This window comes from Salvia splendens, chromosome 7, assembly GCF_004379255.2.
Source record: "Salvia splendens isolate huo1 chromosome 7, SspV2, whole genome shotgun sequence".
Lineage (NCBI taxonomy): Eukaryota > Viridiplantae > Streptophyta > Magnoliopsida > Lamiales > Lamiaceae > Salvia > Salvia splendens.
In genome coordinates this window covers 17,191,195-17,263,283 of record NC_056038.1, presented here as the reverse complement: position 1 = coordinate 17,263,283, position 72,089 = coordinate 17,191,195, and the positions used below count along the sequence as shown (strand labels likewise).

The 72,089-nt window shown below is 38.6% G+C and overlaps 4 protein-coding genes and 1 long non-coding RNA gene across 6 annotated transcripts in view; 3 read left to right on the top strand and 2 right to left on the bottom strand.

Moving 5' to 3' along the window:
- Positions 1 to 1,224: 1,224 nt before the first annotated feature.
- On the top strand, positions 1,225 to 6,344 carry LOC121742192. Of its 2 annotated transcripts, none has more exons than XM_042135261.1 (2): positions 1,225 to 1,406; positions 2,305 to 6,344. In XM_042135261.1, the coding sequence occupies exon 2, from the start codon at positions 3,075 to 3,077 to the stop codon at positions 4,959 to 4,961; it is 1,887 nt and encodes a 628-aa protein (XP_041991195.1). In that variant the 5' UTR covers positions 1,225 to 1,406; positions 2,305 to 3,074; the 3' UTR covers positions 4,962 to 6,344. The 2 variants fall into 2 exon arrangements, with proteins under 2 accessions (XP_041991195.1, XP_041991194.1); XM_042135260.1 differs by having other exon boundaries at positions 1,225 to 1,418.
- A 14,302-nt stretch (positions 6,345 to 20,646) lies between these two features.
- On the top strand, positions 20,647 to 22,494 carry LOC121742120 (adenine/guanine permease AZG1-like). The gene has a single exon (XM_042135156.1). It carries the CDS (start codon positions 20,726 to 20,728, stop codon positions 22,340 to 22,342), a length of 1,617 nt encoding a protein of 538 aa, XP_041991090.1. The 5' UTR covers positions 20,647 to 20,725; the 3' UTR covers positions 22,343 to 22,494.
- Positions 22,495 to 33,680: 11,186 nt separating this feature from the next.
- LOC121741270 lies at positions 33,681 to 35,174 on the top strand. Its single transcript, XR_006037818.1, has 3 exons — positions 33,681 to 33,878; positions 34,041 to 34,097; positions 35,063 to 35,174. It is a non-coding gene; the product is annotated as an uncharacterized LOC121741270 (long non-coding RNA).
- Positions 35,175 to 41,472: 6,298 nt separating this feature from the next.
- On the bottom strand, positions 41,473 to 43,084 carry LOC121810503 (protein FAR-RED IMPAIRED RESPONSE 1-like). Its single transcript, XM_042211266.1, has 2 exons — positions 42,073 to 43,084; positions 41,473 to 41,867 (listed from the first exon to the last, which is right to left on the bottom strand). Exons 1-2 carry the CDS (start codon positions 43,082 to 43,084, stop codon positions 41,473 to 41,475), a joined length of 1,407 nt encoding a protein of 468 aa, XP_042067200.1.
- A 28,002-nt stretch (positions 43,085 to 71,086) lies between these two features.
- LOC121742264 overlaps positions 71,087 to 72,089 on the bottom strand; it is a 6,905-nt gene continuing 5,902 nt past the window's right edge. The window contains exons 10-13 of the mRNA XM_042135357.1: positions 71,889 to 72,020; positions 71,689 to 71,769; positions 71,497 to 71,613; positions 71,087 to 71,393 (exon numbers count right to left, since the gene is read on the bottom strand). Coding sequence (XP_041991291.1) covers positions 71,292 to 71,393; positions 71,497 to 71,613; positions 71,689 to 71,769; positions 71,889 to 72,020 — 432 coding nt within the window. The 3' untranslated portion in view covers positions 71,087 to 71,291. The remainder of the gene's footprint in view (positions 71,394 to 71,496; positions 71,614 to 71,688; positions 71,770 to 71,888; positions 72,021 to 72,089) is intronic.

Below are 72,089 nucleotides of genomic sequence, written 5' to 3'. Positions count from 1 at the left end.
TTAAATATTACTCCCTCCGTCCCCCAAAATTCGTCACCATTTGACCCGGCACGGGTTTTAATAAATGTAATAGAAAGTGAGTTGAAAAAGTTGGTGGTATGTGAGTCCTACTTTTATATATTAGTTTTATAATAAAATATGAGTGTGAATGAGTTAGTGGAATATAGGGTCCACTACCAAAAATGGTAAAAGTGAAAGGTGATAAATTTTTAGGGACGGACGAAAAAGGAAATAGGTGACAAATTTTTAGGGACGGAGGGATTACAAGTTTTTAGAATGAACAAAAATAAAATAAATGATAAATATTCAAAAATGAGGGAGTACTACATTTTATTAGTATAATGCAAACATTCAGCTTTTGCATAAATTATCTAGCATATTAAATAAAGTGGCTGTAAAATGTATTCCAAGGGCTATTTATTGACTGCAGCCTAGAAAGTTGAGTTTCAGAATTACTGACAAAAGAAACGAAAGCATTAAATAAAGTGATTGTAAAATGCATTCCAAGGGCTATTTATTGACTGCAGCCTAGAAAGTTGAGTTTCTGAATTACAGACAAAAGAAACGAAAGCATGAAAGAGTAAAATACTACTTCCTCGTCCGTCGTTAGAAGTTCTATTTTTTGACGACACCAGATTTAAGAAATATTAATAAAAATGGATAGAAAAAAGTTATAAAATAGGGATAACACTTATATATATTAGTTTTAAATAAAATAAGTGGTGAATAGGTTGGTAAAAGGTGGGACCCTATTACCATTTATGGTAAAAGTGAACTGGGTCTCTGATAAACTCGTGGTTTGGCAAGTATTTTGGATGTTTAACGTGAACATTTCAGTGTTTATGTAGCATACTACTTGAGTTTACATCTATTATCCACTACATAAGTGTTTTGACGAGTTTGTCGAGTGTTTAGAGCTGAAACAGATGAAAATGACTTGAAAACAAGCTTGAAGGAAGAATCGTCTGACCGGGCGCGCTTCAATGCGCGACCTTCGTATAATAGCCATAACTCTCTCATCCGGACTCCGATGGGGGCGTGCAAGATACTCACGCGAAGCCCTTTCGAAGACGAAGACAATGCTTTTGGAGGATTCCAGAGAAAACGCCCGACCGGGCGATTTTTAAGGGGAAAACGCCCGACCGGGCGTTTTGGTCGCGACTCCAGAAAGTTCGCCCGACCGGGCGTTTTGGCAACTTAAAATCGCCCGGCCGGGCAATGTGTTCTGCGAGATTGAATATTTCCGCCCCGGGTATAAAAGGAGACCTAGGTTTTCGACCTCAGGAGATCAGACACGCCCCATAGCAGCTTTTGAAGGTTTGGAGAGTGGAATTGAGAGGAAAGGCGTCCCAATCCTCAACAAGATTGAAGACGAAGACGAATTTCCGTTCAATCCACCCTTGGGAGTATTTTCATTGGTTTTCATGTTTTATTCAATGACTATGGTTTATTCTTATGTTTTTGAGTTGAATATGAGTAGCTAAATCATTTGTAGAGTTTTGGTGAAGACTACAATGAATACTTGTGATTGATTCAATAGCTTTTGATTACCTATGCTCTTGTGATTATTTTGTTTCATTCTTGTGCCTTTCAATTCAATTGCCTAGCTACCAATTGGATATATTGACCTAGTTTTGAGTAATCGAGAGATACCTAATTAGGATTGATAAAAGAATGAACAACACCTAGATAATTTGCATTCGAGAGAAGGAATTCTAGAGTGAGGACTTGAATCTTTTGAGTATAGGAGTTAATTGTGAAGTATAGAAGGAGACTACAATATTAATAGTTAATCAACGGGTTAAGTGCACTCGAGAGGGGGCTTAGCCTAGAATAGCGATTGTCCTTCTAATCCTAGAGACTTCAACGGGTAATCAAAGTTGTTGAGTTGTTTACATTGTGGGTATTGTAGTCGGATCCAAAGCTCTATCTCGTTCTCTTATTTGAAACCTATCCTTTGTTGCGTGCTTTTAACTTGTTTATGTTTAATTGTTTTTCCAAGAATCAACCAAACCGTTGAATCGTCTAGATAGTAGGTAAAATCGGTCCGTGGTACTTGTGTTTATACATTTTGTCTCTGTGGGATACGATACTCTTGCTTGCTTTGTGCTACATTAGCCCCGTACACTTGCGGGAATTTCTTGTGTTAAAATAAGTTGAGTCAAGTTTTTGGCGCCGTTGCCGGGGACAATTTGGGTTACTTTAGCTCAATATTGTGGTAAAGATAGAGATTACTAGTTTAGACTTTATTGTTTTCATTTTTATTTTATTTTTAAGCTCTCACATTGTGTTTTCTTGTTCCAGATTGTATGCACACACGCTCTAGAGGTCTACCTTTAGAGCCTATCGATCTTGAGATCGAAGCATCCAACAGAAAGAGAAACGCTTTGAGAAGGCTAAATCAAAGGATCCGAGTCTCTTCTCCGGTCCATAGACGATCACCTTCACCGGTTCAAGAATCACCGTCACCTACTCCGTCACCAGTTCACTCCCCTATTCAGTTTGAGCCACATTCTCCTATTCTGATGGAGAACGGAGACGAGAATAATGTTCCACCACCGCCTCCTCCAACGAATGCTCAACTTCAACAACAGCTCGAAGACTTGCAGAGGCAGTTAAATCAAAGGCAGAATGTGGTACCTCTTCAAAACATGTATGCCTATCATGGGGTGGCAAACCCAACTGTTGGCAACAATGTCAATGCCAACACATTTGAACTCAGAAGAGGACTACTTCAGATGGCTGAGAACAATGCTTTCAGAGGCCGACCCACCGAGGATCCTAACAAGCATCTCACTAAATTCATCCAGATCTGCAACACGACGAAGATAAATGGAGTCACAGATGAGCAGATCAGACTAAGGGTGTTTCCTTTCTCTCTGGAGGATGATGCCAAGGATTGGCTGGACAGTATGGAGCCCAACTCTATTCGTACGTGGGAGGCAATGGTGGAAAAGTTCTTAGAAAAATACTACCCACCGAGTGAGGCGTTGAAGAGGCAGTCAGAAATCATTTCTTTTGAGATGACTCCCCAAGAGAGTATTCGAGGAGCTTAGGAAAGATTTAAGGGACTGATGAAGAGGTGCCCCAACCATGGATTGAATCCGACGCATCAAGTCCTGACATTCTATAGGGGGTGCCTGCCTGAAGCAAAGCGGGAACTAAATTTGAGCGCAGGGGGATCACTGCTAAAGAAGGGAGAAGCAGAGGCCATGGAGGTGATTGAGAAGGTGACCTCTAATGATGAAGGCTGGAACAATGAGAGGAGTAGAGTGCACAGGGTAGCCTCTGCCACAGAGAGTAGCCAGATGGACAATATGTACAAACATATGGAGCTCCTCCACAAGAAGTTAGATCTCATGGGGATGGGACAGGTGGTGCAGGAGCGACAAGAGGGTGTAGAGGATGTTAACTACATACACCAAGGGGGCAACAACTACTATAACAACTCCCACCCCACTCTAGTGGGTGGAGGTTACAATCATTTTGGGAACAAGGTGCATCCTAATCTGTCGTATGGGAACCCCAACAATTCCCTCCAGCCACCATCGGGGTTCACAGTTTCCCAAGGGATGATCACTGAGCCGCAGAAGAAAAGTACAGAAGATATACTGAGTGCATTCATGTTACAGTCACACAAGAACATGGAGCATACCAATCAAAGGCTGGAGAAGGTTGAGAATGATGTCCACAGCATGACAGTACATATGAAGGGCATAGAGACGCAGATGAGTCAGATTGCTCAAGCTGTGAGCAGTCAGCATAAGCCAGGGCAGTTTCCAGGACAGCCAAATGTGAACCCCAAGGATTGCAAGGCAATCTACTTAAGGAGTGGGACAAGCTATGAGAATCTTCTTATGCCCGAGGTGGAAGCTAAAGAAGTACCCGAAGAGAAAGAAGAAGAGGAGATTGAGATGGAAGCACCTCTTATGCAGTCTGAGATTCAACCCGAGGCAATTGCTCCTCCCACGCCACAAGAGGTTAAAATTCCTTTTCCTCAAGTGGTGCAAAAGAAGAAGTTGGATGAGAAGCTTGTTAAGTTCCTTGAGATCTTCAAGAGAGTGCACCTCAATATTCCTCTTATTGAGGCTCTCCAACAAATGCCCGGCTACCTCAAGTTTTTGAAAGAGATTGTGTCCAAGAAGAAGAGGTTGGTTGATTATGAAACCGTAAACTTGACCGAGAATTGTAGTGCAATCATCCAAGAAAAGATGCCGGCAAAGATGAAAGATCCGGGGAGCTTTAACATTTCTTGTGTGATCGGGAATGATAGGCAAACTAAGGCCTTGTGTGACTTAGGGGCAAGCATAAATCTCATGCCTTTAAGCTTCTTCCGAAAGTTGAAATTTGGTGTCTTGAAGCCAACTACATTTACCCTTCAATTGGCGGATAAATCCGTCAAATACCCGAATGGACTCCTTGAGAATGTATTAGTAAGGGTAAATGATTTTATCTTCCCCGTGGATTTTGTTGTTTTGGACATGAAGGAGGATCCAAATGTCCCTCTCATCCTTGGAAGACCTTTCCTAGCAACTGGAAAAGCTCTAATTGACGTCACTAAGGGAGAACTCACCCTTAGGCATGGAAACAAGACGATCATTCTCTCCTTGTTGGACAAGATGAAACGTCATGAAGTGGAAGAGTCCAAGAGAGTGAAAGAGGTGCCCTTAAAAGTTGAAGAGTGCAAGATGATACAAGCGGCACATGTGAGGGCTAGGGATGATGAGGTTGAGAATCCTTTGGAGGAAATATTTATGCCTGAATGGATGTTTAAAGATGAACATGGATTGGGGGGTAAAAAGATGAAGGTTGCCAAAGTGGAAATTGGAATACCTAAAGAAGGTGTTGTTGGGGCTGATGTGAAGCCCACTTGGTGGAAGAAACGTCTACACAAGCTCTACTTGGCCGCTAAAGTGAAGAAGGGTCCCGATGACATTATCCGAGTGAGATTGGATCATTAAGTGAAAGCTTGAAATCCGTCGGGCAAACGACGTTAAACAGTTGCGCTATGGGGGAGGCAACCCCTAGTAGGTAAATTTTTTATTTTTGTGTGTTTTGGTGTGTTTTTGTTTTGTTCTCGTTTTGGTGTGTTTTTGTGTTTTCTTTGTGTTTTGAGTGGAACAGGGAAATAGGCTTTGATGGGTGAAAAACGACATCAATGCTCGTGGCCAGTGGCGCCTCTTCCTCGGCAGTGAAGGTACATGAGAGATCCACTATCTTTCAAACTTATCCCAGCTTTGCTTGGAATAAGTTTGGGGGGGTGTCTAGTGGATTCCTTCTTTTACCTCTCTCTCTCTTTATTTGATGGTACCGTAATTGATTTGTTGATTAGTGAAGTTTTCCTTGTGTGTGCTTTATTAGTTTGTGTTGTTTCTTTTTGTATACTCCATTGGGTGAAATTGAATGGGAAGTTGGAGACATTTGGAGATGAATTAAGTAGGTTTGTTGGATGAATTGCCTATGATGAGAACTTGCGTAAAATGTTTGTGAAAACTTGTTGATTTAGCTAAGTAACTCGTATTTCCTTCTTGTGATTTGCCTAGAGTGAATTGCTCGTTGCTTTGTCATTTGCCGAAAATACCATGTGAGAATTGAGCCAATATCTTTTTCCAAAAATGTGTGATTTTTCATCAACTATGTTATATGTTTCTAGAACTTGCTCGCGGTCTTCTTGAGTCTACATAGTGATTATAGGAATAGGAGAGGACGTTAGGCCATCCTTCTTAGCTACTTTTGATATCCAAATTTATGACCTTATTCATAATATTTTTCCCTAGCTAGCCACTTTGAGCCTTTAAAGCCTTTTTCTTTGGAAGCTAAATAAAAGGGAATATCCATACACTCTTGGTGAATTTTAGTTTATATTTTGTGAAAAGAGTTGGAGAGATAAGGTAGAAAGAAAAGTAGCGCGTTTACTTGTGAAAAGTGCATAGACATCTTTGTTTGAATGAAAGAATTGGTTGGGCATAAGAAAAAAAGGAAATGATGCACAAAAAAAAAGATCTTGAAAAGAAAAAAAAATTAAAGGAATTGGGAAGTGAGAAGAAATCTTGACAAAGTCTAGAATTTACTGAGATTCGAATGGTTGGTGGGGTACTAAGTTTGATGTAGTGAAATTGATCACTTTTGCTATAATTGGGTTTAGTAACTTTTTAGCAAAATATTTCCTCACCTTACCAAAGAGCCTTACATTACAACCTCTAGTAAAGACCTTTCGGATCCTAAATCTGTAGTCACAACACAGTAGAGGAGAGTCTAGACTTCGAGCAAGCTTATGGTAAGCTATACATTTTTTATTGATTTGAGAGGTCCATTTTATACACATACACTTTGAGAGTGAGAGAAAGAAGAAAAAATTTTATCACACTATATACTTCCGGTGAGGGCAAATTGACAAAGTGGAATACGTGCTAGTAGCATGAAGCAATGTTCATTTTGGTGTACTAGTATGCGAAGTTATTGATGCATGATAATTCTGTTTTCTTTTACTGAGGAAGTGATGACAATCCAACATACTTACACGAGTTCGCATTCTATGTTTTCTACTTCTTATTTGAGGACAAATAAGTGTTTAAGTTTGGGGGAGTTGATAAACTCGTGGTTTGGCAAGTATTTTGGATGTTTAACGTGAACATTTCAGTGTTTATGTAGCATACTACTTGAGTTTACATCCATTATCCACTACATAAGTGTTTTGACGAGTTTGTCGAGTGTTTGGAGCTGAAACAGATGAAAATGACTTGAAAACAAGCTTGAAGGAAGAATCGCCTGACCGGGCGCGCTTCAATGCGCGACCTTTTGGAGGATTCCAGAGAAAACGCCCGACCGGGCGATTTTTAAGGGGAAAACGCCCGACCGGGCGTTTTGGTCGCGACTCCAGAAAGTTCGCCCGACCGGGCGTTTTGGCAACTTAAAATCGCCCGGCCGGGCAATGTGTTCTGCGAGATTGAATATTTCCGCCCCGAGTATAAAAGGAGACCTAGGTTTTCGACCTCAGGAGATCAGACACGCCCCATAGCAGCTTTTGAAGGTTTGGAGAGTGGAATTGAGAGGAAAGGCGTCCTAATCCTCAACAAGATTGAAGACGAAGACGAATTTCCGTTCAATCCACCCTTGGGAGTATTTTCATTGGTTTTCATGTTTTATTAAATGACTATGGTTTATTCTTATGTTTTTGAGTTGAATATGAGTAGCTAAATCATTTGTAGAGTTTTGGTGAAGACTACAATGAATACTTGTGATTGATTCAATAGCTTTTGATTACCTATGCTCTTGTGATTATTTTGTTTCATTCTTGTGCCTTTCAATTCAATTGCCTAGCTACCAATTGGATATATTGACCTAGTTTTGAGTAATCGAGAGATACCTAATTAGGATTGATAAAAGAATGAACAACACCTAGATAATTTGCATTCGAGAGAAGGAATTCTAGAGTGAGAACTTGAATCTTTTGAGTATAGGAGTTAATTGTGAAGTATAGAAGGAGACTTCAATATTAATAGTTAATCAACGGGTTGAGTGCACTCGAGAGGGGGCTTAGCCTAGAATAGCGATTGTCCTTCTAATCCTAGAGACTTCAACGGGTAATCAAAGTTGTTGAGTTGTTTACATTGTGGGTATTGTAGTCGGATCCAAAGCTCTACCTCGTTCTCTTATTTGAAACCTATCCTTTGTTGCGTGCTTTTAACTTGTTTATGTTTAATTGTTTTTCCAAGAATCAACCAAACCTTTGAATCGTCTAGATAGTAGTTAAAATCGGTCTGTGGTACTTGAGTTTATACATTTTGTCTCTGTGGGATACGATACTCTTGCTTGCTTTGTGCTACATTAGCCCCGTACACTTGCGGGAATTTCTTGTGTTAAAATAAGTTGAGTCAGTCTCCTATTCGCAGATGGACTAAAATAGAAAAACGGGACTCCTATTTGCGGACGGATGAAGTAGTACTTCCTTCCGTACTATTGAAAATGACTCACTTTCTTTTTTTATTTGTACCAACTTAGATGATTGGCGGACCTGTGGATACGACTTGACGGTTTCTTTGATTCAAGTTATATGGAAGAGATAACTGAACCGGATGGATCAGTTAGCAAATGTCGTTGCCACTTGATCAAGTTGATCTCGCTCTCGCACGCCACCAATATAATTTATAAACTCTCAATTTTGCACTACTTTAATAGTAAAGCGGCAAGTTCGGGGTCGATCCCACAGAGAAGCTCATATATCAAGTGTGTGAGTAGTGAACAAGGGGTTGGCTGCTGCCACGCTTTAACTTTTGGGGGTTTTTGTCTATTGATTTTACCTTAGACAGAAAAGTAACTAACTACTTGCTCAAGGAAATTTTAATTACTGTGTCAATTGAATTTCAGACTGGAATGAAAATTAACTACTTGGAACAGTAAACATGATGATGAAAACAGAACAACTTTGATTTTATTCTCAGAATCCAAACGAGTACAGCGGACATTCGAAGTACAGAAAGATCGAAACTTTAACTACAAAGCAACTTGAAATTAAACTAAGCTAACACTTCGGAAAATACGAAAGCAAGTAAACCGAGAAGATCCTCGGCAGGAAACTTGAGACAACGATGATAGATATAGAGTATTCTGTAGCGCTCCCTTCGGTCGCCCTTTTCTCTAACTAAGCATTACTTTATCTAAATTATCTAAAGGACTTGACTAAACTAGAGAACTAACTAAACTAAAGACGGAAAGTAAAAGATCGGATTTTCTTTCGTGGTGGCACATCCTCTATTTATAAGCTCGCCAACGACCTCCAGCTGGATAACGATCTTGGCAGGGAATATTCGCTCACGCTGAGAGTGAGCTACTCATCGATTGCTACGTGCTTTCCTTCTAGAATGACGACGCTTTTCAGTAACATATTCATAACTCAGCTCCGTCCTTGCGTCTCATATATCAGCACGTGTCCCCTTCTAGAACGTTGTCCTTGATAACAGTATGATGCGCACCATCCAGCTCATTGCCTCACATGTCCTTCTTCTGGAAGCCAGTGGTCCCCTCCTTGACTGCTTGATTACCCCCCTTGATCAACTCCCCCGCTTTCTGGCTTTTTCGCTTATTGTACTTGCTTGATCAGTTTGGCCTTGTTGCCTTGGTCAAGCGGCATTTCTGCACATTTAACACTTGCTTTGCGCGATAAAACCGATCAAGTAGCGTACATTTTACCCCTAAACCAATGCATGAAATGGGCCTTATCAATGATCCATTACTAAAAATGAAAATACTTTTCTCTCCTCTTTATACTATCTCACTTACTTTACTCTCTTCACTTCTCAAACAAAATAAAGGTGCATAAATTCCCGTGTCGCCTAAGGAAAGGATCATCTCCCTTGGGACAGAGGGAGTACTCTCTTCTTCCCATAATAGATACTCCCTCCGTTCATAAAAATATACACTTTGGGTTGTGCACGGATTTTAATGCACAATTGATAAAGTAAGAAAGGTAGAAAAAAAGTAGTTAAAGTATTGTTAGTGGAAATAGGTCCAACCTTGTTAGAGAGAAAAGAATTTCTAAAATTAGAAGGTGAATATTCTGGTGGGACGGAGTAAAAAGGGAAGAGTGCATATTTTTATGGGACAGATGGAGTATAACATATAAATATACCCTAAACCCTAAACCCACCGCCACCCGGATAAGAGCTGGAGCGAAGTCGTTCCCAAGAAAAACAAGAAGAATGAGAATGATGAAGTGATTAAAGCAGCTATGAGACAACAATACGCCGACTACCTCCACACGAACAAAGGCGGGTCGGTCGACATCAGCGACCACGATGAAGCAGGCTGTGTTCCAGAGACACCTGACGAGCCGCGGATCGCACCCGACGAAACGCATTACCAGGAGGGGGAGACATCAGCGGGTGACGAGCGATCCATGGAAGTACTCCCGGCATATCATGCATGGCTCAAGAGGGCCGCACAATTCGACGTGGACCCGAGATTCCAAAAAGAGGATCTGACCCTTATCAATTATGAAATGTTAAATTCTGACCTCCTCATTCTCGATGAACCTGATGTCACCCTCGTCCCTCGCGGATGGGGCTAATGTTTAATTGGCAGGTTCGCTGGCCGGTTCCCCGGCAAGGAGGCTATTTTCGACCTAATGGGGCGTTGGAAGTGCAAATCACGAGTTACGTTTCATCGGAAGGGCTGGCTCTGCTTCCAGTTTGGTAGCGATGAAGCGATGGAAAAGATCCGCCAGCAAGGTCCGTTTGACATCTTCGGGATACCCTTGGTGCTTCAACCTTTGCCGAAGAAGTTTGATCCGGATATGGATCCTGAAGTCATGGTCCCAATCTAGCTGAGGTTGGTGGACTTGCCCCTGGAACTTTGGAATCTTACGGCGGTGAGCAAGATCGCCTCATGCATAGGGACCCCGCTCTCTACCGATTTCAGTACCTTGAGGCGCGAGACTTTGGATGGTCCTCGCATCCAAGTAATCATAGATACAGCAAAACGACCGAAGGAGTCCCTTACAATTCGGCTTCCAAGCGGGGATTATGTGAAGCAGAAAATTGAGTACGAGTTCATCCCGAAATTCTGCAAAGCATGCAAAACTTACGGACATTTTTCGGATGAATGTCAGGGCAGACATGAAGCAGGGGACTAGGCGCAGAGATTCAAAATCTTTCAACGTCCGAGGAGCCGAGGAGGGGAGGGCAACGTCCCACGGTACCCAAGGAAGTAACCGAACAAGCCGCAACACCCTGCCCAGCAGCCGGGGAAGAAGGGCCCGGACCACCGTGACCAGATCACGGGCAGGCAACCAGTTCAGGAGGCCGGGAGCGCTCTAGGTCCAGACCGAGTTTACCCGATAAATATGAAGTCAGTGAGGCCCAGAGACAAGACGCTGGACGATTGGAGGGGAAAGCCCTCCATCGCCAAGATCCCGACATCACCAAATAAATTCGCACCCTTAGCCGAGGGGACCAGCGCCGACCCGATTGTGACCGAGGAAGATTCGACGGCTGCCCATCACAGCCTTGCGAATGACATCCTCGTAGCTGTTCTGCCACCCATCTTCGCAGCCTTACCGGGGAATGCACCACTGGAGCAGCCGACCCCATTCGTCAATGCAGACAGACGGCATCGGAGCCGTAGTCGTGACCCGAGGATCCAACGGGAGAAGGCTCAAGTAGATAACAACGTTGAAGGGGCAGAACCTGAAGATGACAGAGGCAATGAAGTCGAGACAGAGGTAGCGGAAGTGATGGTCCCGGTGGAACAACAAACTCAAACTGTAACATCCGGCAAGGGGGGTACCAGGGTAAAAAAGAAGAACAAGAGACATCCGAAGGTCGCAACGGATGACCTTGAACCGACAGACGTTACTGGCGAAGGGACAGAGGTGCAGGATGAAGAGGCCGTCCTGAGAAGGAGACGGTTGTGGCTGAGGCCAACCCCACCGATACCGGCACCGGCACCAGACGTCCCATCGATACCGGCACCCGACGCCCCACCGATACCGGCACCCGACGAAGCCGACCCGACACTCGACAGAGCCGTACCGATAGGGATGGGGAACCCGGCAGTACACGTAAATCCAAGTCCTGATCCCGGTCAAGAAAGAGGGGTGTCACCCCCCCATTGGGAGGACGGATTAGAAACTGATCTCGTGGTGTCCCAATGATCGTCGCCACATGGAACATAAGAGGACTGCAGCAACTCCCCACCCAAGCTGCAATCGTCGATTTTGTGAGAACACACAGAATCGATGTCATGGGTCTTTTGGTGTAGCATCCCGGAAAATTATGATTTTTTTTAAATTTTTTTTATTTGATGGCTTTTTTTATTTATTTAATGTGGATGTTGAATAAGAATTTCTTTTGTGGAAATTGAGTCTCTATGTGTTTGAGTTAATTATGTAAAATTAGTTGTTGTGGGTTATGTGAGTTAATGTGATTAAGCTTCCAATGTGTGAATTAAGTTAAGTGGGATCATGCATATATTTCTAGCCATATTATTTGGAATTTTCAGCCCTCCTATCCATTGGGAATAATACTTTCTTTCTTGGATTTAATTAATTGCTTTGAGATATTTATCTAAATTAAATCCAAACCAAATTATCCCTATGCTATTCTACATAATTTTCGCCCATATACCTTTCAATTACTTGTGGGATTAATTTATTTGTTACCTATTTTGTGGGAGTCTTTTCCTACAAGAAATTACCAATTTAAATCTTATTCCTATTTAATTAAGGATTTAAATATATATTTTTTTAAATACTCCCCTAGTACACATCCCTTTTCCCTATTTTCACTCCACAATTTGATTTTTTTTTTATTTTTGTTTATTAAAGTGGGGAATTAATCCTAGAATATAAAAAGGGAGAAACCCAAACCCTAGCCCCATTATTTCAACGCCTTTTTCTCTCCCTCTCCTCTCTCCCACACGTTTCCCTTTCTCCCTCTCCTTCTCCACCAATCCTTCACAAATTCTCCAATCTTGCTTCGTTTTGGAGTTGGAAACTCAAGAATCATTGAAGAATCGAGCCATTCGTTGTTTCTACCGACTGTTTTTCAAGAGAAAGGTATACTTTGAATCATCCTTCTCATTCTTATCATTGAATCCATAAATTTTGAACCTCTCATGCATATAGTGAGTGTAGAGATCATAGATCTCAAAGTTAATCGGTTGGGATTGAGGGTTACATGAGAAAATATATGTGTATGCGTTTATTGATGTGGATGAATGAACTTGTGGATGATTCGTTGGTGAATGATATGTGAATATATGAGAACATGGTGGTGAGATCTTTTTAAAGCATGATTATGTGTTGGAAGCATGAATATATGTGTTTGAATGAATGATAGATAAACCCTAATTCAAATTTGTGAAGCATGAAAACTGTAGTGTTCGGACAGTAGATTCCGACGTGTGTTTGACTGACCAAACAATCTTATTTTGGCACGAATTTTTAACTCAGAAAACTTTGAGATGTCTTCTGTGTTGTTTATAAATTTCAGCCTCTTTTGACGAAAGATGAATTTTAAATGAATTTTTAAAGTTAACTGCGCAGTTCTGTCAAAAATTGTATTCTCGTCCAGTGTGTTTTGTTTTTGATTTGATCGACCTAAAGATGTGATTTGATGTGAAATTTTAATTGGATAATCTTTGATGTTTCTACTGTATTTTGGTAAAATTTCAGCCCCAACGGAGGTCGGATGGATTTTCAATGATTTTTACAAAACGACCGCGCAGTTCTGTCAGATTTCTGTCATGTTAAAATAATACTTGTTGTCAAGTTTTGAGTGAATAAATGATACATGTGTGATTAAGGAACGTATTTTATGGCGTGGTTATGTGTTATACGTTGAGGTATACTATGGGGTGTTTTTCTTATGTTGATGAATGTTTGGGATGGGTAATTTAAGAGAACGATGAAAGGAACGATAGGGCATGCATGTTAAATTGTATTGATGGAAGGCTGATTGTGTTGTGGTGTTGACAAGGGTTGTTGTGCGTACGTGAGCATAAGTAACGAGGGTTGCTTTTGAGTTGCGTATTGTGTTGTCTAAGCAAGCGAGGTGGGCTTTCTTTTACTAAACTCTTTTACGTTTCAAAAATATGATTGTGGAGCTATAAGCGTGGTTTAAAGTGTTATGTCATGCCATGATTGTTTTGATGTTGAGATTGTTGTCTGATGCCTAGTTCGTTTGAGCTTGCTCCGTTAGGCTATAGGGCTATGTTGAGATTGTGCTTGATGCCTAGTTCGTTTGAGCTTGCTCCGTTAGGCTATAGAGCTATGTTGAGATTGTGCTTGATGCCTAGTTTGTGAGTTCGCTCCATTAGGCTATAGGGCTATGATAAACGAATTCGGGTCTGAGTAGGGCCGCAAACCCTATCAGGCTGTGTACCCAGGTGGGATCGGGAGTCGTCCTTGCAAGTCGGCCGGTCTCGTGGGCGAATAGTGTGGCCACACTTTCGTCGCACTATGGTAAGAGGATGTGAATGATTGATTGATTGATGAGAAAGTGGGGAGATTGTTTTGTCTGGCCAGGCTATGAAAATGTTTTTGTGTTCTCGATGATATTTCTTACCTACATGTAAAACTCGAGTTCACTGGTATGGATGACATAACTGTTATAAAATGTTTTCGGCATGAGCCCATTGAGTACAACAAGTACTCATCCCTGCATATGTTTTCCCTATGTGCAGGTTGAGCGGGATGTTGCAGCGGATGTTGAGTGAGCTTTAGGAATTCCCGGATGCGTCGTGTCTTCATACATGGGCGTCATCCTATGACTCTCCTTTGATACTTGTTTTTCCGCTGCCCTGTTTCGAATCGTTCTTGTTAAAGTCTTTCGTTTTTCCCCACACGAAGTTATGACATTATTTACCTTGAGACATTAATCTGTTGTTTAACTATTCGATAGACCAAAATATTTCTTTTTGAAGTTAATTGGGTTTCATATTCAATCTCGTCCTTTATTGTTGTCTTTCATTGCGTCCCCCTTTTCTTCCCCGCTCCTTAGTCCCTCCCCTCGTCACGTTTTCCCCGTCTTCACTATCCTTAGTAAGGGCGGTCGTGACATTTGGAAATGAAGTTCACGAAGGAGAACTACACTTTCTTCCTTAAGAACAACTTCAGAGATTGGAAAGCCGTGGACGACTTTGAGATGCTCGGAAATAGCCGAATGCTTCTAATCTGGAATCCAAGCAGAGTGGAACTCGAGCCGATCAGAGTGGAAGAACAAGCCATCTACGCCAAAATCAGGTGCTTGACTTCCAATTACTCGTTTCATTTTGTCTTGGTTTATGGTTTACACACTATAGCGGATAGACGACCCCTATGGGACTCGTTAGTTGAGCATGTGATGCAGGATGAACCGACACTTGTTAGCGGGGACTTCAACAACGTGCTCGCAGATGATGAGAGAGTAGGGGGCGCCGTCCCAACCGAATATGAGATAAAGAACATGGTGGACACGTGTGCCTTGCTCGGTTTGGAAGACATCATGTCTACGGGATGCAAGTACACTTGGACGAACCATGCTATATCGAGCAAGATTGATAGGGCCATGATCAACGACGCTTGGTTCACCAAAGGATACTTGGCTAGTACGGAGTTGTTTCCATCGGGACCGTACACGGACCACTCACCGGCCGTCACTACACTCTTTGGTAACATTGTCTCGTACCCAAAGCCATTTAAATTATTTAATTTTTGGCTCAAGCATGCAGGCTTTAATAAGCTCGTGGAGGATAATTGGGCCTCCAACATCCGAGGGAAGGCTCAATATTTGCTCGCCGAACGAGGGAAAGAATTCAAGAAGCATCTCAAGGAGTTCAACTTCAAGGAATTCAGTGAGCTCTCAAAGAGGGCCAAGGAGGCCGGGGAAAAGCTTGAGGCGATGCAAAAACAGGCGGACAGGGACACATCAGACCTAGCCCTTCGGGTCCAGATCACCAATCAGAAGAAGAAGATTGCCTACCTTGAGAATTCTGAAAGGGAGTATTTTAAGCAAAAAGCTAAATTCAAGCATTTACTCCTTAGTGACCGCAGTACTTCTTTTTTCCACTCTCTTGTTAATAGGAACAACTCACGCAATTACATTGCTTTCCTCTATAAGAGAGATGACACAATCACGAGGGATCAGGAGGAAATAATCAGTGAGTTCGTGGAGTTCTACTCGACTCTCTTAGGTACCAAGAAGGAGCCGGAGCCTATCAACGTGGACATCATTAGGCAAGGCCCTCTTGTGAGCGAGGAGGACAGTAGGGACTTGGTGCGAGCCATCACGGTTGAGGAGATCAAAGAGGCCTTGTTCGACATCGGGAACGACAAGGCACCGGGGCCCGATGGCTACTCCTCGGCATTCTTTAAGAAGCAATGGGAGAGAGTCGGGAATGACGTGGTTCATGCTGTCAAGGAATTCTTTGAAACGGGCCAATTGTTGAAGAACTTCAACACGACGGTTATTTCTTTGATTCCAAAGACGTCAATTAACCCATCGGTGGGCGACTACATGCCTATCTCCTGCTGCAACGTCTTCTACAAGATCATCACGAAGATCCTTTCGAGAAGGATGGCGCCGCTACTGAACAAGCTCGTGGACAAGGCACAATCGGCGTTCATACCGGGGAGACACATCATGGACAACATCCACCTCGCTCAAGAGCTCATGCGAGGTTATGCGGACAAGAAGAATGCTCCCAAGTGTGCGGTCAAGATCGATCTCCGAAAGGCGTACGACACTATGGATTGGGACTTCCTCGGGGCCATCCTACACGGGTGAACTTCCACCCGAAGTTTGTCTTTTGGGTGATGCAGTGCGTCACGACGCCTAGGTTCTCGATCGCGATCAATGGGAGCATGCACGGATTCTTCCCCGGCAAAAGGGGACTTCGACAGGGAGATCCTATGTCCCCTACTCTCTTTATCTTTTGCATGGAATATTTATCTCGTTTGCTTGCAGCTTGAACGACGAACACTAACTTTAATTTCCATGCAAAATGTGCGGAAGAAAATATTACTCACTTGGCCTTTGCAGATGACCTCATGCTTTTTAGTAGGGGCGATCACATGTCCATGGAGATCTTGGCGGATGCTATGGAGGAGTTCTCGGGCTGCTCGGGATTGGAGATCAACAAGGTCAAGTCTAACCTGTTTTCAGGTGGCAAGCTGCCAACAAGGGACTTGGAGGAGATCAAGAGCATTTTTGGCTTCCCGTTGGGTTCCTTGTCGGTGAAGTACTTGGGAGTGCCCCTCGTGTCGAGCAAGCTCAACATCATGCACTACACGCCGCTGATCGACAAGATTGCATCCCTCATCAAAAAGTGGGCAGGTAAGAATCTTTCGTATGCCGGTAAAACTGAACTTGTGCGCTCTGTTTTGCAGGGAGTCGAGTGCTACTTGCTACAAGTTTTTCCCCTGTCGGCAAACGTGAGAGATCGGGTCATATCCATTTGCCGAGAGTTCCTTTGGGGTACGAAATACCCCCCTGTGTCTTGGAAGGATCTCTGCCTACCGAAGGATGAAGGGGGACTCGGCTTTCGGGACCTTGGGGCGTGGAACAAAGCTCTACTCGCAAGGAACCTGTGGAACATTCACGTGAAGAAGGAATCACTGTGGATCAAATGGATCCATAGTGAGTTTCTCAAGAATCGGACGCTGTGGGAATGGACGGCGAGATCGCGGGACTGACCACTCTTCAAGAGGCTGCTTGAAATCCGAGACGAGTTACTGACCGGCCGGCCGAGAAGAGAAGTGGAGAAGTTGCTGGGATAGTGGTACGGGAGCAAGGGAGCGGTCGAGGTGTACGAATGGTTCAGGCCAAAAGGTGAACGGAGACTTTGGCACCGATTCGTGTGGAAGGACTTTGTCCCGCCAAAGTACTCCTTCACTACTTGGCAAGCACTCAGAGGACGACTTCCAACGAGGGACAAATTGGGCTACAAGAACATCGACCAACGATGCCCCTTATGCATGGCGCACACGGAGTCCGTGGATCACCTTTTCTTCAAATGCCACAAGACTTGGGCAGTTTGGAAGGAAATCAAAGATTGGCTGGGGATGCGGAGGAACATCACCACCATACTGAGTGCCATCAAGTGGATGCTCAAGGAACGTAGCGGTGCGGCAATCATCCGCAAGGCTAGGCGACTAGCCCTCATCGCAATGGTCAGCTTGTTGTGGCGAGGCAGGAATGCCTTGATATTCGACGGATCAGCTTTTGAACCCAAGCACTTGGTGTTTGAAGAGAAGAAGGTAACAAATACAGTCTTATACTCCCTCTATCCGCATGATCAACTGACCGAGCACTTGGGAGTCTAGCGTTGCTCTCGACCACGGGGGTACTCTTTTTCCTCGAGATTTTTTCCCACTGGGTCTTATCTCTAGGGGGTTTTAACGTGGCCCTACCCCTCAATCCTTTGGGGTAACGTGGACGGTAACAACGAGTACAAGCACACATTGATTGAAAGAATTACCGGAGCATGTCGTGAGGATCCCATCGTGAAGACTTCTGCCGATGTGAAGTTTCTATTTTTGATCTTACTCATGTATTATCATTGTACGATTTCTAGATTGTAATACTGACTCTAAGGGTACGTTTTCCCTTGAGTTACTTCCCCCCCCATCGGTCTATGTTGCTTCGGCTCTTAGGCATGTATCCCTCGGGTATGCTCGTGTCTTGCTTGTACTTTATTTTATGTCGTTATATTCCATTCATTGATTCATAAAAAAAAACAACATCTTCTAAAATCTTGTGTCATTACCCAGTGTGCCATCTATTATAAGACGGAGTGAGTAATGTTTACGGCATCACGAGTCGCTTCCAAGGGAGAAATAAATGCCAGACCTGTTCGCGAGTTGACGGCCTGATGCCCCACCATGCAACCTCTCAAAGATTGGGCATGCGGCGCAAGGCCCATTCGTGAACTGCGAGCAACATTCGTTTTGACCATTTTAATTTTTTTGATTTTTTAATTAAAAAATCAACACCATTCAATATATTTATTACCTATAAAATTTTTATTTTTACTTTAATACACTGATACCATATGAGGTGTGATTAATTGCTAACTTTCTTAAGTTGCTAACTTGCTACCTCATCAACGCAGTGTATTAAAAATGTCAACATGTTGACATTTAAATGTCAACACATAATTTTGTTAAACTTCAATATAATGGGTTGATATTATGTGTTGACATTTTAATGTCAATGTGTTGACATTTTTAATACACTGCATTGATGAGTTAGCAAAGTTAGTAACTTAAATAGTTAGCAATATAACGCACCCCGATACCATATATACGCACATATATATACCTATTTCCCCTCATTTTTCTTCACGCAAAAATATATATCTTCCTCTCCAACTTTTCTCTTAATATCTCATATATTTGGACTATGTCCGACGATGACAAACTAATGGCGTCAGTGATACCATTCTTTATCTGTGAACTACTACTAGTTTTCCCAGATCCTCGATTTCTACCCTTCGACACCCATGGTGTCTATATCCCCGACATGGGTGGCATACCTGATATTTCGATGCTCGTTTGACTAAATACAACTTTCTCAGCCCTGATCTTGGAAGTGTACGTAGCCAATTCGGATAATCTTATCGTTGTAAACAATCAAAAAAACGGATGATTTACGTAAGAGAGTTGTCGAGGCGAATAATCGATCTCGGCCAAAAAAAGCTCGCTCACATACTTAAAACGAGGATATCATATGGGCTAATGGCACGGGCAAGACAGACATTTTGATAGTCGCCATGGAAATTTATCACAATGTGATCAATAAGAAGTATTTAAGCACGTCTGAATTCGAAAAAAGTCTTGTTCTTTGGAAGATATATCTCGTGTCAGGTACCGCAAACTCTGAACCTATCTCTTGAAGCTCATCGACAAGTAGATGTGTGGCATAAAGTCAATTTCGAGCTTAGGGACTCCGACGTGTAGCTATGTAAGTTTTGGCTTTGTTAAGGATTTTAATTCTGTATTTTTTAAATTTTTTTAGTATTGTAATTATGTAATTTTTTTACCTTGTTAGAACTTTGACCATGTCATTTTTAATGTGCATGATAATGCATAGAAGAGTCTTCCCTATATTATTCTCTCTATTAATTTATATTTTCTCTACTTTAACTGTATTAATTCTATAGTATTATTCAATAAAAAAATTATTTCACTTAAATTTGTAGATATTAAAATTTTAAATTAAATATGTTTCTAAATTGTCGTAGAATGATTAATTGATTAGTATGTGATATACATCTAATTTATGTATTGTGGTTAATCGACATGGATCCCCTACTATCTTACACATTTAACCGTAAAACGATAACAGATTCCTCGAGCTAGATTCGTGTATCTCCATAACACTAGGTCAACTACATGGCATTCAGATTAGTACAAAATTTAACTTTCTGATTCTGTTAGATTTTTCAATTAATTTAATTAAATTACTTATTAATTGGTGAACTGTTAACAATTTTTGTTCTAGTAACAATTTACGGAATTTACGGCAATGAGGTAGAAAATATCATAAGTGGATTCTAAATTATGTTCTGATAAATCAAATAGTAGAGTCATAATGTGAAAATATAGGAAAAGTTAGGGTTGGATGGTAAGGAGGAAGAAACAAATACTATCTCAATGAATTCAATGACGAGAAAAACGTGATAATGGCATAATCTTAATAAATACGTCGTCACTTTCATTTAAATTCATCTTTTTTTTATTTTTAAAGATATCCCAGTCAGTAATATATCTTAAAAATATAAATATTCTTTCTCCTTTTTTTATACTTTATCTATTTTCACTTAAAATTTTACTCCCTTCGTGCTAGGTATGTCATAATCCTTTTTGGTTGTTCCAATGTACATGGGTCATATTTTTTATGGCTAAAAACAATTTTACTCTTATTATTTTATTCATTCTTCATTTTTCTACTTTATTCACTTTTTATTTAACTCACTTTTAACCCACACTTCTTAAATCTTGTTTCGAAAAGAAACTCCTTTATTGAGTGACAGAGAGAATACTAAAAATACATTTCCTCTGTTTACAAAACTTTATAAATAAACAAATAATTTAAACTAATTTTAGTAGAGGAAGGAAAATGGGAAAATAAGAGTACTATCATATAAAAAGCTAAAAACTAGCATCATTAAGCAATATAAAAAGAGGGTTCACTTCCATAAAAAAATGAAAATCTAACCCAAATCCCCCCAAATCCCATTCTCCACAATGGAAATAGAAACCGGCCCACTCCCGCCGCCTTCTCCTCCGGCGCAGTCCCACATCGGCCGCCTCAACTCCTACGTCGCCAAATCCCGCATCGGCAAGCGCTTCAAGCTAGCCGAGCGCAACACCTCCTTCACCACCGAACTCCGCGCCGGCACCGCCACTTTCCTCACCATGGCCTACATCCTCGCCGTCAACGCCTCCATCCTCTCCGACTCCGGCGGCCCCTGCTCCGTCTCCGACTGCATCCCCCTCTGCCCCAACTGCCCCCTCGACTCCTCCTGCAAATTCCACCCCGTCAATCCCGGCTACGCCGCCTGCCTCGAGCGAACCCGGAAAGATCTCATCGTCGCCACCGTCGCCTCCTCCCTCATCGGCTGCGTCGTTATGGGCATCTTCGCTAATCTCCCCCTCGCCCTCGCCCCCGGGATGGGCACCAACGCCTACTTCGCCTACACCGTCGTCGGCTTCCACGGCTCCGGCAACGTCTCCTACCAATCCGCCTTAGCCGCCGTCTTCATCGAAGGCCTCCTCTTCCTCCTCATCTCCGCTATCGGCCTCCGCGCCAAGCTCGCCAAACTCGTCCCGAAACCCGTCCGAATCTCCTCCTCTGCCGGCATCGGCCTTTTCCTGGCCTTCATTGGGCTGCAGAGCAATCAGGGCATCGGCCTCATCGCTTTCAGCCCCTCCACATTGGTGACACTTGGCGGCTGTCCTGCAGCCGCCAAGGCCGCAGTCGCCGCAACGGTGCCAAATGGCACCGTTTCTGGCGACATACTCTGCCTGCACGGGCGCATGGAAAGTGCCACGCTCTGGCTGGGCATCGCGGGATTCATAATAATCGCCTTCTGCTTGGTGAAAAACATTAAAGGGGCCATGATTTACGGAATCGTATTTGTAACTGCCGTTTCCTGGTTCAGGAACACCAGAGTGACGGCGTTCCCTGACACGCCAGCAGGGGACGCCGCCTTCAATTACTTCAAGAAAATTGTGGACATCCATAAAATTGAGAGCACCGCGGGTGCTCTCAGTTTTAAGAGCATCGGAAAGGGGCATTTCTGGGAGGCGCTGGTGACGTTCCTCTACGTCGACATTCTCGACACCACGGGAACTCTCTACTCGATGGCGAGCTTCGCCGGATTCGCGGACGAATCCGGCGAATTCGAGGGGCAGTACTTTGCGTTCATGTCGGACGCGTCGGCGATCGTGGTGGGGTCGCTGCTGGGGACGTCGCCGGTGACGGCGTTCATCGAGTCGTCGACGGGGATAAGGGAGGGCGGGAGGACGGGGATGACGGCGATCACGGTGGCGGGGTACTTCATGCTGGCGTTCTTCTTCACGCCGCTGCTTGCGTCGATACCGGCGTGGGCGGTGGGGCCGCCGCTGATACTGGTGGGGGTGCTGATGATGAAGGCGGTGGTGGAGGTGGACTGGGCGGATATGCGGCAGGCGATTCCGGCGTTTATCACCTTGATTTTGATGCCTCTCACCTATTCCATTGCTTATGGCTTGATCGCTGGGATTGGAACATATATTGTGTTGCATTTTGGGGATTTGATTGGGGATTTCTTGCACAGATTTAGGTCTAATACTGAGGTTAAACAAGATCAACAAGTATGATTTTTAATATAGTTTATCATTTGTCATACATTTTTTATATGTATATAATTTGTTTTCTTCTTAATTTACTTGATGTACTACCAATTGCTTGTTACAGCAATTTGGAATTTTACGAAATTTTGAAATTAATGAATTCCTAGTCCTACTATTAATATGGCGGTTATACACCTGTTGGAAGAACGTTGGGGCAACACCAAAGACCCCCACATCCTGGCTCGACCAGTATGTAAATCCGGTATTTAGTTGCCCGTCAAGGGAGGATGTTAGCTACCACGAACCTACAAGTAGCCCACCCTCAAGGCCTACAGTGATTGTCTCATTTCACTTTTTATCATTTTTAATAACTGAAAGGACAGGGAAGTAAAACCACGGAAAATAAATGGAGAAATTCAAATGTTGGTTTGATAATTCTGAATTATCCGAGACAACAAGAATAAGAATATCAATTATAGTATATAAAATACAGAAAGAGAGGACAAAATTGGTAGTTTGTACGAGTGTAGATATTTATGAAACGAACAAATATCGGTACATTATGAAAGGATGGTTGATTTACGAAATTAGTGCGAAAACGTGTATATTGGATACCAACTAATGTCCGCGTACAAATATAAATGCAAGTCAATTTAGGTATGCTGTGCAAACAGCTCATGATTTATTTCACATATTTATTATTTCCAACTACTGCGCCAGCAACCAACAAGCATTGAAATTAAGAGCCGAATTAGTATAATTTTAATTTTAATTTCAAACTTGACTATATCATTAACGAAGTCCGAAGTCAAAATCACAACTTTTGCGGCTTCAACCATATTTTCGTCACGTTTCAAATTTCTAGTTCCACTCACTATTTTGATTGTTTATTAAGATTCGAACAACTAATTAAAAATGACATTAATTAAATGCAGAATACATAATTTAAACACCCAAACTTGTAGGAGTAATTTAAACTGCTATGAAATTCGTCACTTGTTTTGGGCAATATTTTGATATATTTGAAGAAAGACTGGAAGAGAAATTTAAATACAAGTAACTCATATATACTCTTCGTTACATGTTTTTTGAGTAAGGATGTGGAATCTATAAATGGTATAGTGAAAATATACAGATTTTAGTATATAGATGGCATACATAATATGGGTAGGGTAGGAGATCCTCTATTGTTCCTCACATGAAAGCAAATGGCGTTGTCTCAAAAACGCAAAAAATAGAAAGTTTTACTAATTATCATATCAAATACTCCCTCAATCCACAAAAAATGGACAAATTTTACTATTTTGGGTCATCCACCAAAATTAAACTAATTCTAAAAATAGAAAGTTTTAAACCAATAATAACCATACACATCATTCTAAATATGGATCTCACAGTCCAATAACACTACTTCTACCACATTTTCCTTTAATCTATCTTACTTTACCAATTATACATTAAAATTCGTGTCATTTACAACTTCGTTTATTTTATATGGACGAAAGAAGTATTATTATGCATGTGTGTTTATTTCTTTTTAGTACTTTTGTTACAATATTATTTATACATATCATGTTAATGATGTTATAGATAAAAAAATAAAGAGTGACACGACACAAAAATTAAATACATAATATCACTAGCAATAGTATTCCAGAATTTAAGATCAAACCTAAAAATTCAAAATTTATCGATTTTTAATTATCAGTAGGGGTGATAAAATGGGTAGTGGGTAACGGGTAATTCCTATCTCGACCCGACACCTGTCAGGTATCGGGTACCCGCTACCCGCTACCTAATGATAACGGGAAACAGGGCGGGATCGGGTAGTGTGTTTTAGCGTTTTGCGGGTAGTAGGTGTACGCGTTAATCCCAATAGTATCCGATATTATTAGTTATTGGCCATTATAATCTTTTTAATACTTTATAGAATCTAAGAGTTTTAAGAGTTTTTTTGAAACATTTTTATATTCCAACGAACATACAGATGAAAACTCACTGGAACTAGATATAGAGTGTCCCCTCACTTTTATTCTCAATCTATTAAAGCTTACCATCAAAATTAATACAGTAAATTAATACATATAGAAGCACCGGTTTCTGGTCGGATACGGGTACCCGCAATGTCGGGTACATGATATCCGACACTTGTATCGGGTAATCCCGATATGTTGCGCGGCGGGTATTGAGTCAACAAATTTGGTTGATATCGGGTACGTGTACCCGATTTGTCGGGTGCAGGTACCCGTAGGTAACCTGTTTCGCCACCCTGTAATCATCCGTAAGATTTGAATACTCATTTAGACATATTCATGGAGTAAATTTACTATTCATTTTAGAAGTTAATTATTGTAAGATTTTTATCACTAATTATGCTGAATTGTAGAATTAATTCCTTCACCCATATTTAAAAATGAATATCAAACCTAAAAATTTAAAACTTATCAGTTTTAAACTATATTAATATTTGAGTATCATTTAACACATTTGTAGAGTTAATTTCCAGTTAATTCTAAATATTAATTATAGTAAGGTTTTATCACTAATTATGTTCAATTGTTGCAGTTAATTTGGACGATGCAAGTGAAAAATAGGAGGTGAAGCCTATTTCTCCTCACAAGAATATGACGTATACAACGAATTGCCCAGCCCTTCCTGATCCAATAGTCTCTAAATTGATGATTTACGTAAGTGCACGAAAAAATGTGATATTTTAAGCTCCTAGTCTTTTTCGCTTTTTTTCACCATTTCGTTGATTTTTGGTATTTTCTTTGCATGAAAACTATAGAAGTGAAGAAGTTGGCAATTTTCCAAAGCTATTGCTTCAAAATAGTATAGACAGTCAGCTTATGTGATATCTTTATTTGTAAAATAAAACTATTATAGCCTAACACAAAAAAAGTTAAAACAAAACTAACAAAATATAAAACAAACTAATATATTACAAAAAGACTTAAATATGAACTCACATCAATTAAATAGAGAATGATCTCAAAACTTAAAAGCGTTATTAGCCTTTCATCCTTTCTCACACAATCCTCTTTCCACAACTTCCGACTCGTGTCTTCGGCTTACAATCTCTCTCTCACATATGACTATATCTCTACCACCTCCTCTCTATTTATTGTTGTAAATAACTCTCGTCGTAGGCCACATGAGTTGAAATCTTTTAAGGGAGCAGTAATGAAACTGATTGAAAACCTTTCAAATTCCATTACACATCAAACTGTATTTATCTAATTTATCAATAACAGTTAACAATCAACGACTATATAATCAACAAAGTCAGAAATCAATCACAGCTTTGCGGCTTCAACCATATTTTGGTCACATTTCAAATTTCCAATTCCACTTTCGTCACATTTCAAATTTCCATTCCACTCAATAACTTTAATGCTTACTAGTACAATATTCGAACAACTAACTAAATGTTACAGTAACTAAATGCATAATACCTACACTAAAAACCAACAATTGCATAATTTTAACTTTTATGTACTTGATCAGGTATTTTGTGGTAATATTTTGAATTATTTTAGGAGAGAAAAAATTAAAATACAACGGGACTTTTATGCCCTTCATTGCATATGAGTAAAAAATGAGATAAAAAGTAACGTGATATCTATAAATAATATAGTGAACAAATGTATTTTATTGATGGGTTGTAGATGATCTAAGATGTGTTTCTTATTTGAATTCAAATATGTAGTCTAGATTTGTATATTTCTGAAACATGTTAGTAATAGTTCTCTATGCTTCCTCCTTTAATACACCCTCCTTCTCTAAAAAGTATAAACATTCAATTTAGAACAAATCCTAATATATAATTAAAAGTATAAACATTTGATTTAGCATAAATTTTAATATATAATTGATAAAATAAGAGAGATAAAAAAAATTAATTAAAATATGATTAATGGATAATAGGTCCCACCTCGTTAGAGAGATAAAAGTTTCCTAAATTAGAATATTCATACTTTTCAGGAACAGACTAAAAAGGAAATTGTTCATATTTTTCAAGAACGGAGGGAGTATAAATACTGCATCGCTCTTGTTTAAATCAAATACTCCATTAGTCTCATAATAGATGTCACACTTTCTCATTTAGTTAGTCACTTAGTCCAATAAAAAATGTCACATTTCTTTTTCTTGGAAAAAGTTTATCTCACATTAATATAAATATGCTATTTTCTCTATGTATTTAACTACTTCTTCCGTCGCACAATAAATGGCACACGTAGGAAATGACACATAATTTAACGAGATGTTATTTTATGTGTTAAGTGGAAAGAGAAAATAGTATATTTATATTACTGTGAGAGAGAACTTTTTCTAAAAAATGAAATGTAACATCTTTTTTCACATTATTATTAGTGTTTAATGGTGGACCCTAATGATATAAGTTGTAAATAAATTGATGTGTATGAATAATGAGTTGGGGAGAACTTCTGGAAATGGTAATGAGCTATTTTTATGAGACTGGCGGAAAAGGAAAGTGTCCCTATTTTTATGGGACGAAGGGAGTATATTGTACTCCCTCCGTCCCTTAAATTTTGTCATACTACGGACATGGGTTTTAAGAAATGTAATGAAAAGTGAGTTGAAAAAAGTTAGTGGAGAGTGAGTTCTACTTTTATATATTAGTTTTATACTTCCTCCGTTTTTTAAAAATAACAACTCCTTCCATTTTAATCCGTTTTTTAAAAATAGCAACTTTCAAATCTATTTTAGGAAATCTTTACACCATTATACATCAATTTATTTACCACTTATACCACTACATCTAACAATATAAAGTGGACCCCATGATCCACTAATATTAATTCCAATACTTTTTTCTCTTCCTCTCTCTTATTTTACCAAATTTTCTCTCCATCTCTCTTACTTTACAACATTGTGCATTAAAACTCGTGCCGTTTCAAATCTTCCTATTTTTAAAAAACGGAGGGAGTAATGAAATATAAAGTTGGAATGAGCAAGTGGAATATGTGGCTCATTACCAAAAATAGTAAAAAGTGAAATGTGACAAATTTTGTGAGATGGATGGAAATAGAAAAATGTGACAAAATTTAGTAAGATAAAAAAATTTCACAAAATGTTACAATAAAAATTTAGAAATACTCCCTCCGTCCTATACTAATATGCACTATTTTCTTTTTTTTACGTCCCACAAGAGTATGCACTTTCTAATTTTAAAAAATATTTTCTTTCTAATAAGGTAGGACCTCTTTTCTTCTAATAATATTTCAATTACTTTTTCTTTTTATTTTTTTTATTACAGCACTTTCTATTACTATATCAATTATATATTAAATCTCGTTCCCAATTAAAAATGGTTACTTTTGGAATAGATGGAATACCATCTTTTACTTATTTTATTTAATTTTCATTTCTTTTCCGTTGAGACGGGCACTACTGTCGCCTGTCGGACTTCCCTGGTTTTAGTTGTAAAGCATTATAGATAATTGGCTAAATAATTTGTCGATCACGTTAATTAAATTGATATCATGTCAACAGGTTTGATATGCATAAAAATAATTACTCTCTCCCCGTCCCATTTTAAGTGGAGTCTTTTTAATTATACACAAGATTTTATATAGTGTTGTTTTTATGAGTTAAGTGAGGAGAATAAAGTAAAAAAGTAGGGATATCAATCGGCTAACCCGTTCGGGTTCGGGCCAACCCACTCGGGTTGTAGGGCTATTTGGGTGCTGGCTATTCGGGTTATGAATTTTTCAGGTAAAAAATTTTAAACCCTAACCCACCAGATTTCGGACTAACCCATCGGGCTATATCATTCGGCCAATAATCTCTTACATCAAAATTTTCCTCTATAAAATGTTTTTAAATTTTAGATATTTTTAGATTCTTAGTTTTAGAATCATATAAAATCTTCAAATTTCATAGTTTTCTTTAATAATGGTTGGAGATAAGTCTTTCAGTTCGATCAACTACAACATAAACAAAGATAAATCAAAATTAAATCAATCAGATTGAATTAAAGCTTGTGTTCGTGTCTTTATTTTGGTATTGTTCATAATTAATTCTTTATGAAAATTAAAAATCATATTTTACATGAATAATTATTAAAATGATAAATGTATTGAGATTTTGATGGATTAGTTTTTAATTTTGTCTTGATTGGCTTTGGTTATTGTAAGACAGTGGTAGCAGATGATGGAACGATGGAATGATGAGTCGGGGTGGAACTTGAAAGTTGATAGTGCGAGATCGAGTGAAAAATGTAAACTGAAGATTGAAGAAGACTAATGATTGTGTCACATAAAATTCAAAAAATACAAAAAATCTCTAAAACCTAATATTTTTCAATTAAAAGTTGCAACACGTTGGGCCGACCCGAAACCTGTTCGGGCCAACCCGTTTAACCATCCAACCCATTCAGGCTAACCCGTTTATCCCGTTTTATATTCAGGTTGCAAAATTACAATCCTAACCCACTAATTTTATCGGGTTATTCGGCCAATCCACGGATTTCGGGTTGGATTGACATCCATATAAAAAAAGAGAAAGAAAATAGAGAATGATATGATGTTTTTATTTTTAAAAATATTCTAAATATTTATTTAAAGTGAGATGTCTAAAAAAAGGGAAAAAAAAAGTTACTTAGAGTGAAACGAAATGGAGTAGAGTACATTTTTGTGTGTGCAATCGTACACTTCCAATAAAGATTGCGTTTCATTTCATACTCTTCCAATAAATATTGAAGTCTATTTATTTAATTTTGAACTAGCACGCTCGACTGCATAAGTTGTACTCGGCCATAATCAAAACCAAGAATCTAGTAAGCTAACTAAGCTGATATTGCACTGTCTACCACTCAAAATTGTTTACTAAAAAAATAAAGAGTTCGCTTTCAATTTGTCAGAGCTAAATCAACAAAATACTGAAAAGTGTGGCAGATAATCTGTTTAGATTGTTCATTTCATTTGATTTTTAAATTTAATAAGATAGTAGAATAGTGATGCATTTGCTTTATCCTTGTTGTTTTCAAGTGGATCTCGTGAGATTTATCATAATGAAGGTGCAAGTGACTCTCAAGTCACAACCGTCTGCTTTTCCTCAAAAGCAATAGATGTGGAAGAAGGATTCTTTTAAAAGAATAATACTCAATTCGTCCCACAAAAATATGCACTCTTTTCTTTTTTAGTCATCTTACAATAATATATATTTTTCAAATTTGGAAACTATTTTTTTAATAAGGTGAGACCAATTCAACAATAATAATATTTTAATTATTTTTTCTTTCTACTTACCTTTCACTTTATCAATTATGTATTAAAATTCATGCTCAACCAAATGTACATATTCTTATTGGACGGAGAGAGTACTGAAATTTAATTGTACGTGTGTTCCCCTCGTCCCATATTACTTGTACTTTTTATTTTAGCTCGTAAATTTGGCATTGATCTTTTAGTATAATTAAATATAATGAGAGATCACCTATAAAAAACATTTAATTAACTTTAATATATTAATTAAATACCATAATTTTTAAAATAAAGATAGAGTATAAATAGTTTGCGATGAGCCGAAACAGAAAAATGTGACTAACATGAGACAGGAGAGTATAGTAAGCTAGTCTTGTTCAAGACCATATCTCATTGACATAATAGTAATATCATAAATAATAAACAAAATATTAAAAAAAAGTTGAATATTGCAGTAACAATAAAATGATGTTTGCCAATATATTTTATCCATGTTTACATCCGAAAATACAACTTGTAATTAGAATTTAAAATTTTACATTATTAAATGCTCCGCTACACTAAAAGCGGTAAAGGTAGATATAGATCTAATCATTTCAAATCTTCGATACTTAACAATGCAGCCACACTCATTTTCTCTAATCACTGGAGTTTTTTCTTTAAAATATGAAAATCTTTCCGACCACCATTAATCATAATCAATTACGTCACGGATCTTTCGATCTTACCTCCACTACGAAATGGCTTTTATGAGTGTATTGAAAATAACACTAATATATACAGTTATTTTCAATAAGATAGAATTTTTTCCTAATTTCACAAATTTTGACTAGGATATCAATTCTCACTAGCGGTGAGAAAAAAACCGGAAACCGAATATCTGAATCGAACCAAACCGAAATTTTGAAATTTGGTTCGGTTTTTTCGGTTTTTCGGTTCGGTTCGATTTTGAAATTTAAAAAATTTTGGTTTTTTGTTCGGTTCAGTTCGGTTCGGTCGAGAAAAAAAACCGAATAACCGAAAAACCTAATTATATATATATATATATATATATATACATGGTTTTGATCTATGCAAAACTAGATTTAAATACAGAAACGCAGAACAATATCATACGTAGGACACTTTTAGGTCATAGTTAGTTAATTTTTAGGTCATGTTAACAAATCATGACCTAAAATGATCTTAGCATGACATTAAACCCAAATATTATAATATGACCTAAAATTGCTTAATTATGACCTTCCTTGTTTTTGGTTATAGGGAGATGATCAAAATAAAAATGCATTTAAATCCAGGAATGCAACCCAAATCTTGGCCCTAGGATTAGATGATCTAATGGTCAATAATTAACCAAAAACACGGAAGGTTATAATTAAGCAATTTTAGGTCATATTATAATATTTGAGTTTAATGTCATGCTAAGATCATTTTAGGTCATGCTTTGTTAGCATGACCTAAAAATTAACTAACTATGACCTAAAAGTGCCCTACGTATGATACTGTTCTGCGTTTCTGTATTTAAATCTAGTTTTGCATAGATCAAAACCATATATATATATATATATAGGGTGCTGTTAGGTTGAGATTATTTAGCTAAATTGAGAAATGAGATGCAATCTCAGCCACTAATCCACAAGATTAACGACATGTCAACAGCTATCACATTATGTCAACACGGGGGTATAAGTGTCATTTCGTGTTTTAATGTGTCGGATTGTTGACATGGCTTGTATGTCTAGTTGACATGACTTATAATTGTTGTTGACATGGTTTCTATGTGCAGTTGACATGGTTGTACGTGTAGTTGACATGACTTGTAACACAGTTGACATGGCTTGTACGTGTAGTTGACACGATATGTACCGTAGTTGACATGACATGTATGTGCCGTTGACACGATATGCACCATAGTTGACATAGTGTCACCAACTTATATATCAAATGTCAACAACTTATAGTAAAATGTCATCAGCTTGTATATCAAATGTCAACCGCTTGTCAAAAACTTGTATATATTGTCAACAACTCAAAAACAATTATTGTAATTAAAAAATAACAACTATTTGACTTAATCTTCTCTAAGCATCATAGTATACAACTATGCAATAGCTTAATTGATAATTCCATAACAGAAACGGAGACGGAGTCGGAGGAGATTGACTCGCCGGAGGTGGAGCGGCTGAGGGAGGATCTGTTGGACGGAATCGACGAGGATTCCGATCTCTGCACTTGCATCTCCGGATTGCGGCGAATCCGGAGAAGATTTATCTAATGCTTTTCATATCCCTTTTCATTTGTGTAAATGCTTTTACAACTGTCAAAGGAGAAGTTGAAATTTGAAACCTGAAACCAAGAATCAGATCTGGAAGCAAAGTCAAAACTATTTTATTTTAATCAATTCGAGCTAATATTTTACTATTCTGTTTAGTACCCTATAAATTGGTAGTAGGAAAAATCAATTCAGATCACCCAACTGCAGTGAACCGCACAGAAATAAGCAAGCAATCGAGAAGTTTAACCGAACCGTACCGTATCATAAAGGGGGAAACGAAATGGAAGACAAATCGTCGTCGAGGAGAAGGTTCTCGAGATTGGGAAGAATTCAGAAACCTGTGGCGAGCAGTAGTACTATGGAGGCGATTTCGCACATTAACGGCGGAGAAATCGCGGCGGCGGTGGCGGAGGATGGACGGGTGAAGATCGTGGTGAGGAAGGAAGATCTAAAGCAGGTGCTAGAGGTGATCAGGGAAAATGGCGGAGGCTGGGTTCCCGTGACGAATTTATCGCTAGAGCAGCGGCTGAATTTGACGCGTAGAAGGCAGATCTTGAGGGCGGCGAGTAGAAGCCGGCGTTCCTGTGCGCTGCTAAATTTTCAATGATGTGCAGAAGGTGGAGGCGTAAGGGAAGAAGAATGGGAGGGGAGAAGTTAGTTTTTATTTGTTTTCAACTAAATTTACCATTATACCCTTTCATAATAAATTAATCTAAAAATATTTTTTGTGTGGCAAAATCTGGACCACTCATTTAATAAAAATGAGTGGCTGATGTTGCATCTCATTTCTCAATTAGCCTAAAAAATCTCAATTGATCATGGACCTATATATATATATATATATAGGGTTGTGATCAATTGAGATTTTTTAACCTAATTGAGAATTGAGATGCATTATAAGCCACTCATTTTTATTAAATGAGTGGTCCAGAATTTGCCACATGGAAAATATTTTTACATTAATTAATTGTGAAAGGGCATATTTGTAATTTCATCATATATTTTATTTAATAAATATTTTTTTTTATTTTTTTAAAAAAAATTATTTTTTTTCAATTTTTTAATTTTTTATTTATTTTATTTATTTATTTATTTTTTTTTTTGTCAACAACATATACAATTCATGTCAACTACACACATGTAATGTCAACTACATATACAATTCATGTCAACTACACACATATAATGTCAACTACATATACAATTCATGTCAACTACACATATATAATGTCAATTATAAGCTGTTGACATTTGATGTGCAGAGCTATTGACATTTGATGTGCAGACTACACATCGTAGTTGACATAATGTCTCAGTAGTTGACATCGCGCGAAAATTTAAAAAAAATTTTAAAAAAAATAAAAAAAATTAAAAAAAATAAATTTTTTTTAGTTGTTGACATTTTAATACGAGTTGTTGACATTTGATATTCTGGCTATTGAAATGAAATGACAATAATACCCCTTAGTTGACATAATCTACTTGCAGTTGACATTTCAAAATGAGTGGCTGAAAATGCATCTCAATTCTCAATTAAGCTAAAAAATCTCAACCTAACAAGACCCTATATATATATATATATATATATATATATATATATATATATATATATATATATAGGGTAGTGTTAAAATCTTATATACCACTTAGATTTAAGTTCCATTTTTATTGGGATCGTTGGATCTTGAGGATGAACGATCTAGATTTAATTCTTATAGTAGCATTATGTAGTTCATTATTTAGTTTATTTCATGCATTATGAGGGTGAATTAGTAATTATATGTGCTCAAATCTGGAGAAACCGAGGAGCCGAGATTTTAGCGGGATACACCCACTACTTTCCATGTACTCCACTCCTCATTCATCATCATCCTTAATTACTCCAGCTTCTCTCTCCATTTTTGACTTCTCAAATTCCAGCCAAACCCTAGCCGCCTCCACCACCGTTTTCGCCGATACAAGCTTAAATTCATCCGCTGTTACCTTCGATTTTCAGTCATCCGTTCTGTTCTGAACAATACTCCACCGCCACCATCACCGTTTTCGCCAATAAGAAGAGGTAGGGTTTTCGAATGTGTATGTACTAGTTTAATTTTCGAGTTGCAACAACCCTTTCTCCAAGTTTCGCCTGTAACACACCACAATTCAACTGCATACCACCGACCGGCCGTATTTGTTAATACAGTCTAATTCCCCTTTGTTTCGTTGGATTCCTTCGCAGTTCTTAAAATGACAAAAAGAGGACGACCAACAAATTCACAACAATCCCAGCAAGAGGGTGAGCCTTTGTTTTTCATTTGTAATTCGAATTGATGTTTATTTTTGGATTTTACTCCGACATGGTTTAACGTAATTTTGCAATTCGAATTGATATTTTATTTGCAAAATATCTGCTTGTTCTGTACTTGTTAAAATCTCTTCATTATTTGCCAATGTTACTACATTATTTGAATATGTGAATGCATTATGGTCATTTCTGTTTTAAATTGTCAGATAACAAATGTAATATTAGTATACTCATTAATTCATATAATCTCTGCATTATGTTCAAATGTGATTGCATTATTTTACTATATCCTTGAATTATGTGTAATGCTGTTTTATACAGTAAAAGAGGAAAGGTATTGAGTGTTACATTCTGTGTATTAAAACTGTATATCAATGCATTATTTACCTATATGATTACATTATGAATGTTGTTGGTGTGGTTATAGATTGCGGAAGAGTAAATTGAAAATCTGCTTGTTCATTAATTTTTAAAATCTCTTCATTATTTGCCAATGTGTCTACATTATTTTAAAATGTGAATGAATTATGGTCATTTCTGTTTTATATTGTCAAATAACAAATCTAAAATTAATATATTCATTAATTCATATAATCTTTGCATTATGTTCATATGTGAATGCATTATTTTCATATATCCTTGAATTATGTGTAATTCTGTGTTATACAGTAAAAGCGGAAGGGTATTTAGTGTTAGATTCTTTGTATTAAAACTGTATATCAATGCATTATTTTCCTATATGATTACATTATTAAAGTTGTTGGTGTGGTTATAGATTGTGAACGAGTACATTGAAAATCTGCTTGTTCATTACTTGTTAAAATTTCTTCATTATTTGTCAATATGACTACATTATTTGAATATGTGAATGCATTATGGTATATTATTTCATTATTTGGATTTGATAGTGCATTATGTAGCCTGTTTTTTACTTTACGTTTGATTTTGATATGCAGAGATGCAATTGTGTATGAGGACAACTAAAAACAAACGGTGCAGAGTGAGTTCCTTTCGTTGGAACCGTTCAAAGCTGTCAGCCCGGTCATTATAGACACTTGGTGCTCTTACTTGAATAACATGGAGAAGCTGAAGACACCAGATAGTAGTTGTCATTATTTTGATTGTTGTAGGAAATACGAACTATCAAAGGGCTGATGAGTACTTCAATGAGTTAACCGCACAGTTATTAGAGTAATTCAGTGTTATAGAATCCAATAACGAATAAAAATTCGGTGCATGTATCAGTTTAAACGTTGTTATTATTGAGTGCGTACTACACCCTAACCCCTACACTTATTAAACCCTTATGGGTAACAAGAAACGTGTGGCAAACATCGAAACACGCCACATCTTATTCGTATACATTGCAGTTCAAATATGGTGCATTATATAGTCAATAAAATCCATTACTCGTTAACATTCGGTGCATTATTCGTATCAGTTCGTTTCCATTCGGTGCATTATTCGTATCGGTTTAAACGTTGTTATTAATGAGTACGTACTATACCCTAGCCCCTAGGCTTATTAAACCCTAAGGGGAAACAAGAAACGTGTGCCAAATATCGAAACACGACACATCTTATACGTATGCATTGCAGTTCACAAATGGTGCATTATATAGTCCACAATATCCATTACTCGTTACCATTCGGTGCATTATACGTTTATGTTTAAACATTGTTATTAATGAGTACGTACTATACCCTAGCCCCTAGGCTTATTAAACCCTTAGGGGAAACAAGAAACCTGTGTCAATCATCGAAACACGACACATCTTAATTGTATACATTGCAGTTCATATATGGTGCATTATATAATCAATAATATCCATTATTTGTAACCATTCGATGCATTATTAGTATCAGTTTAAACGTTGTTATTTATGTGTACGTACTATACCCTAGCCCCTAGACTTATTAAACCCTAAGGGGAAACAAGAAACGTGTGCCAAACATCAAAACATGGCACATCTTATTCGTATACATTGCAGTTCACATATGGTCCATTATATAGCCAATAATATCCATTGTTCGTTAACATTCAGAGCATTATTTGTATGTTCATTACTTGACTGATTCTGAACATTATTTGGCTATTTGAATGCATTATTTATCTTGTTTTATGCATCACGTGGTTGCTGTTGTACGTAGTAGACCCTAGCCCCCAGGCTTGTTAAACCCTTAGGGAAAACAAGGAACGTGCACCAAACATCGAAACACGGCACACCTTAAATGAAACGGGGCTGGATAAATGTTCATTACATATCACAAATAATGCATTACAGAAACTAAAACCACGCATTACACTACATAATATGTACATTATGTATATCTATTTTAAAAAATGCCTACGCGCTATGCATGTGCAACCCCGAGGAATTACTGCAGCTCGTGTATTTGGACAACGTTTTTTAGACTTAGAACATACTACACCCTAGCCCCTAGGCTTGTTAAACCCTTAGGGAAAACAAGAAACGTGGGTAAAACATCGAATTACGGCACAACCTAAACTAGGGGCTAGGATAAATGTTCATTACATACCACAAATAATGTTCATTATAGAACCTAAACTAAATGAGTAAGGATAAATGTTCATTACATACCACAAACAATGCGTTACAGAAACTAAACTACGCATTATACTACACAATATGTACATTATGTATATCTGTTTTAAAATATACCCACGCGTTATGCATGTGCAACCCCAGACGAATTACTCTAGCTCGTGTATTTGGACAACATTTTTTAGACTTAGAACATACTACACCCTAGCCCCTAGGCTTGTCAAACCCTTATGGCAAACAAGAAACGTTCGCCAAACAACGACACACGGCACAACTTAAATTATAATATCGTCAAGGAGTTGATCGAATATTTGTTTGTTCATTACTTGGTATAAGCTGTTCATTATTAGGCGATGTGATTACATTATTTGCCTATGTGCATGCATTATGTTCATTTCTGTTTTTAATTGTCAACAGCCAAATGGAATATTTGTTTATTCATTACCTCATATAATCTCTGCATTACGTTCATATGTTAATGAATTATTTTCATATATGCATGAATTGCCGTTGGTCATTGTTGAAATAGCTTATGCTCATTAAGTAAATGATTATGTTCATTAATGTGTATATTTGTATTCATTATATGTCATGTATCATGCATCATGTCAAAGTTTTTTTATATTGTCAAGGAGTTGATCGAATATTTGTTTGTTCATTACTCGGTATAAGCTCTTCATTATTAGTTGATGTGCTTACATTATTTGCCTATGTGCCTGCATTATGTTCATTTCTATTTTTATATGTCAACATGCCTCCTTCGAAGCTAAATATGGCTGAGATTAAAAATTAAACGAAATCTGCATAAAATAATATGAAAATCTGCACAAATACTTAGTGGGAAATCTGCATAAAATAATACGGCTAAAATTATGGAGCATTCCATAACTAACTACAAATGTTAATCTCTATTATACCCTTTAAACGTTTAAAATTTAAGAAATTAACTAATTATTTGTCAATGTTTTAACCATCCGATCACAACAAATCCACGTCTGAGATTAAAAAGGAGATTGGATTAATAGTGGAAAAAGGATTTGAATACAATCATATATATATATATATATATATATATATATATATATATATATATATATATATATATATATATATATAGGGTCCTGTTAGGTTGAGATTATTTAGCTAAATTGAGAAATGAGATGCAATATCAGCCACTAATCCACAAGATTAACTAAATGTCAACAACTATCACATTATGTCAACACGGGGGTATAAGTGTCATTTCATTAATCAAATGGTGGAAAAAATAAAATTAGATTTCAAAATCATTTTCTAAAACAATTTCTAAAACTCTCGGTGAAATATCTTCTGTGCAAATACAAATTTGCTTATCTTCAAAATTCAAATCGAAAACATTCATCAGCGCTTCAAAGTCGACTTCATAAATTTCTAAAATGATGATTCAAAGAGAATCGGCTGAAGCGCCGATTGTAGCTGAACCGGTTGAAGCACCGATCGAAGAGAATCGGCGTTCCACATCAGCTGTGGTTCCGACTTCTTCAGCGGTGGTTCCGACTTCTTCAGCGGTGGTTTCAACTTCTTCAGGTTCAGCAATTGATTCAAATTTTAAGTATATTTCTTCGATTTTAGTGTATTAAATCAAATCTGGATTTGTTTTCTTATGAATTTGATTTCTGCTGAATTTTTTTTGTTGATTAGCCATGGTAGAATTGCAATTGGAAGCATCACCTTCCAGTTAAGGATTTGTTTAAAATTTTAAGATTATTGGCATTTCATACAATGGCTATTGACATAGCTATAATAGCAGTATATGCTTGTTTGAATAACTGTTAGGATGACTGTAGATTGAAGCAGAAAGAGTTATTTATATAGATTTATTGTGTTTCATTTCATACAATAGCTATTGACATAGCTATAAAACAGAGTATATGCTTGTTTGAACAGAGTATATGATTTGTTTGACATGGCTATTAACATAGATTTATTAACAGAGTATACTTAATGCCTGAACTTATTATTGATATAGATTTATTGTGTTTCATTTTAAACCAGAAAACAGAAAAATATCAAAGCGAAAAAGGAGTACCTCGGTATCTCAGAAAGAGTTAATGATTGATGAGAAAAAATAAAATAAAAGTGTAGAGTATGAAAAACAGAGTCAGATTGCTGAAAATGTATCTCAAAGGCTTCTAGTGAAAAAGGAAGCCTTTGTTTTTTTGTTGATGCAATAAGCCAATTGAATGAGGCACAGATTAATTATGTGAAGGAGATGGGTTTTGAGAGTGTCTTGTATTACAGAATTGAGTACATTCCAAGTAGATTAGCATTTTCTTTGTTGAAGAGCTTTGATGAAGAAAAGTGTAAGATAAAGCTTTATAATGTGAAAAAATTTCATATCACGGAAGAGGATATGGAGCTTGTATATGGATTTCCAAGAGGTGACATTATTTACTGCAGAGAGAAGTGGAAAAGTAATGCACCTTTCATGAGGGAGTTAGCAGAACAGTGTGATACGAAACCAGGAAACGTGAACCATAAAGCTGTTGAACTGCTTATGTTAGCAGATCATGAAGGAGGACCACAGTTCAAGAGATTGTTCTTGGTCCTATTAGAATCCGCATTGATTGAGCCTTCAACATGTGGAATGATAAAATCTAAGATTGGAGAGATAATTGATGATTTGGATAACGTGAGAAATATCAACTAGTGTTCATATACAATCTCTGTGCTCAAGTTTGCTATGGGAAATTGGTCGAAGATAGAGAAGAACGCCTTTGCAGGACCACTTCCCTTCCTCATGGTATGTTTTACATTTTGTATTACATTACTTATTGAAATGACTTGTATGTATAGTTGATATAGCTTGTACTATAGCTGACATAAGTTGTATTAGTTATTTAAGTGGCTTGTATATTGAGTTGACACTACACACTAGTAATGGACATGCATTTTTTAACATATCTGCTACTTAGATAGAGTTATACAAGACAAGCGTCTTGTTCCTCGCACATTTCCATTAATGAAATGATGGAAAAGTGAACATCTTCAGGCTAGAGAAGATAAAGAGATCAGTGAAGGAGTTTTTGGTTTAGGACGTATTAAGAAGATATATATTTTGGAGGAGGAGGAGCAGCAGGGGGAGAGGGAGGAGAACAAGGAGGAGGAGGAGCACGAGGAAGAGGAACACAAGGAGGAGGAGGAACACGAGGAGGAACACGAGGACGAGGAGGAGCAGGAGGAACACGTGCCTCAACCACAGATTACTGCTGACAGTGGGTTGGGTCTTCCCATAATCTACCAATCCCAAAAAAATTCATAAAGGATGTAGTAAAAAACATTTTTCACATGAATTACGGGAATTTCAATCTTGTCAAGACCCTTAAAGAAGCTCCTCCACACATCAAAACTAATTATTTATTCGGAATGTTGTGTGATATGGCTAGATCTTCAGTTGGAAGCCAAACAACGCCAATTGAGTCTGTGAATGAGAAGTGTCAACTATTATCCAAGATGTTTGATGAAGACAAGCCTGATAGTTTTGATCGTTGGAAAATAATCTCTGAATCAATACTTCTTGCTCAAAAAGAAAAGGAAGCACTTGAAGATTTGACTGAATTTCCAACTTTCAAAACGTCACGTTTCTTGGATCAAGTAAGTACATCATTTTCTTTACATATGTTTCTCTGAGTTGACATAAGATTACTCCTGTAGTTTAGATACTAACATTATAGAACTAATTTACAAGCAGTATGCAGAGCAAAGAAACAGAGAAAATATCCATACTTCGCCAGTTTTAGATCCTAAAGGAGTGAGCTAAATCCTGTCTTTTGTTATTTAGAATCAATTGAAATTAATTTGATATTAATTATAAATTACTAATTGAATAGGCTGCTGAAGAAAGAGAAGGAGAAGGAACAAAAGAGGACACAGTGGGTGATGACAGTAATGGATCAGACTCTCCTATATCACCAGCAGCTGCAGGCCCAATGGATGACGCATATGTTGAAACGAACAAAGAAAAGCAACATGAGAAAGGGAAAGAGAGAGAAGAGAATATTGTTAAAGTAAAATTACTATAACTATGATTAAAATGACTGAATTATTTTTATATGGCTTGAAAGTGAAGTTGACATTTGAGTTTAATTGTTGTTGACATGGCTTGAAAGTGAAGTTGACATTTGGTTTAATTGTTGTTGACATGGTTTTCTGTGTAGTTTACATGGCTTGAAAGTGTAGTTGACATTTGGTTATAATTGTTGTCGACATGGCTTCTGTGTGTAGTTGGCATGGCTTATGATTGTTATTAACATGGCTTATGATTGTTGTTGACATCGTTCTATGTGTAGTTGACATAGTATATAACATAGTTGACATGGTTGTACGTGTAGTTGACATGATTGTACGTGCAATTGACATGACTTGTACGCGTAGTTGACATAGCTTGTAACACAGTTGACGTGGCTTGTACGTGTAGTCATATAATACATGTCAATAGACAGCAAATCAAATGTTAAAAACAAATAAGAAAATGTCAACAACTTAAAAACAAATCTTATAATTTAAAAAAACAAATATTTTCCCGCTATTTGGCACATGTACATGAATTATGGTCATATAATACATGTCAATAGACAATAAACCAAATGTTAAAAATAAATAAGAAAATGCCAATAAACTGTATAAATGTCAACAACTAAATAATTCTCATATTAATAACCAAAATATCAAATATCAACAACTAATAAGAAAATGTCAATAACATGTAGCATATGTTAAAACTAAAAAACAAATCTGTTTGTTAAAAAAGAACAATTATGTCTACTTTCTGCCACAACTCCTGGCATTATGATCTGTCACTTTATGACACTCTCCACAACGCCTATGAAGTTTACTTGCTTTTTCAATTGCTTTCTCTATGCTCGACTTAATCCTGCTTTTCTTGTCACTTGCACCCCCCTTTGTACTAACCACATCTGGAGCATGTGCAGTTATTTCTTCAGGTACAATAATACCATATATGTTCTTGATGGAACCATTTTTATCAACTAATGAAGATCCAGTACTTTCATGAGTAAAAATTTGAGGACCAATACCCGCAAGCAAATTATCCAATGCAATCAGATGATTTTTATTCTTAAAAGCACGTTGATATAGACCAAAGTAACGTCCATGCCACCTGTTACCAAGCTGTAGCTTGTCATCTTCGTTAGAACCTGCAAACATAAACATGTCAATATCCTATATAAATTATATGAACACTAAATCTGTAACATGACAACAGCCTATATATTTTATGTCAACACAAAATTGAAATATACTAAACATGAGTGTTTTTGTTAAATACAGAGAATGTCATCGTCCTGTTTGAGCAACATATGACAAATGAACTGAAATATCTATAGGAAACAGTTCACATACCTTTGTCAGACGCACTTTCATCACTCATGAGACCATGAACTGCCTTCAATAATTCACTTTTCAGCCACCGGTTACCAACATACTTCTCTGAAATATTGTTGACATCTTTGTTTCTGAGGACGAAGAAAAGATGGCTGCATAGATAACCACACCTTTCAAATAGTTTACACTCACAATCAAATGACTCAGTCTCTATCTCATGTGTAACTGTGAAGGTCTTCTTTCTAGCATCAGAAACTTTAAAGACCTCGATATTCTCCAAAGTGGAAATGCTAATCATCCGACAACTCTTATCAGCCTCAGAAATCGATTCTTGTACCACTCTAAACATCCTATCCGTGTATATAGATGCCAATTGCTTCTCAAATGTTAAATCAGTGGCATATTTTAGAGAGATTATAGAATCATAATAGTCAAGCCTTTCAGTTTGATTCCTTTGAGCATCAATGTCATTATTATACTGAAGAGTGAAGTCAACAAAATTAAACAACGGTTTCAAGTACCTCTTAAAAAAACTGTTTTCAGATTCTGGAAAAGATGTTCTCATTAAAGAACCCATAGGAACATCTCTAAAGTAGGCTGTGATCCACAAATGTTTAACAACAAACATGTCCTTAAACCATTTATGATCTTCCACACCATATTTTTCAACAATACCAGTCCATAATATGTCAAACTCATCTGGATCTAACAATTCTGACCAAACACAAGCCTTAAACTCCTTACTAAACTTTTCTCTATCAGAAATAGATTTTGGTATTTTCTCAAACAACTTGCTCATAATATGCCACATGCACAAACAATGCCTTGTACCAGATAATACCTTCTCAATTGCAAGCCTCATTCCCCAATCTTGGTCTGTGATTATGATCCTTGGAGCAACACCCATGCATTCAACAAAGACAGTAAAAACCCATGAGAATGCATCACAATTCTCACTGGATACGAAACCAGCTCCAAATGCAATAGGACACCCGTGATTGTCTTTCCCGGTAAATGGACCAAACACCATACGATACCTATTGAACAAATAGATCAACACAAAACATCAATAATTTTTTAATAATAACCAATGTCAACTATAGATATATCCTATGTTGACTACTATGTCAACAGCTAAGTCAACTAACTATTATGTATGTCAATTACCAAGTATAATAAATAAACTACCTATTTGTCGAATATGTTGTATCAAATGCTACAACATCTCCAAACATATGGTAATGTTTCCGAGACTCAACATCAGACCAAAATAAGCTCACTAACTTTTATCATCAGGTGGTAATTGGTATTTGTAAAAAAAGTCTTCACAAATTCTCTTCGTTCTCTTGCATCTGATTTAGGATCATTTGAACATCCACTTCTTTCAGTTTCTCTTTAATATCACGAGAACAATTCCTAAAATCATTCAACGTACACCCAACAACATCATAACCACCCAAAAACTCATTTAATAAGTTGAAAGTTGAAGTAGGACCGATGTTAGCTTTGGTGCAATCTTCAACAAACTTGTGATGAACATCATTCATACTGCGATTTCCTTTCATAAATCGCTTATGATCTTTGTTAACCATAGCATGATTGTGTTCCTCAATGAATTGGTGCACAAGATAATATTTAACACCACAATCAGAAAAAAACTTGAAACTGATCCTTGCTCCACATCCACACCTTTTTGTGCCACGTCTGCGTTTTTTCTTTGAAGTTACTTCATCATCATCTGACATGTTCATATCCTCAGATATACTTACATCGACATCCAACGGATCAACTATATGAAAACCTTGTATGTTGCAGACAACATACTGAAAAGTAATAACACCACCACTAGACTTATTTCCAAATCTTCGACAATCAAAACAAGTCTCTTGAGCATACTTTTCATGAAAGGAAATTCCCTCCTCAAGTGAAGAAAATTTTTTACCTTCATAAGGCCTCAACTCAGCCTTGCAAATTGGAATAACATATCCTACAACATAATGGGAAAATATGTCAACAACCTAAAACAGATAATGTCAACTAGCATATCTTAACTGACCCACACCAGAATCCAGAATCAAAATCTCAAAATAAGCAGCACCAACATATCAGACATCCTATCACAGGCTCTCAACTCTACCCATAACCCCTTCCTCCACCAACAAACACCACATCATGGGTTCTTCAGCCAGGGGAAGGTGCATTTTACATACGACTATTTTGTATGTGAACAAAATGTTAACAAAGAGTATAGCTATATAGAATATTTAACAGGTAACATAAATCATGTCATCATATTTACATTTATGTCAACAGAACATCAATTCAAACCAGGACATAAAGTCAAGTAGCATATCTTAACTGACCCATACTAGAATCAAAATCTCAAAATACGCAGCACCAACACACCAACACCAACATCTTAGACATCCTATCATGGACTGCCAACCCTACCATAACACCTTCCTCCACCAACAAACACCACAGCAGGGGCTCTTCAGCCAGGGGAGAGTGCATTTTGCATACAACTATTTTGTATATCAACAAAATGTCAACAAATAGTATAACTATATAGAATATTTAACAGGTAATATACATCATGTCAACAGATTTGCATTGATGTCAACAGAACATCAATTCAAATATCAACATCTGTGCATTGATGTAAACAGAGTATAATTCACCAACAATGTACAAAAAAGTCATGTTAATGAAAACCAATCCAAATTACCTTAATCATTCGTCGACGTCGACTCGGAATAAGATGAAGAATCCATCAGATAATACCTTAGGTATTGATTATGAAGTGAACTCGAAGCTGAAGATGAAAAAGTAAACAAAAACTGATTAGGAACGAATTTGACTGGGCATCAACAAATAAAGCATAAAAACAGAATCAAAGTCGATAAAATCAACCTAAAAACTTCAGATTCAACTAAACTCCGTCGATTTCGTCGTCAGTTTTTTGAAAATTTATCAATTTTCGGATGAATATAGAGGGCTCGTTGAAATCCGATAGAAATCTCACAGAAATTAGAACACAGAAATCGTTGGAATCGATTGAATCACAGAAATTGCGATTGAATCGCAAATCGCACACAAATCTCACTCAAATCACGATTCAAAGCTGAGAAACATAAATTAAAATACGAAATGACCATTATACCCTTTCAAAATAAACTAATCTAAAAATATTTTTTGTGTGTCAAAATCTGGACCATTCATTCAATAAAAATGAGTGGCTGATGTTGCATCTCATTTCTCAATTAGCCTAAAAAATCTCAATTGATCATGGACCTATATATATATATATATATATATATATATATATATAAAGGGTTGCGTTAGTGTGCTAACTAATTTACAGTAATAACTAATAACTTTCAATTCTGTGTATTAAAATTATCAACACAAAGACATAATTATATTAATACATCATGTAAATTTAAATATCAATACAAAGACATAATTTATCAACACAAGAAAGATTGATAAATTTATATCCTTGTGTTGATATTTTTAACATACAAAATTGATATGTAGTTATTAGTTATTACTATAAAAAGTTAGTATTTGATCACACACCTATAAATATATATATGCTATTATTTAATTATATTAAAAATTAAAGCCCTAAATGAAACATCAGCTATTGTTGTTCATTGTTCAGTCCGCCGCTCCTCTCTCTTTAAGTTTGACCATGTTTATGAGTTAAACTTAATTGGCAGCCGTTGCTGCAAAGATGAAGAAAGGGATTTTCGGTTCAGATTATTCAGTTTTTCGGTTTTAGATTTTTCGGTTTTTCTATTTTTTATATAATTTCAGTTTTTCAGTTTAATTCGGTTTTTTAGTTTTGGTTTTCTATTTTTCGGTTTTCGGTTCGGTTACAGTTTTAGCCTAAATTCGATTTTTCAGATTCGGTTCGGTTTGGGTGAAAAACCGAACCGAAACCCGAATGCACACCCCTAATTCTCACAGATGATTCTGGCTTCATAAAACTAATATGGAAGACGAGTTAGACGTTCAATTGATGACTGTGAATATCACTTAATATTTGTTTTAAAAAATAAATAACATCTCATGAATAATTAAGATTTTTCTCTCTCGTTCTCTTTCATCTCCATATCCACCTCACTCTTTGTATTCTCTTTCTCTTTCTTCAACATAGTTCTTCATAGTCTACACCAACTTTTCAACTAGCCCCGACAAGCCACCTACGCAAAATATTGCTATATCAGCTAACGGGTGGTAAATTGACACATTGGTCAAAGTTTGTGATATTATTTGTCAAGTTTAAGTTTGTGAAAAAAGTCAAAGTTTTTAAAAGTACCGTGATATTAGACGCCAATGATTGTTACATTTCAAGGATTATGCATACTTTTACCATATTGATGAGGCTAGTTTCATGCATGTTTTCTGTGATAAAACTACACTCAATTCTATGATCTAATGCCTAATTGTGAGCTAGGTGTGTGTGAAAGTCTGTCATATTTAAAGAATGAACTGATCAACTAGGCGGAATGAACTGCCATATTCTGTGATCAACTAGGCGGACGAACGAATCAAGGAGAATGAGTTAATTTGTTGTGCAAACGGCTCAAGTTAGATCAAATGGCATGCAGCAGGAGCACCCGGCTTCCAGCTCTTCACACTCAGTAGATTTCAGCTCTCTTCTAGGGCTGAAATGAGAGCTCCCAACACTCAAAACTCCTGAATTCCGTAGCATACACACTTGGTTCCCGTTTTAGTTTAGTTTAACAGTGGTTTGGTGTTGGTTTTTGTCACTTTTTGGAAATTTGGTTCTTTAACCCGAATGCACACCCCTAATTCTCACAGATGATTCTGGCTTCATAAAACTAATATGGAAGACGAGTTAGACGTTCAATTGATGACGGTGAATATCACTTAATATTTGTTTTAAAAAATAAAAAACATCTCATAAATATTTAAGATTTTTCTCTCTCGTTCTCTTTCATCTCCATATCCACCTCACTCTTTGTATTCTCTTTCTCTTTCTTCAACATAGTTCTTCATAGTCTACACCAAATTATCAACTAGCCCCGACAAGCCACCTGCGCAAAATATTGCTATATCAGCTAACGGGTGGTAAATTGACACATTGGTCAAAGTTTGTGATATTATTTGTCAAGTTTAAGTTTGTGAAAAAAGTCAAAGTTTTTAAAAGTACCGTGATATTAGACGCCAATGATTGTTACATTTCAAGGATTATGCATACTTTTACCATATTGATGAGGCTAGTTTCATGCATGTTTTCTGTGATAAAACTACACTCAATTCTGTGATCTAACGCCTAATTGTGAGCTAGGTGTGTGTGAAAGTCTGCCATATTTAAAGAATGAACTGATCAACTAGGCGGAATGAACTGCCATATTCTGTGATCAACTAGGCGGACGAACGAATCAAGGAGAAGGAGTTAATTTGTTGTGCAAACGGCTCAAGTTAGATCAAATGGCATGTAGCAGGAGCACCCGGCTTCCAGCTCTTCACACTCAGTAGATTTCAGCTCTCTTCTAGGGCTGAAATGAGAACTCCCAACACTCAAAACTCCTAAATTCCGTAGCATACACACTTGGTTCCCGTTTTAGTTTAGTTTAACAGTGGTTTGGTGTTGGTTTTTGTCACTTTTTAGAAATTTGGTTCTGTAATTCCGCTTCGAGATGGAGCAATGAAACAATTTCTGTTTTTGTTTGTCTATTTTCAATTTACGCTTGATGTTGCGGACTATGGATGTTTTTAATTCAGTAAATTAGGTGTTATGACTTTGCTCATGTTTAAATGTTCTGTTTACCATGCATACAGTTTCTGATTCACCTTTGAGTGTCTATTTATGTTTCAAGTTTGAGCTGAGTGTTTTTGCTATTTTTTAACCTTCTGGATCTGAGTTTTACTTTCTGATTTCTACTTGACTGCGAAGAAAATTATGGATAAAATATTTAAGGATGTTTAGATCTGATAGTTGATTTGTGATTTCTGCATGATCATGGTTTAATTTATTATTTACGTAGGTGCAGTTTAGCTATTATGGGGTAGATTTAAATTTACAAGTTGTTATGATAGTTTTTGTTATTGGGAATTGTTCAGATCTGATTGTGCTATGTTTTCATGTTGATTTCGTGAAGAAGATGAAGTTGTTAGAAAAGTTTTGCTTTATCATACGTTTTGCAGGTGACTGGCAGTCGTTCACTTTATTCTGTTTGTCCATTTCACGAAATTGTAGTCTGAGTTGATCAAGTAGATTTTAGTCTCGTTTAGTAAGTGGATCAGTTTAGTTAGTTCAGTCTCTCAAGTCAAGTAGTTTAACTTAACCCACCCCGTAAAGCGTGGCAGCACCCATCCCATTTTGTCCATAACAAACGTAAAACACATCGTCTCTGTGGGATCGATCCTTACTTCCCTATACTAATTAATAGTATTGTGGGTTAAGGTTTTGAAACGCTTTTCAGCTCCTCCATTCATCTAACTCAAGTCGGATTAAGTCAAGTTGATCAATTCGAGTCTCCACTGGACCCACTCACCAACATTTGTAGGTAGAAGGAGTACATCTGGCCAGCTGGATCAGTTTGACAATCTAACTTGAGCAATACACAACGATAATAGCAAGAGAGAAACGCGAAAGAGGAGAGCAAAGAAACCGCAAGTTTCACATATATTATTAGAGAATTTCAAACGGTTAATATTTGTAGGGATCAGACCACCATGGTTCACTAATTATCCAGACCTCTCTGGTATTATTACACTGCTTACTAAGATGGTTAGTCTCAGAGATAACAAGTTGAATACAAAAGAAGATACAAGAATACTGATATACTAAGTACTTACATGATACAATCAATCAGAAGTTATGTTCAGGTCCTCCACTGGAATTGAACTTCCAGCTATGGATGTGTATCACCTGCACACTTAGTGATCACGTTAGTAAAACAAGAACCGATCCCGAAGGATCTATCCCGAAGGAAAAAGAAAAGACAAAGGAAGAAAACACACCTTGAGATGGAGAGAATTGGACGTTGAAAACTTGAAATAATTATGGGAATGGAGGAATAAGAGTGTGGGTGTGTGAATTTGAAAGAGAATTGGTGATTTTATAGAGTGGGGGGTCGTGTGTAAGGGAAGAATTGTGAATGTGGTGGAGAAAGGGGAAGAAAACTAACCTTTTATAACTGAAATCGCGTCACAGACTTTCTGCCAGCGGACCGCTGGACGGTACGTGTAAAACGGCGCGCCGTTGCGGCCCGCACATCGACCGCTTTAGCCCGCCCAATGCCCGCTCTAAAGCCCGAACCTGTTCCTGCACACTAAAAAAAGGGAGTGACCACTGTGTATGACTCCAGCGGAAGCTAGAAATTAGTTTTTTATGTTTTTGTATGTGCACAGAAAAAAATATGCACGACAATTTTATGAAAAAAGAAAGAAAAAATTAAAGCACAAATAAATAAAGATAAGGAAAGAAAATGTTGGGTTGTCTCCCAACAAGCTCTTTTGTTTAACGTCGTTAGCTCGACATTGAGTGACCCGTCTAAGTGGGTGGACTGACGACCCTTGTCCTGTATACCGCAAATGGAATTATTTTGTTGCAAACTTTCTTCCATCAATTGAATTTTCCCTTCGCAGTCTTGATGACATAGACTGTGGAGTCAATGAGATGCAGGGGATTCTTCTTCCTAGTAGTTCTTTCCTACAAAGGAGTACGTAAAAGCTTCGCCTTTTTCTTATTAGTGACTTGGGGTGCAAGAGTAACTATAAAGATTGAAGGTTTAGAATTATCTTCCCCTTCAAATGGTCTGAAAGCTTTGATTTGTCACACATCATGACCATCCTGCATTCTTCTTGTTTTTTGGCCCGACGTGCCTCTTCATCCTTGAGCATTGCATTCTTAATATGGTAAGTTGATTTGGTGTGGTTGTCGCTTATGGTGATCTCGCCCCTACCTATATTAATGAGAGCTTTGCAAAAGACTAGAAAATTTCTGTCAAGGATTAAAGGTACTTGCTTATCTACCTTCATATGGAGAATAAAGAATCAGTAGGGAAAATAAAATCATCAACCTTTACCAATACATCATCGATCAATCCTACAGCCTTTATTGCAGTATTATCGGCCATCCTTAAGATCACATTGGTTATTTTGAGTGGCCCGATATTCATCTTTTCAAAGTACTTCAAAGGCATGATGTTTATGCTTACCCCTAAGTCGCAGAGAGCTTTATCCAACTTGCCATATCCGATAGAGCACCTAATGATGCATTGGCCGGGGTTTCTCTGCTTCACGTGTCTTGCCTTCTGTATGATCTCACTGCAGTGAAGTGGTAGCTTAAGGTCAGTCTTTTTGAGCTTCTGCTTCTTCATCACTGCCTCTATTAGTAATTTCGCATACCTAGGGATTTCCTGCAAAGCATCAATAAGAGGAAGGTTATTATGAACTTTGTAAAACATATTTAAGAATTGCTTGAATTGTTCTTCAAACTTAAACTTCATCTTTAGCTGAAAAGGGAGAACAATCCCTTTGTGATGCACAAGCTGTTTGAAGTCGGCTACTACTAACTCTTCGCCAACGGCCCGCTGTGGTGTATCCAGCGGTCCGCTGAGAATCTCACAGTCCTTAGATTTCATCCCCGAGGTGCTGGCTTCATCCCTTGGCTTCTTTCCAACCTACTTTTTGTTGATTTCAACGACTCGTGCTGCTGCCTTGGCCCTTTACTCCTCTGCCTTCATTTAGGCTTAGTCCATTTAAGTTTTGATAATTGAGACAGTCGAGGCAATGGTGTTCATCCCCGCCTCAAGGTTGTTCAACCTTGCTTCAACTACTCCAATCTTGGTTTCGTTGGCTCTTCTATCTTCCACTAACACTTTCAAGATCTTCAAGATCCCTTGCTCATACTTTTCCCCCTTCTTGAAAAGCTCTACTACTCCCCATTTGCTCACATTAAATCCTGCAGGGGTTGAAGAAAATTATTTTTAGAATATGAGAGATTAGGATGAGGGCGATTACCATTATAGTTATTGAAATTACCAACCCTGACTAGGGCGGTAATTGTTATTATTTGGCCTATTAGGGCCACCCCCATTTTGGAAGTAGTTGTCGTCCTTAGTAGGAGGAACGTCATTTTGGGGAAGAGCAATTATAGATGTAGGTGGAATTGGCTTTTCTTTCTTGGATCTGTCCATCTTGTCGACCCTAACTCTCAATTCCGCCAACTCCTTAGCAAATGAGCTTCCCTCAGCTTCATCAATGGCGGCTATTCTCCTAGAGTTGTGTCTCTCCTTCGACCACCCCCTTCTATTTGCAGCAAACTCTTCAATGACTGCCAAGGCATCTGGTCCACTCTTCTGTAGGAATCCTCCATTAGCTCCTGAATCCAACATGGCATCAATCTTTTTAGTAAATCCATTATACTCCCTCCATCCCAAAAAATATGGGCAATGGATATGGCACGAAAATTAAAACAAAATTGGTAAAGTAAGAGAGAGGAGTAGAATAGTATGGTAAAGTAAAAGAGATGAGGAGAATGGTAGTTAAAGTAGTGTTAGTGGATAGTGAGACCTAAATTATTAAATTGATATAACTTTCCAAAAATGGAACGCACATATTTTTGTGAGACGGACGAAAATGGAAAGTGCACATATTTTATGGGATGTAGGGAGTATAAAATACCTACCTGATGGTCCACTGAGAAACCGTGGTTGGGGCATTTTAGGAGGAGACCCTTAAAATTTGCAACAACTTCATAGAGGGGCTTAACATGTCCTTGCACGAATAGGAAGATTTCACTCTTGAGCTTTAAGATGGTCCCCGGTGGATAGTACTTATCGAGGAAGACCGCCACTATATCATTCAATGCGGAAATTTGCTCTACGACAATGATAAGGCCTATTTCATGCATCGGTTTAGAGGTAAAATGTATGCTACTTGATCCGTTTATCGCGTAAAGCGAGTGTTAATTGTGCAGGAATGCTACTTGACCAAGGGCAACAAGGCCAAACTGATCAAGCTGGCACAGAAGGCGAAAAAGGCTAAAAACTGGGTGGGTTGATCAAGGAGGTAATCAAGCAGTTAGCCGGGGGACCACTGCATTCTAGAAGGAAGACACGTGAGGCTGATGCGCTGGAAGGCGAATCCTCATTCTGTTATTAAAGGACCACTGCATTCTAGAAGGAAGACATGTGAGGCTGATGCGCTGGAAGGCGAATCCTCATTCTGTTATTAAAGAACCACGACATTCTAGAAGAGGGACATGTATCAATTGATGAGGCGCGCGATCCCAGCAATGACGAATATTCGCTGCCAAAGTTGTTAACATAGCTGGAGGTTGTGTGAAGAACTTATAAATAGAGGATGCAACGCCATAATAAGGATCTTCTTCTTCTTCTTCGGTATTTTCTTTCTTTTTCCTCACCTTTAGTTTAGTTTTTTCCGCCTGCTCCTGGTTCCAAGTTCTTCCCCAGTTCCAAAATAGCCTAGTTAAATAGTATAAATGGTCAGTTAGAAGGAGAGCGACTGAAGAGAGCACGACAGAGAATCAATATCTGTTCGGCACCGTCTCAAGTTCCGACCGAGGATTTCTTGGCTTTATTTGCTTTCTTGTTTTCTGAATCTGTTAGCTTAGTTAAATTCCATCTTGTTGTGTAGTTAAAGAATCAACCTTGTTTTGTATTTCGCATTTTCGCAGTACTGTTTGAGTTCTGAGTATAAAAATCAAAGTTGTTTGTTTTCAGAATTCCATGTCCACTGTTCCAGTTTAGTTTCACTTTAAAGTCTCCAATCGAGTGTTTGAATCTTCATTACGTTGAGTGACAAAGTGTTTTGTAGTTTCGTAGCATGATTAGGTAGTTAAGTCTTTATTTCAGCCTGCCGTTTACTTGGTCCGTTATTTGTTGTCAGCATGATGAGTCCCTTGATCAAGTAGATAGTCTGTTTTCTTCCTAGCGTAATCCAGTAGTTTAAAACTCCCAATTTAAAGCGTGGCAGCAGCCGAACCCTGTTCACTAAACACACACTCAACGCACCAACTTCCCTGTAGGATCGACCCCGTACTTGCCGCTTTACTGTTAAAGTAGTGCATGTTTTGGGAGTTATAAATGATTTCGTGAACAAGAGAGAACGCCTTGATCAAGTGGCAATGACATTTGCTAACTGATCCACCCGATCGGTTATCTTCCATATAACTTGATCCATATGCGCGTATTCTCTCTTGCCTTCACCAAAATGGCGCCGTTGCCGTGGAAGCATGGTGTTATTACATGGATGTGTTTAGTGCATAGGTGTAAATAGTTTTATTTCCTTTTTTTCTAATTTGTTTTTCTTTCCTTTTATGAGAAGGTACCACCGCGGAGGACACTGGAATCATCCTTTCATCTACAGAAACACAAACGCTCAGTGGCGAGTTCAGGAGGCTGGTGTAGTAACCACTCGTTACAGAGCCGCGTTAGAAGCAACAGCCACAGAACAACTGACCAGTGAGGAAGAGGGAGAACAGACCACGCCGCCTAAACCACCACTACTCGAGGAAGCAGAAAAGTAGATGGCCGTCGTAGACAACGATTGGGGAATCGGCTCCCTACACACTCATGACGAGAATGAGCCCACTCATGCCATCACAGTTACCCTAGGGATACGGGCAATCGCAATAAAATCGGGGGTGCTCGCGGTGTTATCAAATTTCTATGGACTCTTGAAGGAATATCCTTATGACTTTTTGGAGGAATTTTGCAGATATTTGTGACATTCAACCAGTACCAGCTGGATCCATGTCAGAAGATTACAGGCTCAAGGCGATACCCTTTGTTTTGAAAGGTGATGCAAGAATCTGGTTGAGAAGGCTGCTAGAAGGCTCGATTAGAACCTGGGCCGAGTTCTGCATGATCTTCCTGGACCGCTTCTTCCCAACATCAAAGACAAGTGCCTTGAAGAGAGAAATTACAGAGGCGTGGCAGGAGTATGATGAGCCTCTGGGCCAGTATTGGGATAGATTTCATGGGCTACTTCAGGCATGCCCTAACCACAAGATGGGAGATCAGGAGGTCTATTCAACTTTCTATGGCGCACTCACGGTGGATAGCAAAAATGATCTCTACTTAGCAGCCCAAGGGGATTTCTCAAAAACCCCATTCAGTCAAGGAAAGAGTATCCTGGAGAGATTAATCGAAGCGAAGAGATCATATGAAACCTCCTGCGGCCAGTATAGACGAGGAGCGGTGCACGCAGCAGAGGCACGAAGTGACGAGAAGCTGGAGGCTCGGTTTGAGCATATGGAGAAGAAGCTGCTAGAAGCAGTAGAGAAGTCCAGAGCGCCTCCACCGCCTGCTCCCAAGGAGAAGCCATATGTGCCACCACCGCCGGAGGAGCACCATTACTATTACTGCGAGTTCCCTCCTGGAGCGGAGCCGCAAACTCAGGTGAATGTCGTCGGCCATTGGAACCCAAATGGCAACTGGATCCAGGGAAAGCAGAGGGATGCTCCTTGGAGAGATCATCCCAATTTCAGGCGGAGTGATCAGAACTAAAGCCAACCGCCTCAACCGTCCACGCAACAAATACAACCCTCCGAGGAGCAGCCCAATCGGCCCGCTCGAAATCAAGAGAGACCAAACAATGGAGGAAACATAATGCAGGGTGGTCAAGCGAACTGGTTAAGTGGACCACAAGGCATTTGGTCAAGCGGTCACCAGGGGAACACGGTCTAGTGGAGGGCAGCCCAATTGGTCAGGGAGACATCAAGGCACCCAGTCAAGCAGCTCCGGGAGGTAACCGAACAATCAAGTGGTGAGTTATGTTCCGCCACATCAGAGGGGAAATCAACAGCACCCAGGGAACCAACAATAACATCAGCCCCAGTATCAACCAGACCACTACGGGCCGTCAGACTACCCTCAGCTTAGCCACGGTGGAGGACCTTCTAATAAAAAATATAACAGGCACCCCAATGAAGGTTCGACAGAAATGGTCGTTTCGCACCAGCCTAATGATACAATGCGAGAAATTCAGGAGGCTCAGAAGGAGCAGAGGGCAGCGTTGGACATGCTTACAAAGCAATTATCTCAAGTCACCAAGTCGCTAGGAGAGCTGAGAGGAAACGAAGGGAAAATCCCTGCCACGGTGCAGCAGCCTGGGCGCGAGAACATTAGTGAAGTCTCCTTGAGGTCAGGGAAGGTATACCAGAGCCCCATCCCACCTGCGGTACCACCAGTATCTAAGCCTGGATCGAGCCAAGAAGAAGAAGGAGAGTCCAGTTCCCCTGATCGACCCAAAGGAAGAGACAAATGGAAAGAGAAAATGGGCGACGAGACCTCAGGAGAAGGTCAAGGAGAAGAAGCTAAGAAGGTCAAGCCATACCCATACCGCGGAATGGTTACTAGGAAGAGAGACGCCACGATCGATGTGGCCAGTATGTTCAAAGATGTGGAAGTCAAGGTGCCACTCTTGACGGCATTAAAGATGCCCCCAGTCAGCAAATTTATAAAGGACTACCTGGCGGGGAAGGTCATTGAAGAAGGGAGAATGATTACAGATGAAAAATGTCTCTGCAGTGATCCAACGAAGCGACCTCCCTTCAAAGAAGACCGACTCAGGGATGTTCACACTCCTAATTTCGATCGGAGATATTCAAGTGGAGCATGCTATGTGCGATTTAGGGGCATCCATCAATGTTCTGCCGTATGCTATCTACAAAAAGCTGGGAGAGGCCAAGCTCGTCGATACTGATATCATGATACAGCTAGCCGACAGATCTTGCATTCACCCGGAGGGAATTCTGGAAGATGTAATCGTGAAGGTGAACAATTTTCTGTACCCTGCCGACTTCTTCGTCATCAAGATGACAAAGCCAGCAACGAAGGAGTCCAGCGGTGTTCTGTTGGGAAGACCATTCCTGTCGACGGCCAGCACTATAATCAACGTCCGTAATGGGACGATCAATCTGGATTTCAATGTAGAGCAATTCACGTTCAACATTGACGAAGCAATGAAGAGGCCGATCGACAGTGAGAATGTGTACTCGGTGGACGTGACCGAGCCGCTGGTACAGGAGTATCTGGAGGAGGATTTCCTACAAAGGCAGTTCACTGACTCCGCTACGAATGAAGAGGTTGAGAGAGAAGTCACCGAATGGTATGAAGCCATGAATGTCGGTGAAATGGATGATCAAGCCATCGCGAAAGTGGTGATGGATTTTTGCGAGCGACCGCGACCAGCTGGGACAAGCGGAATCACTCAAGTGTCTAGCCTCGAGTGGCTGCCTGATCAAGGCATGCCATTGAGAAGAGAAACGGAAGAAAATCCTCTGCCTACTGAAGTACCGAAACCCGCAAAGGAATTGAAGCCACTTCCAGCACATTTGAAGTACGCCTATCTGGGGAAGGACGAAACAAAGCCCGTTATCATCAACAGTCAGTTGACCCAGGGGCAGGAGGATAAATTGCTGGAAGTGCTGAGGAAAAACCAAAAGGCAATCGGGTGGAAGTTGACAGATCTGGTGGGCATCAGCCCAGATTTATGCATGCACCATATCAGGCTGGAAGAATGAACTAATCCACATCGTGACCAGCAACGCAAACTCAACCCAAACATGAGGGAAGAGGTGCTCAAGGAAATAGTCAAGCTGGTCTCCATAGGAAGTATCTACTCCACTCCTGATAGCAACTAGGCCAGTCCAGTTCATATGGTGCCGAAGAAGGGCGGAATCCAGATGGTGAAGAACGAGAAGAATGAGCTGATCCCGACATGACCAGTCACTGGGTGGAGGATGTGTATTGATTACAGGAAGCTGAACGCGGTCACAAAGAAAGATCACTTCCCATTGCCGTTCATTGACCAGTTGAGAAATTAGCCTGGAAGCAATACTTCAGTTTCCTCGATGGGTGCACTTCCAGATCGCGGTGAATCCAGAGGATCAAGAAAAGACTACCTTCACATGCCCTTTTGGCACCTACGCCTACAGAAGAATGCCATTTGGCCTCTGCAATGCCCCAGGCACCTTTCAAAGATGCATGATGAGCATTTTCTCTAATTTGTTGGAAGATTGCATAGAGATCTTCATGGACGATTTTACCGTCTATGGAGACACATTTGATCAAGGGCTACATAGCCTAAACAGAGTGCTGGAGAGGTGCTGACAGAAGGACTTGGTGTTAAACTTTGAGAAATGCCATTTCATGGTTACTGAAGGCATTGTCCTGGGCCACGTCGTGTCGAGCAGAGGGATCGAAGTGGATCAAGCCAAGGTGGGTGTCATAGCGAAGCTCCCGTGCCCGACAAATCAGAATGAGATCCGGGCCTTCTTGGGTCATGCGGGTTTTACAGACGATATATCAAAGATTTTGCGAAGATAGCCCAGCCCTTGACGAGGCTGCTCCAGAATGATGTGGAGTTCGGGTTTCACAATGCCTGCAAGGCCGCTTTCCAGCTATTAAAGGACAGACTGATCAGTTCTCCGATCATCCGCGCCCCCGACTGGAGTCACCCCTTCGAGGTGGTGTGCGATGCAAGTGATTACGCAGTAGGGGCGGTCCTGGGTCAAAAGATCGATGGGAAGAGCTATGTTATCTTCTATGCTTCAAAGACTCTTAATCAAGTGTAGAAGAATTACGATACTACTGAGAAGGAGATGCTGTCAGTAGTCTATGCCTTCGAGAAGTTCAGGCCCTACCTGCTAGGCTCGAAGGTGATTGTCTATACCGATCACGCTGCGATCAAATACCTCCTGGCTAAGAAAGAGTCAAAACCGCGTCTGATCAGATGGTTACTCCTTCTACAAGAGTTTGACTGGGAGGCGGTTGACAAGAAGGGGTCTGAGAATAGATTGGCTGTTCACCTGAGCCGAATCATGCAGGAAGACAATGAAGAAGCCATCTCTGACGCTTTCCCTGAAGAGCACTTGTACCGGATCAAGTCAACGTCCAGTCTGCAGTCTATTGACTAAGTTGAAAGGATAAATTAAGCTGAGAAAGGGAAGGAGATCCAACACAGGCAGGAGGAGCCATGGTTTGCGGACATGGCCAACTATCTAGTGACGGGCGAGCTACCCGGAAATGATGAAGCCACGAGAGCGCAGAAGCAGAAACTGAAAAGTGACTCCCGATACTTCTATTGGGATTATTCTTATTTGTGGAAGATGGGGGTTGATCAAGTCATCCGACGCTGCATACCCGAGTGGGAACAAGAGGACGTATTGGTCCACTGCCACACACTAGTTTGTGGCGGTCATTTCGGTCCGAAGAAGACTGCGAGGAAGGTGTTTGACAGTGGGTTTTACTGGCCCTCCATTCATAAAGACACCTATGAGTTTTGCAAGAGATGCCCCTGATGCCAGCTGACTGGAGGGATTTCTGCTAGAGATGAAATGCCACAGATCCCCGTAATAGTGTGTGAAATCTTCGATGTGTGGGGGTTGGATTTCATGGGACCCTTCCCATTGTCGGAAGGGAATCTTTATATTCTGGTGGCAGTGGACTATGTGTCCAAGTGGATAGAGGCTAAGGCGACAAGGACGTGTGAGTCCAAGGAGGTGGCAAAGTTTTTAAAATCAAATATCTTTACTCGGTACGGGGTACCAAGAGCCATCATCTCTGATCAAGGAACTAATTTCGTCAACCATACCATTGAAGCTTTAATGAGAAGATACGGCGTCCACCACCGACTGTCCACACCTAACACCCCCAATCAAATGGCCAAGCTGAAGTGTCTAACCGGGAGATCAAGGCGATCTTGGAGAAGACAGTGAACCCCACAAGGAAGGATTGGAGCCGTGAGACTGGAGGATGCGCTCTGGGCATATAGGACCGCTTTCAAGACGCCGATCGAAATGTCCCCTTACCGTTTGGTTTTCGGTAAATGTGCCATTTACCTGTGGGAATCGAGCATCAGGCCTTCTGGGCGATCAAAGAGATGAATCTGAATGCCGAGTCATGTGCTGAAGAAAGGAGATTGCAGCTGCAAGAGCTTGAGGAGCTCCGCCTTGACGCTTACGACTCTGCCATGTGGTATAAAGAAAGGACAAAAATGTGGCATGACAAGAACCTCCGAAAGAAGAAGCTCAAGGTGAGACAGAAAGTGTTGCTTTTCCAATCAAGACTCAAGTTGACGCCTGGAAAATTAAGGTCAAGATGGATAGGCATCTATACCATCATCGCCATACGAGCAAATGGAGCAATCGAACTCCAAGGAAGCGACCCTGATTCGTCTTCTTTTTTGGTGAATGGGCATAGAGTGAAGCCTTATAGAGATGGAACTGAGGTTTGCGTGGTGGACGACATTCCACTGCTCATGCCTAACTCTCTTCAGTGAACGCAGGTATAAGGAGTGACTGAGTATTCTTTGGCAGTATGCTTGATCAAGCACCTGATTTCTAAACCTACAAACTGATCAAGTGACGTCCTAAGGGCACTCAGTCAATTCCTTGGTAGTTTAGTGTAAATATTTTTCGTAGTATTAACTTTAAATACTTAGGAAATTATAAATAAAATAAAAAAATGAAGAAGCTGATCAAGTGGTGATTAATTGAGTATTCATCTGGAATTACTTGGTGGGTTACAGTGGTTTGATTGATCAAGGCAGGGTGATGAAAGGACGTGCTCACTCATTGAGAAAGCGCTGAAAGATAGAACGTTAGAGAAAGCCAACTGTTGCATTGAAAAGTCGTACTAGAGGAAGAAGTGTATCAGGGAAGCCAAGCTAACTGTCATTCTGAAAAAGCATGCCGGTACTCGAAGAGTCGCACGGACACCAACAGTCTACATTGGCTATAACAAGGAGTTTTTTGAATTGTACTTCACTTTTTCTCCCGACCGCCTACAGTACACTTGTTTGCTCTCATCCATTTCTCTCAAAGTTTCAGAAACCTAGCCCAAAGCACCACCACTTCCACAGAATGAGGAGAGGCAGAGGCCACTTGAACGCCCAGCCAGCCCTAGCAAACAGCAGAGGCCCAGGCTGGCATTGGTGCCTACCCAGAAGACAGAGCAAAAGGAGGTTGCTCAAGGCGACACTGAATGGAAGCTCCGAATGGAGAAAATGATGACACAGCTCGTGGAGAACTCCCATGCTAACCTGGTCCTGATGACTAGGATTGGGACGGTGATGGAGAGGATGCTAGAAGCAGTCCGCGATCTAGTTGGCCCCTTGGCGCAATAGCCCAGCGCAAGTCGCCCACCACCTCCCTCTACAAGCTTTCCCCAAGGAATGCGTACCTCCACTCCGACCAGGCCATCCTCTGCTCCTCCTGCTCAGCCACCAAGAAGAACTAGTATATCACCCTTACCCAGCTCGTTCGAATTCAAATAATTTCTATTTTTATTTTGTTTTTGGTCTGTAAATATACTTTGATCTGTTTAACACTTAGACCTGTGACTGGTCTAAGTGTGAGAAGTTTATGGATTCTCTGCTCTTTTAACTGCCTACGTGTTTTGTTCTTTGTTTTTTCTATTTTTTCGGCATGCTTTGATTATTGGCACTATCTCCCACTTAGCCCAGTGTCTAGTCTAAGTGTGAGAAGTTTTCCCTGATTTGTTATCTCTGTGCCGTTGCCTAACCCTTTTTCCACTGCATCAAGCCACTCGAGGGCGAGCTAATATGCAGTGGGAGGGGGGAGGGTTAGCCTAATTGAAATCATACATGTCAAACTACGAAAATGCAAACTATTAGATAGAATTAATTAGGGCAGTATGCATGGAATTGGATAAATGAGAGATATGAATGCCTGGGGAAGAGTAAGAAAAGGATACCATATGTTTACATGTGAAACTTGATTGCCTAACTTGATCAGTTTGAATGACGTAAGTATGATGGAAATGCTCAATTTTAAAACTTTCTATGAAGCCTCTCTAAAATGCGACTTATAAGCCAAAGTAGAACACTTTCTACTATTTTTACAAAGGAAAAAATACGAGAGGCTACTTTTTGATATTTAGATGAAAATTGCACAAGTAGTAAGGACTAAAGGCATTAGGACTTAACCAATTGAGCCATTTTTTCTTTCGTTTCACAAACCCGACTCATCAAACAAGGCACCCCTAGAAAGCCACGTTGAGCCATATACACTTTCACCCGTCTTTTGAAGCCTTAAAACCAAAATTTTATATTTTGTAACACATGAGAAAAAGGGGTCGAGAGATGAATTGTTTCAAAAGAAAAAAAAAAGGGATGGCAATAGAAAAACTGAAATAAAAGGGTAGCCGGGTTGAGCAAGTTTAGTCAGTCAGGTTGGTCGTTTAAGTTGATCAGTTTGAGAATATATATATATATATATATATATATATATATATATATATATATATATATATACATACATATATGGATATATTCATTTCCTTTTTGTATCTTTTGTTCTTTTGTTCTTTTTAATCTCAGCCCCACGATTTTGTCATCTGACAGTTAGATTGATGCCACGTGTCATTTAATAATGCAGATTTTCAGTTGAATAATGCACACCGACTAATAATGCACCATTATAGTGTAATAATGCAGATTTTCAGTTGAATAATGGACACCGACTAATAATGCAAATTTTTCGTCAAATAATGCAGATCATCACAACCATCCAATTCAAGGATCCAAGGGTTGTGATTAAAAAGAACATTGGACTGAAAAGCTGCGAAGGATTTTAACACACCCATATATATATATATATATATATATTGAAAATAGTTGAGAAAAGTTGAAAAAGAAAGGGCAGGAAAAAGTTTGTAACCTGACCCAGTAAGTCGAGAGTTAGGAAATAAGCCAAAAGTTAAAGGGCTAAGGGTTGCAACTTGACCTAGTGAAACATCAAGTGGCAAAATAATAACCCAGCTTGATCCAGAAGAGTGGTTCAGATCTTGATCCCTTGACTCATGTTTTTCTTTCTTTTTCCAGTTTATATTTTTGAATTTTTAACTTAGAACCCCTAGGACCCTACCCCAACACGTCACTTCCCTAAGCCTCATTACGACCGAAACAAAGACCTTAAGGAACTATCTTGTGTAGTCCGATTCGAGGTATTAAATGTATAGCAATTACTGAGTGAACAATCCTAACATCTCTGGTGAGAAATGAGTGACTGAGTGAATCCAACAGTTGGTCTAAATTGAGCTATCTTGACAAACTGACACCTTGATCAAGTGAACGCGAAAGAGAGGAAATATAAGTTGTTGGCAAATGGATTGACCTCGACTTCGGGTATGATTGTTGGAAGTTTATTCGGTTTATGCACCTATGTGAATATGTGTCTCTGTTTTGAGTCTTGTTTTTCTTTTCGTCTTCTTTCACATTCTTGAACCGAGTAAACCATGCCTGAAATTTGCCTTATCTTTTTCTTTTCTTTTTCTTTATACTTGAGCACAAGTATGTTTTAAGTGAGTAGTTTGATAAGGCCTATTTCATGCATCGTTTTAGGGGTAAAATGTATGCTACTTGATCAGTTTATCACGCAAAGCGAGTGTTATTTGTGCAGGAATGCTGCTTGACCAAGGGCAACAAGGCCAAACTGATCAAGCTGGCACAGAAGGCGAAAAAGGCCAAAAACTGGGTGGGTTGATCAAGGAGGTGATCAAGCAGTTAGCCGGGGGACCACTGCATTCTAGAAGGGAGACACGTGAGGCTGATGCGCTGGAAGGCGAATCCTCATTTTGTTATTAAAGGACCATTGCATTCTAGAAGAAAGACACGTGAGGCGAATGCGCTGGAAGGCGAATCCTCATTCTATTATTAAAGAACCACGACATTCTAGAAGAAGGACACGTATCAATTGATGAGGCGCGCGATCCCAGCAAGGACGAATATTAGCTGCCAAAGTTGTTATCATAGCTGGAGGTTGTGTGAGGAACTTATAAATAGAGGATGCAGCGCCATAATAAGGATCTTCTTCTTCTTCTTCTTCGGCATTTTCTTCCTTTTTCCTTGCCTTAAGTTTAGTTTTTTCTGCCTGCTCCTGGTTCCAAGTTCTTCCCAAGTTCCAAAATAGCCTAGTTAAATAGTATAAATGGTCAGTTAGAAGAAGAGCGACTGAAGGGAGCGCGGCAGAGAATCAATATCTGTTCGGCACCGGCTCAAGTTCCGACCGAGGATTTATCGGCTTTATTCGCTTTCTTATTTTCTGAATCTGTTAGCTTAGTTAAATTTCATCTTGTTGTGTAGTTAAAAAATCAACCTTGTTTTGTATTTCGCATTTTCACAGTACTGTTTGAGTTCTGAGTATAAAAATCAAAGTTGTTTGTTTTCAGAATTCCATGTCCACTGTTCCAGTTTAGCTTCGCTTTAAAGTCTCCGATCGAGTGTTTGAATCTTCATTATGTTGAATGACAAAGTGGTTTGTAGTTTCGTAGCATGATTAGGTAGTTAAGTCTTTATTTCAGCCTGCCGTTTACTTGGTCCGTTATTTGTTGTCAGCATGATGAGTCCCTTGATCAGGCCATTAGTCTGTTTTCTGCCTAGCGTAATCCAGTAGTTTAAAACTCCCAATTTAAAGCGTGGCAGCAGCCGAACCCTGTTCACTAAACACACACTCAACGCACCAGCTTCCCTGTGGAATCGACCCCATACTTGCCGCTTTACTGTTAAAGTAGTGCATGTTTGGGAGTTATAAATTATTTCGTGAACAAGAGAGAACGCCTTGATCAAGTGGCAACGACATTTGCTAACTGATCTATCCGGTCGGTTATCTTCTATGTAACTTGATCCATCTGCGCGTATTCTCTCTCCCCTTCACCAGGCAAACACTCAAACCATTCTTTAGTAAAACCAATTAATGAGAATGGAAAGTCTCTTACCCTTATGGTGTCATTGTCGACCCCCTTTCAGCTTGAGAGTTTTCACAATCTCGACGAAATTTGTAAGATAGCAGTTTGCATCCTCGGTGGCTCTTCCAGCAAACGGATATTGTCCCACCCTTTCTATAAGGGGCATCCGCAGCTAGAAGTTGTTTGCATCAATCATATGACCCTCAGGGAAGGTTGAACAAATGCATCACATACACTATCTCCATGTTCTTCCTTTCCTGCTCCTCTCTCGTCGCCTTCTCCGCGGCCTTTTCATCTATTAGTTGTTACATCAGTCCTTGTAGCATCTCTAGCTCTGCTCGAGTGTCGTCCCCCATCTTGCTTTGATCACTTCTGATTTTCCTACGAGTCTTTTCAATTTCTTGATCAATTGGTTCGAAGATTTCCAAAGCGGTCGATGGGCTTGTTCTTTTTTTAGCTTTAATTTTCCGAACCGGACCGCTACAGGGACAACGGTCGATGGTTGAGCTGCGACAGACTGCTGGTTGACTCGAATACTCCAGATTTCCATATTTGACCTTTTCCATCTTTTTAGGGTCTATTTTGCACATTTATCACAATACACGTCAAAATACCAAAATAGATAAAATAAGCAAATAATGGACATGCAATGCAACTTTGATACTCAAAACAGACCAAATAATGAATGGCCCTAAAACAGTACAGACCGCTGGCTGGCTCGAATACTCCAGTTTCCATCTTCGACTTTTTGCTATCTTTTTAGGCTCTATTTTGCACATTTATCAAAAAACACGTCAAAATACCAAAATAGATAAAATATGCAAATAATGGACATGTAATGCAACTTTGACATTCAAAACAGACCAAAAAATGACCATAAAACAGTGCAAAATCTGAGCGTATAAGACACAGAGTCCTTTTTTGGAATACACACTTTGGCGATTAATCAAGTAGAAAGCAGAAGTGGAAGCACAAGAAAGAGGAATCCAATAAGCAACTATCATGCATCAAACAAGAGCACAGAGTTCTAAGTCGCGGCCAGCGACACTACCAGCAGCAAAACCCAAGCATATACCCGAGGCTGAGCTTTACTTTGTCGAGCCCAACTCTTTATTTAGCTACCCGGCGTGCCACAGTGATCTTCCCGTACCACTGTAGGGATCAGACCACCATACTTCACTAATTACTGGGACCAATTTTGTATTACACCACTTACTTAGATGGCTAGTTTCAGAGATAACAAGCCGAATACAAAAGAAGATACAACAATATTGATATACTAAGTACTTACAAGATACAATCAATAAGAAGCTATGTTCAGGTCCTCCACTAGAATTGGGATTCCGGCTATGATTGTGTATCACCTGCACACTAAGTAATCACGTTAGTAGAACAAGATCTGATCCTGAAGGATCTATCCCGAAGGAAAAAGAAAAGACAAAGGAAGAAAACAGTGATTATGGGATATGGCTCAGCTCACAGCAGTGACTGCACCGGGCCAAGAACCTCTCTAAATTTCAACCGATTGTCTCAAGAGGAAACAATTGAAAGGACTGAACCAAAAAACCTAGGTTCCACCGATTACCGCACACCATGACCGTCTCAACACACAGATCATCACACACTCTCAGAAACACCTGAGAAACTTCTGAAGAACATAGAGAACTCTTAGATCTCACACAAACACCGAGTGAGCCCTCTCCAGCTTAGCAGATCTAACCTCAAGGTTCGATCTAGCGCTGGAATTTGCAAAGAAACTGATGGAGTTGCTTCTGCTAGGGAAAGCACCGGTCAAACTCTCATAAATCCGAAGAGAATGATCGGAGAAGATGATCGGAGCAAGAGAGAGAGTGAAACTTCTAGAGAGTAGGAGGAGCATCACAAGGAAGAGAGAGAGAAAGAGAGAATAAACTGAATGAGAGTAAGGGGAAACGGTGGTGTGACTTATCTCTCGGAGAAAGCACACCCTAGATCCAATGGCCCTCATTCAAGATCCGCGTGGAGTTGCACACTTGGCGACTATTGGGAATGCTTGGGTGTTGAGGCGGATAAACGGGCCTCACACATTTGGGCCAACAAATAAATCATTTGGGTTTCACAAATGCATAGCCCAATCAGGATTTGGTCCATTAAATTCAACAATATTGATTGGGTTTTTATATTTAGTGGATTATACGTACTTTTGCCATGTATTATTAGAGAATTTCAAATGCTTAATATTGTAAATTTAAAGATAGATGTCAAGATAACTTTCCTAAACGAATGTTTTGGTGGATATCTACTTGAAACAACCAAGAGGCTATGTAGTTCGGAGTTATCCCTCCACTCACATTCCACTATTTCATTACTCTCAAATTCTACTCTCTCCGTCCAAACAGTTCCAGTTGAGTTGTGCGCAGGTTTTAAGAAATGTAAAGGAAAGTTAATGTCAAAAGATAGTGGAATGTGAGTCTCGTTTTTATATACTCCTTCCGTTCCCCAAAAATAAAAACATTTGAAACGGCACGAGTTTTAATGCAAAATTAGTAAAATAAGAGAGTTATAGAAAGAAAAGTGTGTTAGTGGAAAATGGTCTCACCTCATTAGAGAGAAAGAAATTTCCTAAAAAGGAAAGTTTCTATTTTATGGGATATACCTAAAAGGAAAGAATTTCTTTTTTTGGGAGATAGAGGGAGTATTAGTTTTATAATAAAATGTGAACGAAATGAAGTTAGTGGAATGTGGGGCCTATTACCGTGTTTGGAAGATTCTAATTGAGACTCCTAATGTGGGACAGACTAAAATGAAAAACCAGGACTGCTAAAGTGGAATGGGGAGAGTATTATAAAATTATACTCCATCCGTCCACGAAAAATAGGGCTATTCCATTTTTATCCTTCGTTTTGGAAAAATGATAATAAATAGTTAGAGTGATAGAAAGAAAAGTAAGAGAGAGAATAATTTTTCTGGATCACACATACCACTACTTTTTTCTCATTCACTTTCTTTCAGAAAGTTAAATATTTTTTTCAAATTTCGTGCTAAATCAAAGTGAGTTATTTAATCATGGAAGAGAGTAAGATTGAAAGCCAAGAAATCGATTTATTGATTATGGAATATATGCTTTGACCAAATTGTCAAGTCCTATGGGATTGAGGAGTGCCTAACGAAAGTTATGTGTACAAAAGTTATAAAATTAAAATGTGGTATTCTTGCTCGGGAATGGATCCTGGAAACACAGCAAGGGGGTGTTGTGTTGTTAAACGACACCGTATTGATTTAATTGATACTTCCCTTATTTTATCATTTAAGCCAACGTTTTGTTTTAATTAACACTCCTTTATTCATTTTGCTTCAATTGATATACTCCCTTATTTTATTATTTAATAATATATTTGTAAAATGATTTTGGTTATCAGCACATCATCGTCTCAACATTCTAAAACTTAAATCTTTTGTAGTAATAGGTTAGCACAAGCTGCGTTATGCAGTAAACTAATCCATATTATAACCGATTTATGTTTTAACCAATTTTTTTATTTAAATAACAATTCATTACCATTTAAATATTCATTAAATTTATGGATTATTTATTTTAGTAATTACCATTTCATACTTTTATATTCACTTGCATGCTTATTTCAATTTTACCTATTTAACTACTAATATTAGGCCTGACAATTCTTGACACGATAATCTGACATAAATTCGTACGAAATTATTATTAGATTAAGTTCGGGTTATCCTATATGAAACAAAATTATTATTTTAATTATTTTTATTAATTAAAAATATTACTTCATTCGTCCCATAAATTTTGTCACACTTTGACCGGGCACGGGTTATAATAAATGTAATGAATGTAATGGAAAGTGAGCTGAAAAACTTAGTGGAATATGAGTTTTTATATATTAGTTTATAATAAAATGTGAGTGAAAATGAGTTAGCGGAATATAGGGTCCAGTACCAAAAATAGCAAAAAGTGAAATGTGAAAAATTTTGTGGGACGGACGAAAATGGGAAAATGTGACAAATTTTCTTGGTTGGAGGGAGTATACTTTAATTTTATTATTTAGATTTAAATCATGATAAGTTTTTAATCATACCCCCATCCAACTCAAGATGTTCACCTTTCCATTTTAGTTTGTCACACTCGAGATGTTCACTTTCTATATTTGAAAATAAATTCCACTTTCCCCTCTCATTAAAATATTCAATCATCTTTTTCACTCTACTTTATCACACACAACTATTCCACCTAAAATCCTGTGTCATTCAAGAATGTGGACATCTCGAATAGAAAGGATGAAGTATTATAACAAGCTTTAACTGTGGAGTATCATTTTAAAATAATTTTAAATAATAAATTTTAATTACCAAAGTTAATATTCAACAAACATTATTACATATATAAGTAAATTCCCTTATTCAACAAAATAATAAATAACTCCGATTTCATATGCGTGGAGTGTAGACAGTAGAATAATGCAATAAATAAATATTGTAGTCTGTATTAACCAAAATTATTGTACAAATATATCATTAAATAATAAAATAAGTCAGTATAGCAATTGAAGCCAAACGAATAAGGGAGTGTAGCAACTAAAATAAAATGCTGGATTAAATGATAAAATAAGGAGAAGTAGCAATTGAATCAATACGGTGTCGTTTAACAGCACAACACTGTTTCCACTACAGCAGGGGATCCACTCCCTTCTTGCTCCTTTATGTCGATTACATGCACATTGATGTGAAAAAACAAATAAATGGTGTCTACACAACTAAGATTAAAGATTTGGGAGATATGGCACATATTCTTGGGATCAAAGTTATTTACAACTGATACAAGATTATGTTGTGTCTATTCTAGTAATATTACATTGATTAAGTACTTAAGTGGTTTAACATGCATAGTTCTAAGAAATGGTTTCTTCTCTTTAAAACATGGAAATAAGGTTAATATATGCAATTCGAAACCGGTCCATAAATATCAACTACCAGCCCTAACAATTAAAAGGGATTATTTTGAGTATAAAAGGTACTCCCTCCGTTCCACCATAAGCAATTCACATATATTTTTGAGACGTCCCACTTAAAATAAGTCATTTCTCTTTTTAGCAAAAAAAAATATTTTTCTCTATTTTACTTTATTTTCTTTGTTTACTCTCCCTCCACTTAACTCTATAAATACTATCGATTCTTAAATTTCTTTCCAAAAAAAACGCGTCACTTTTGAATGGGCGAATGGGGTATTTCTTTGATTTGTATGAGTATTTCTTGAATCATCTTTTATCTTAATTGTGTTATATAATAGATTTAATATCGTAAATTAACTTATGAATTTTTTAGGGGTTTAGATATATCACTAGGGGTATCAGAGTCTGATCATAGACACTAATTTTACCTTTCGAGATTTTATCTGTTTTGATATCTGCAATTTAATAATTACTCTCTTCGTCCTTAAAACATAGACAAACTTGTAAATGATACGGGTTTTATTATGTAGTCCTAATTGCCAAAGTAATAGAGAGATAGAATAAAGTAAGAGAGAGAAAAGATAACGTAAGAAGTGTTAGTGAATTATGGAGTCCATATTATGATGTGTAGAATTATTATTTGTTGAAAACTGTATATATTTAGGCTTGGTTAAATTTTGGGGGACGGTCCAAATTGGTCTCATACTAAAATCAGAAAGGTACTCCCAATTTATTATTCACTTCTTTATATTTATCTTCCAATTATATCCAAATTTTCTCTTCTCTTTCCTATTTTACTCACTTAATCTATTTATTTCTCACACTTTACCAATTTCGCATTAAATTCGTGTCTTCTACAAATAAGATTATTTTTGGTGAATGAATGAAATAGTATGTTTATAGATGTCGTGGATCCAATGTATTTTAGTTTCCGTCATTTTCAATTAATGCTTGTAAATCAATGAGAGTTGATGTTGGCAGATTATGATATTTCGATTTCATTTCTCTCTTGTAAATTCGATGTAATTAGACTAAAAAAAGAAACAAATAAACTAACTCATCATGGACTATATTGTCATAATACACATTATGGTTTTCTCTCTCTTCCTTTCATGCTCAACGATGGTATGGATGTCGTGGATGCATTAAAATTCATGTCATCCACATATGCTATTTATGGATGGATGGAATAATTGTTTAGTGGATGCAATTTATTTTCCGTCGTTTTCAAATGATGTTTGTAAATCGACAGTGGTTGATTATGGTAGACTATGCTTTTTCGTTTTCACTTCTCCCTACAAATTCAATTCAATGTAATTAGACGAAAAAAAAGAAATTAACTATTTATGGATGATGGACTACATTGTCATAATACCCACTCTGGTTTCCTCTCTCCTCATTTTGTGCTCAACTATGGTTTCATTCCCTTTTCCTGCACCGTAAAGGATTTGCTCTTTAAACAAAAAAAGAGTAAGGATTGATTGATTTTGGAATCAACTTGCGACTTCAAAATAGTTCAAATGGACTCCAGTAGTCCAATCCAAATGCAACATAGTTGTTTCTAAAAGTGATTGAGAATAATAAAGGATTTGCTCTTAATAAAAGAAAATGAGAAAAGATTTAGTAGGCTCTATCTAGCAAACAAGTACTCCCTCTGTCCACCAAGTGTTGTCTACTTTTGCCATTTCGATCTGTCCACGATATATTATCCATATTGTTTTTTTTTCTTTTTTGGTAAGTGAACATGACTTTCCACTAACTCATTATACTCGCATTGTATTAAAAAATTATTCCCTTCGTCCAAGCTAAGATGACACATCATCGCGGGACTGTAGGAATGTTGGTTAATGTGTTTGATTGGATTGAGAAAAAGTGAGTGTAAGTATTAAATGAAGAGATAAAGACAATTCAATATTTTACTTGGAGTGATAAAAAATGATTGGATGTATTAATTGGAGAGAAAAAGTTACTAAAAATAGAAACGTGTAATATTATTTAGAACAAACTAAAAAGAAAAGTATGTCATCTTAATTGGGACGGAGCTGTCCCATTAAAAATGAAACGTTTTTCTTTTTAGATTGTCCCATTTAAAGTGAAACGTTTCCTAAAATGAAAATATCTCTATCTCTACTTTTTCATCTCTTCTTTTATCCTCTCTTCATTAACTCACAAAACAACACTATATAAAAACCCGTGACGATTCCCAAATGTTGCATATTTAATGGGACGGAGGGAGTATAAAAATAGGATCTACATTCTACCAACTTTTTCAACTTTTTTTTCTAAACATTTCTTAAAACTCATGCCGAGTAAACCTGGACAACATTTAGTGGACGGAGGGAATGGGAGCCGGCCTTGAAACTTGTCGATTTTGATATAAATTTCATAGTTCCAAGATACAAGTCGTAATCTCATTACATGTATATAAAAACATGAGTTTCAAGGTGAAAATTGATAAATCAGCTGATATATTTGGCAACGGCAGTGGCCAACAATTTGACAACCATATTTTTGCCTTGCCTCTGATTGTGTATGTATTGCTACAAGAACCTGTAAAACATCATCTCGACGACGTTTCTGATCGTTGAGATGATCTAAGCTTTGCTAGTTGTTGTTGTCGTCGTCCTAAAAGGAATGCTGTTGCCAACCATATGAAACACACCTGATAAGCAGAAGCAAAGCAGACCATCTATTAGCCTGTCTGTATACAGCCACACGCGATGAAGGTTCAAGAATGCATAAAGGTCGGAGGAGTAATAACGTACAGGCAACGCATAAAGGGAGGTGGTAGAGGCACTGCCGTTTAAACTGCCTGATAAGAGCTTGTACATCCCGGCTGCAGTGGCGTCTCCAAGCCTTTGGACGATTACATCTATGCATACCTGTGATGATAATTTTGGTGAGACAGTAACACTTATTAACTAGAGATGCCATGTAAAAAAATGATATACGCGCACCTTTGCTTTGTACTTCTCGTCTTGTGTAACAACCGTGAATAACAGCTCTCTCCCTGGCCTAGTGACAACGTATATTACCACCTGAAGCAAGAAAAGGGTTATATCAATTTGTTACGTCTCAGGCCTAACAGACACGGTAACAGGTTACTAGGGACTGGGTGACGTAACGTAAAAAGTAATATTGATAAAGCAATTGAAACCTTCCGTAGAGTTTCGGATATGGCAACTGCTATCCATGATGGCCATACAGATAGAGCAATCAGATTTACAAACCCAACGAGTGGCGCAGAACAAATTGCTGCTGTAACCCCAGCAACGGTGAGGATATGCCCCTATGCAGACAGAACAATCAGATTTACACAAGGCACTGAGATCCTTGTTTATTGAAATGATTGGAGCAA

Bases quoted from the DNA above. Each gene is read 5' to 3' on its own strand.
- LOC121742120 (XM_042135156.1), top strand. From the start codon at position 20,726: ATGGAAATAGAAACCGGCCCACTCCCGCCGCCTTCTCCTCCGGCGCAG.
- LOC121810503 (XM_042211266.1), bottom strand. From the start codon at position 43,084: ATGGTGTTTGGTCCATTTACCGGGAAAGACAATCACGGGTGTCCTATT. The intron at 41,868-42,072 runs GTATGTGAACTG...TTATGTTTGCAG, and splicing joins TGAAAGTGCGTCTGACAAAG to GTTCTAACGAAGATGACAAG.
- LOC121742192 (XM_042135261.1), top strand. From the start codon at position 3,075: ATGAAGAGGTGCCCCAACCATGGATTGAATCCGACGCATCAAGTCCTG.